Genomic DNA, 67,642 nt, shown 5'->3' with positions numbered 1-67,642 from the left:
AAGGTAGGTTAGAGAATCACTGAAAGATAATTTCTGAGAATGAGGCACAACATCTGGGGACAGTTTTCTATAGAAAATGGCATTTGAATAAAGAAAGAGAAGCTAAGGCCAGGAGCAAGAAGCATTCCAGGCAAGGATTTGGTTGGTCGGTCAGTTGGCTGGTCGGTCAGTTGGCTGTTGTTCTTCATACTTGGAGGACCAAAATGACATCACTAATGATGTTTTTTGACTCAAGCATAAATTGAATTTAAGACAGAGTTGCACAAAGAATGGGGCCTCATTCTCTTCCAGAGACACTGATGTCCAGTGGCAAGACAAAAGTTCAAGATGACAAATGATGCATAAAGGAATAAAAAAAAATTTAATAACTCTTACCTTCCATCTTGGAATCACTACTGTGTATTGGCTCCAAGGTAGAAGAGTGGTAAGGGTTAGGCAATGGGGGTTAAGTGACTTGCCCAGGATCTCACAGCTAAGAAGTCTCTGAAGACAGATTTGAACCCAGGACCTCCCATCTCTGGGCCTGGCTCTAAATCCACTCAGCCACCCAGCTGCCCCCAATAAATTTTTTTTAAAGATAGATTGGACATTTACTGAGACCCTACTAAGTAGTACCTTACTAGGCACAAATTTTAAAAATTCCTATCCACAAATTCCTTTCTATCCATAGAGTTCAATTTTTATCAGCAGGTTCACTTAGGAGTTTGGTCAAGTAGTTTTCACTGAGATTAAATGATTTTTCAAAGTTCAAATCTAGATCTGAAAACAAACAGAAACAAAGAAAATCTCTCCTAATACTAGATCCCTTGAGCTGTTGCATATCCTCCTATGGGATCTCTAGCTTCATAAAGAGGCTCTGCATGTGTGAAATATAAATTAAGAATTCATTTTTAGACCTAAAAGTTTAACAACTTGGGCACATTTGAATGTAGTGTGATGTTCCATTATAGATAATTGTCAAACATGGCAATTTTAAAATCCTCAGAATTACAGGAGGTTTTCCTTGGGGAGGGTGATGAAATTTCCTTATTATTTTTAGGTTATTTAATAATGCAGTAAGTTCAGCTGAGAAGTAATAGAGGCCTGATCTAGGGTTGCTGCCATGAGTGGACAATACCTGAAATGTTGTAAAGGGAGAAATGACAACATTTGGCAAATGATTGGATCACTGGGAAGAGTTGGATGGAGAAGTCAAGAATGACACCAAGGTTTCCAGTCTGGGTGATGTCTGATAATGCTGCCCTTGACTGTAAGAGGGAAGTTGGAAAAGACAGCTCTGCAAGGAAACAGTATGTGTTATGCCTGTATTGGTGAACCTGTGGCATGTGTCCTGGAGGGAGCTGCTCCCCTCCCCTTCCCCATATGCCTGAGGATATTCCTTACTTCATCTGCCCCTCTGCCCAGCAGCCCAATAGGAGCACTTCCTCCCTCCCCTGTCTCGGGTAAGGAGACAGCTCATAAGTGGCATGAGGGTTGTAGTTTGGGCACTCGGTCTCTAAAAGGTTTGCCATCACTGTGTTATGCCTTGATCAGTGACTATGGAATGTTACTAAACAGAACAAAATGGAATGGAACATTAATAAACCTAGAGTTTTATTGTTCTGAAGATAAACCAAGCTGAAAACATACTCCCACTGCTGGTTTACTAATTCAACATTTATTAAACTCCATAGGTATGAGATTGGGTAGATAAGCAGCTCCAGGGAAGAAACCTAACATTTGGTTTAGGAAAACAAAGTCTTGGATTCTGGATTATATAGGGACTCCAAGGAAACAAACAGAGTCATGATCTCTGATGCACAGTCTGTTTTCTAGGACATTTAAAGAAAACTTTCCATTCCCTTATATTTTTCAATCTTTTAATTTTATTCTATATTTCTTGCCTCATAAAATTGATTTGCTTGGTCCATTCTAATTGTTGGTGAGTCCATTATTGGGGAATGTTTTCTAACTTCTATTGTAAGCTATTATCCTTAAAAAAAAACAAACCCTATATTCCATTTTAGACTGAATCCTATGTATTGGTTCCAAGGCAGAAGAATAGAAAGGTCTAGGCAACAACTTCATCCTATATTCTTCTTCTAGAACTCCATGGCCCAGCCAAACTGGCCTTGCTGTTCTTTGAACAGAGTCCTCCTTCTCTTCTCCCTCTGGCCTTATATTGGCCATCTCCTCATGCTCCCTTGTTCCTCTATCTCCTCATCCTGTCTCTTAGCATCCCTTACTTCAAGACTTAGTTGAAGCACTACTTTCTTTTTTAAATTAATTTCCCCTCAATTACATGGAAAAAGTTGTCATCACTTTTTAATGAATTTTGAGTCACAAATTCTCTCCCTCCATCCCCTTCCTCCTCCTTCTGCTGAGAGGGTAAGCAATCTGATAAAGATTTTACATGAAGTACTACTTTCTATATGAAGTTTTTCCTCATCATCCCCAGATGTCAGTACCCAGCCTCCCAAAAGTACTTGCATTTAATTTATATATATATATATATATATATATATTCTGTATATATTCTTATGTGTGCATGTCCCCTTTAATGAAGTATTGGTTCTTTGAATCACAGTAGTTTCCCTTGTGCCTTTCTATCCTTAGTGCTAGCACAATGGCAAGAATATGTGGCCTAATGGGCACTTTATTGTTGTTGTTCACTTGTTTCAGTTGTGTCTGATTCTCCATGACCCCATTTGGTGTTTTCTTGGCAAAGATAATAGAGTGGTTCACCATTTCTTTTTCAGTTCATTTTACAGATGAGGAAACTGAGGCAAAAAGGATTAAGTGACTTGTCCAAAAGGATTAAGTGACTTGTCCAGGGTCACACAGCTAAGAAGGGTCTGAGACCAGATTTGAACCCAGAAAGATGAATCTTCCTGGCTCCAGCCCAGCATTCTATCCACTGGACCACCTAGCTGCCCTAAGTGGGTACTTAATATTTATAATAGAATTACTTGATTATAATTGCCCGAGAAAGTTTATAATGACTAAAGGTTATAAATTCAGTAATGCCTTTAAAATAAATTTGTATTTTATTAGTCACATTTGCATTGGCATACATTTGAAAAATAGTAATACATATATTGCTAGTTATAATCTACAGAAATCATGTGTGCTTATTGATTCATATATGGATTCAAGCATCTCTAAGGGGTATGTAAATTTTAGAAATTAATATTCAGTACTCCAAGTATTACATTTAATAATATTTATTAATATTTAACTTGAAGCAAACGGAAACTTCAAAAGCTAGAGAAACAGGGAGAGCTCACCCGGCCTCACACATGAAAGGGAGAGAGCCAGGGAAGCGTTATTCAAATCTTTTATACAAACGTAACAAACACAAATGTGAATGAAGGGGAAAAGGATTCTTGAGACAAGAAAAGAATTCTGGGAGATGGAGTCCAAATTTTTCTAATTACACAGATCACAGGATGGGAAGCACTGTTCTAAGTTCACCTTCAGCTCTAATAGTCTTGGTTTGGTTTTTTTTTTTTTAATCCTTACTTTCTATTTCAAAATTGATACTAAGAATTGGTTCCAAAGCAAAAGAGCAGTAAGAGTTAGGCAGTTGGGGGTTAGGTGACTTTGCCCAGGGTCACACAGCGAGGAACTGTCGGAGGTCACATTTGAATCCAGAACTTCTGTTTTCAGACCTGGGTCTCTCTCCAAATGAGCCACCTGGCTGCCCCTACAGTCTTGCATTCTAAGAATGCTTCCAGCCCAAGCATTCTGGCTAACGGTATTGGAATGCCTCCCCTGCCTTGGTCTCTATGTTCTAAGGTCCCCTCTGACTTTGATGTTTTATGTTTGTGTCTTCTATTTCTGTCCAATGCACTTAAAGTCTACTCTGGCTCCAGCTGAGATCCCTCTGCCTTTGACATCCGATGCCTATATCTAAGGTGCCCACTAGCTCTGATATTCAGTGTTCCAAGATCCTCTCTGACCCTGACTCTGTGTTGTAAGGTCTCTTCTGCCTCTGATAGTCTAAGGCCCCAGAGTCTATGAAGCTTACCCTTATGTTCCCCAACTCTCCAGGACTTTGCTCACCACATATCCTGAACTCAAGATGAAAGCTCGAATTAACCTTCCTCTCAACCCTGTGCCCCATACCTGGTAGGAACTGGACTGCTCTTCCTCTCCTTGCCTGTGGCCTCTCTTTCTGGAAAGAAGTGGCTCTTATTGTGGCCCCAAGAGTTTTCCTGAGAGATCTATTCCTTCCTGCAGAACAACATGAAAACATGAGCCCAGTCATCCTCATCCCTTTGGCTAGGAGCCAGTAGCCTGGAGATCTAGGATCCCTTCTTCTGTGAATTTGTCGTATCCCTTAAGAGATGCTGCTCTTTATAACTCCCTATGCCTCAGCTTCCTCGCCTGTCCAATCAGAATTATCCGAGTATACATCCTATCTACAGAGAGCTTCAAGATGAATGACATAACACCAACTATGAAGCGTCCCAAGCTTCTGATAGCATGGCTAGATTTATGAATCGCACTTGTTCCCTCAGGGTTCTGTCCCATGTCTTCTTCTATTCTCCCTCTATGCTACTTCAGTTGGTCATTTCCTCAACTCCCATGGCTTTCATTAGCCTCTCTGTGCTGATGATTCTCAGAGTTCTTTGTCCTGCCCCAGCCTTTCTTCTGACCTTCAGGCTCCCATCTCCCACTGCCTCCCAGATATCTCAAACTAGATGTCTTAATCGATATTTTAAACTCAGCAAGTCCAAAACAGAACTCGTTCTCTTTCCCCCTCCATCCTTTTCTAACCCCTCTTCATTCTGTGCTTTCCCTTATTTCCCATCTATCCTGCATATTGCTTGTATGTATTTGTTTACATGTTGTTTCCCCCCACTAGATAGTGGGCTCCTGGAGGGCAGGGACTATCTCCCGTCTCTTCTTCTATCTCCAGTGCCTGGCACATAGTAGGTGCTTACTATTGACTGACTGACCCCACACATCAGTCATGAGAACAATGATGAATACACTAAGATCAAAATCCATTTAAAAGCCCTGTGCTCAATGCTAGAGAGGATACAAGCAGAAAACTCAATTACCACAATCTCTGCCTAGACTCCAATGCTTAGAGCTGAAGATATAAAGTAAAATAAGACACAATCCCTGCCCTCTCAGAAGACTAAAAATGGGCAAAATTCATCTTTTGTCAACACGATTGTTCTTCTGGTGATGTTCTATAGCTGTATGTCACAGGAAATTGTTACATATGAAAAATTCAAAATTATAGAGAGCTCAAAGGATGATAGAAAGATACATGGTGGACTTCCGAGCTGTGTGACCCTGGACAAGTCACTTCATCCCAGTTGCCCAACCCTTATCACTCTTCTGCCTTGGAAATGATATTTGTATCAATTTAAAAACAGAAGAGTAAAAAAAAAAAGATACATGGTAGGTGTAAATATGTTGCAATGTTACCTTCCCAATAACGATTTGCCTACACACAAAATAGTGCATATGAGGAGCAGCATGATTTGGAAGGAAACAAGCACTTACTAAGTGCCTACTATGTGCCAGGCACTAGCATTGTACTCATTCAAATGTCACACAAACCCTGTGAGGTAGGTGCTATTATTATCCCCATTTTACAGGTAAGGAAACTGAGGCAGACAAAAGTTAGGTGACTTATCCTGGATCACTCACTATTAAGAGTTTGAGGCTAGATTTAAACTCAGGTCTTCCTCTAGTAGAAATGACCGTTTCCCACAGCACTCTCTCCACTGCGCCAACTAGCTGCAATCTAGTGGGTGAGGCTGAAAGAGCCTGGAATTCTAGCTCTTATATGTCCTAGCTGGGTCAACTTGAGCAAATCGCTCTTAGCTCTGTCATCTGCAGAATGGGGATAACAAGACAAAATTTGCAGAAGTTATCTCTAAGGTGAGGGTGAGGAAAGCTCTCTATTAAACCTTCAAGTTCTAAGTCCAAGTGGGATCTGTCCAAAATTGTACACATATAGCTGAAAAGGAAGGGAGGCAGGTCAGTCATGTTGCAAGGATGAGAGTGAAGGGATGGCCAGACTGTATTCTGCACGGGGACTCAGGAACTATTAAAGGAACCTGAAACCAGCTCTGCTACAGAGATTTCAAAGAAAGGCAAAGACAAGGATCCCAAAGGATAAGAAAAGAGAGAGGAGTTGCAATCTATACCAGAAGAAAGACTACACCTACTGATGAAGGGTGGGGAGTACTGAAGAAGGATCCCTGCTCATCAGGAGCTTATAGTCTATTAGGAAAGGAGGGTAATAAGAGTTTAAAGTGAGAAGGTTAGAGCCATTCCTCAATGGGACAGTAGTCCAAAGAATGGTTTTCAAAAAGAGATACTAATGATTAATAATCACCTACTGAGAAATGTACAAAAGGATTAACAATCAAAAATAATTGGAAAGGGGGCAGCTGGGTAGCTCAGTGGATTGAGAGCCAAACCTGGAGATAGGAGGTCCTGGGTTCAAATCTGGCCTCAGACCCTTCCCAGCTGTGTGACCCTGGGCAAGTCACTTAACCCCCATTGCCTAGCCCTTACCACTCTTCTGCCTTGGAGCCAATACACAGTGCTGATTCCAAGACAGAAGGTAAGGGCTTAAAAAAAAAACCACAACTGGAAAATTAAAAACAATTTTGAATCGTCTCCTCACACCCATAAAACCAGTGAAGAGTTTAAAATGGTGAAACTCATTGCTGGAAGCACCAAAGAAAGACAGCCATACTAATTCATCATCAAAGTGGCTCAACTCATCTGGAAAACAATTTGGACTTATGCAACAAAAAGGAAGTCATTCATACCTTTTGACCTAGAGATTCTATTTCTGGGGCTATACATTCCAAAGGTGTAATTGACAGAAAGATTATATTCACAAGTACGAAAATGTTTGGAGCAACATTAGTTGTGATAACAAAAAGCTGGAAAACAAATAAGTGCCCAACAATTAGGAAATGACTGAATGAATTATGATTTTTGAAGGTAATGGAATAATACCACACCATAAGAAGTGACAAATTTTCAAACTGCTTATCATCTCTGGGAGGAGGGATAGAAGGGAGGAGGAAGAGAGACAATTTGGATCTTAGAACTTTGGAAAATATATGTGGAAATTGTTATTATATGTAGTTGGGGAAACAAAATATCTTTTGAAAAAATAAAAAACATTAAAAAAAGAAATGACAAATCTGAAGAATTTGGAGAAACATAGGAAGATTTTTATAAGTAATACAAAGTGAAGAAAGAAGGGTCAAAAGAGTTATATACACAATGGCAAAACCAAATGAAGTTAACAGAACTTTAGTCAAATACATTTTAAATTATCAACATTAGACCCTACTGCCAAAGTTAGGATACCTCCCTCCTTTCAATTAACAATTGATAAAATATTTCAGGGAATTCAATTCTATTGAGTCAAAACAAAATATATCCATGAATTATTTATAAAAGAGAAAATACACAATTCTTAACCTTTTTCAAGTCCCAGACCGGCCCCACCTTGGGCACTCTGGTGATCCCTGACAGTCCCTTTCTCAGAATAATGTCTCAAAATAATTTAAGGAGATGCTAACTTTTAGTTAGCAGTTAGAGAAAATAAAGGTGTAATTTTTTTTCTTATCCAACCAAGTTCATAGATTTCCTGAAACTCTCCATGAACCCCTTGGAGGTAGGTACATGGACCCCAAGTTAAGAATACCTAAGTGAGAGTGTATACAGAGTCCCTTCCAGGGACTTAATGCTATGATCCTATAAATTGCTTAAATGATGAAAAGCAGAACACTGGAAACTGAGTATAACTCCTCACCCACTAAAGCACGGGTTGTCTTATAAAACACTGAACCCAAAGGACCACGAACGGCCTCCATTGCCCTGAGCCTGAGATCAGTATGAGGGTAAAAATCCTAGGGAGCTGCTTTTCTCCTGTCATATTCATTTCTTTACTGTCTCAGATATAAGCCTTCTCCCTTAAGAGATTTTCCTCCAAGTGGTGACTCATCCTCCTTCCTCCAGACCCAAGAAACACTGTGAGGATCAGCGAGCTCCTGCCCCTCATTGGGTGCCAGGAACTTGGGAAGAGTTGTCATCCAACCCTTACAAAACCGTGAAAAACAATAGAGCAGCCATTGAGGTGACGGGGTGAGAGGAGCTGGGTAGGGTCTGAGTTCAGTGTCCCATGAAATCATTCCAAACCATCCTGTCCCTGGGAGAGCATTATGTGGTCCAGAAACCCAGGCTGGTCTGGGCACAGACTCTTGATGGCAAGCCAATCCCTTGTGGTTTGGCACAGGATTAGCCCATTGTCCCTGGCCAGGAAGTGGGTGACAGTTTCAGCTACCCTGTGGTCTGGTCCCAGTTGAGATCAGAATCTCTCTGGTTACCAGGGGCTACATGATCAGCTCAGCATTAGAGATGCCCTTTGGCACCACAAACATAAAAGCTTCTCATAGGAATTTAATTCTTTATAGGAACTTAAAGCTAAAAGGAAACCTGGAGGTATGAATCTAGAAGGCAGAATGTGTGTGTGTGGGGGGGGGGACTGGAATTTGAAGTCAGAAAACCTAGGTTTATGTTCCAGTTCTTAGATTTACCAGTTGTTTGGTATTGGGCAAGTCAATTTAGTCTGAGGCCCCAATTTCTAGTTTCCAACTAGACTGAACTGAATAATTTTTTAATTAAATTAAATAATTTCTAAGGTCCTTTCTAGCTCTAACATTATAAATCTCTGATTTAAACCAATCCCATTCCAAAACATTGCAATATTGAAATTCCTCTGTCAACGGGGAACTCATTCTCTCCTAAGGGAGCTTCTTGGAATTTCTCTGACAGCTCCAATTGTTAAATTTTTTCTGATTTAAAAACAAAAATCTACCTAACTTCTACCCTATATTTGGTCCTGTTTTTGCCCTTTGGGACCAATTACCGATTACAAAGCAGTAATCAATTACTTCCTCCCTATGGCCAATCTTTTACAGGATTAAAAGCTCTGGGTATGCTCTAGCTTTTTTTTTTTATCTAGATCTGTGATTTCTTCATCAACATCATCATCATCATCATAGATAGCATTTATAATAGCATCTACTATGTGCCAAGCTACATTAAGCACTTTTTTACAAGTATCATCTCATTTGATCCTCACAACTTCCCTAGAAGATAGGTGCTATTATTATCCCCATTTTATAGTTAAGCAAACTAAGGCAGACAGAGGTTAAATATTACTTACCCAAGGTCACAGAGTTAGGAAGTGTCTGAGGTCGCATCTGAACTCAGGACTTCCTGATTCCAGGCCCAGCACTCTGTACACTATTGTGCCACCTAACTGCTTACTAATTAGTGTAGATATTCCTTCCATTAGTGCAAACCAGTAACTTGTCTGTAATTTAAGTTCTTAGAGATTTACCTGGAGAAGTAAATTAACTTGCATGTGGGAATATCTGCCAGAAGCAGGACTGGAATTTGTATCTTTTTTTTTTTAAACCTTTGCCTTCTGTGTTAGTAGAAAGTCCTCTGAAGAAGGTTGGATTGGATTTCAGTCTTTTTTCTTTATTTAAACCCTTACCTTCTGTCTTAGGACAGAAGCTAAGAATCAGTTCCAAGGCAGAAGGATGGCAAGGGCTAGGCAATCTGGGTTAAGTGACTTGCCCAGGGTCACACAGCTAGGAAGTACCTAAGGCCAGGTCCTCCTGCCTCCAGACCCAGTGCTCTATCCACTGTGCCGCCTAGCTGCCCCATAGAACCCCAAGTCTCTTTTACGCCAAAGTGGTCTTTTATCCTTTGTGCCATGCTTCCTTGTTTATATCCTTCCAAAATGGGACCTCTTAAACTGGACACAATACTCCAAGAGGGTTCTGATCAAGGCAGAAGACAGCAGGAAGGTTACCTCCCTTTGTACTAGAAGCTAGACTCGAACTCATGCACCCAAAAGGGCCCCATAAACCCATCAACATTCCCATAGCACTAGGGAGTGACCGATGCCTCTACCCAGACACACACTCCCTCACCCCCTCAGAGGGTTAATGATAGCACATGTCTGCCAGAATCAAAAGATTTATTAACCCCTGGACCACACACACTGGCCTCTGGCCATCCACAAGGGGAACCCCACGGCAAATGGCAGCAGGGGGAGGCACCAAAGCTGAGCGGTGGAGCGGAAGCTGTGCGGCACTGGGCACCGAGCTCACTACTACCTGCCTGGGACAAGGTACGCCCCTACTACTTACTACCTGAGTAGCCTTGAACAAGTCATTTTAATGGCTCTGGGCTTCCATTTCTCCATCTGTAAAATAAAGGAGTTGGACCGAGTGGCCTCAAGGGCCTTGTCGTTCTAGATCCTGTCATTGCAGGGCCCTCATCAGAGCACAGGCGCTGGCCCTGCTGTGTGCTGAGAAAACAACAGTGGCCCGCTGGAGAGGAGAGACTGCCTCTGCAGGCGCCCCCCAAAGGAGTTCAGGGCCACGAGAAACAGAACTGCGGAGCCTGCCCCACTGGCTGCACAGTAGATGGTCTCAGCACCAAGGTTTGCGGGCTGGGGACCAAGGATCCAGGTCCCAACCTTCCCGGAGCCAGGAGGGGCGGCTAAGCTTTGGCCAAACGCGCCACCCTTCCGCAGACGCCGAGCTCTGACTCTTCGGGGTAAGAGCAGGCCTGTCGCTAAGACTAGGAAGTGGCCATCCTGGACCCCACCGGCTGTGCTTAAAGAGACACAAAGAGTCAGGTCGGGATGGTTTAGGGGGGCTTTTCAACAGGGTGGGAAGCTTAGAGAAGCATAAAAGTCAGAGAAATCAGAAAGCAGGACGGCTGACAGCATTTCAGTAGGAGAATAAAGGAGAGCGAGAGATGGTTTGGAGCATTTCACAGAGAGAAGGAAGGAAGTGGGGTGGCATATTTACAACCACAAGTCCTCTTGGTCAAGTCCACTAAACAGAGTGGGATGGTTTGGGTGGCCCCTCTGAAACGTGGCATGGAGGTGCCCCACCTTACCTTCCACCTTGCCCACATCCCCCTAATTCAAGTGCTGCCTACATACGTCAGGAGTTGGATAGATGCAGTGGAGGCTGGCAAGCATTAGCAGAAAAGCAGGAGAGAGTTAATTTCTGGAAGGGTTTGTCGTCCTCGTCATCTTCTAGTGCCAACTGCTCGGGAAGGGACTGGCCTTCTCTCCAAAGGCTCCAAGCAGGGGCTGGAGTCCTAAAAGGAGGTGACCAGGCCCCACATGGTTCAGTCCAAAAGGAAGCACCCGCTGCTAGCTGCACGCTGCAGGCTCTGCACCACCATCTTCCTCATCAGACTGTGCCAAAGGTGTGTCCACACCATCTCCGAGCAGGTCTGGGCTATTAAGTTCAGTGGAAGAAGAGGAAGAGGAGGTCCTTGACATGGTCCTGTCTGACGGGGGCATCGGCAGGTTCAGCTCTTCTGGGTGGTCACCCACACCTGGCCAAAGAGAAGTGCTGGTCAGTAGACAGGCAGAATGAGCCTGACCTAAGGGAGTGTTGGGGCTCCTGATGGTGTGGTATAAAGGGCAGTCGCCCCTTTCCCATTAGGGAGTTCATATAATCCATGACCGTCACCCCCTATAACAAGGGTTCTTGACCTTTTTTGCATTGTGGACCCCTCTGGCAGTCTTGCAGAATGATGATTCTAAATACATGAAATAAGGTACATGAGAAATCGATTATCCTAAAATACAGTTACCAAAACATCAAGGACTTCAGGTTATGAACTTCTGCCCTTAGTTTTGATTTTATATGAGTATTCTCTCTTTTTTTAACCCTTACCGTCTGTCTTAGAATCAATACTGTGTATTGGTTCTAAAGCAAGAGTGGTAAGGGTTAGGCCATGGGGGTTAAATGACTTGCCCAGGGTCACACAGCTGGGAAGTGTCTGAGGCCAGATTGGAACCTAGAACCTTTCATCTCTAGGCCTGGCTCTCAGTCCACTAGCTACCCAGCTGCCCTCTGAGTATTCTCTTACAACAATGACCAACATGGAAGTGTTTTAAATGATAAAATACATATAATCCAGATCAAATTGCTGACCAGCTTCAAGAGAGGGGAGGGAAGGGAAGAAGGGAGGGAGACAATCTGGATCTTATAATTTCAGAAAATATATGTTGAAATTTGTTATTGCATGTAATGGGAAAATAAAACATCTTTGAATAAAAAAAAAAACCTCCTGCTCTTAGAACAGGGTTTTGCCCATTATTCAAAGGTTCATCTCCCACAAGTTTACTTATTGGTTTAGAGAGAAAAGTCTCAAAGGAGGAGTTAATAGCCTTGCATTTGAGCTCTGCCATGAGCTACCTACCTCCATGACCTTTGTGGAATCCCCCCCCCCATCTCAGGAGAGTGACTGTAAAATAAGGGGGTTGAACTAGAGCCTATTTTTAAGTCTTGCACTGTTTCATGCTCTTCATGAAGTCCTTTCCTTCTAGCCCTGACATTTTGGAATTCCAGGAAATCAGGTTAAAGAGAACTCCAAGAGCAAAAAGGAGAAGAGGAGATTGTTGCCGGGGTGACAATGGGAGGAGAAGACTGGGAATCTTAGCCATGTCACTAATGGTATTTGCTAATTGTATCCTGCTTCCTCCTCCTCCTCCTCCTCCTCTTCCACCACCACCACCAGGCCTGAGTCACAGAGCCAGCTGCCTGCTTTCTACAGTAGGTGGAGACTCACAGGGGGTGGGGGTGGTTCCATAACCATCCTGCCACTGCCAGGAAAAGATGGTTGCCAAAAAAACCCTCCCCCACTCAGGTGCCAGGCCCCTCGAAACTCAGATTAGAATGTCCTTCTTGGGTTCCTCTCCTCTCCCTGAGGTCATCCTGAGGAGGCTGAGGTGGAGCCAGGACCTCTGGGTCCTAGGCCAGACAGCCACTTATTCTGTATGACCTTGAACGAGTCATTTCTCTCCAAATAAAATGAGGAAGTTGATCTCTAAAGCCCTTTTCGGCTCTAACATACTTTATTTCAGTCCTTTAGCTCTGTAGAAAAACCATCACTCAGGTTGTTAGGGGGTTCCTTCCACAACGTAGTGTTATTGTGCATGGAAAAGGTACAGAGGACAGTGGACAGCAAGCAGAGCTGCAGCCAAGAAGACCCAGCACAGTCCCTGCCAGCTGCTTCCTTTTCTCTATGATGCCCAATCTGGCTCTGTAATTAGCTGGGCTGGAGGAAGGGTGGAAGGAGGGCTGGCCATCTGTTTATTTTACAATTAACAAAGGGTAAAGGGGCCTTTCCCTGGAAATTTGGCAAAGGAAAAACCAAAATTTTAGCAATGCTGCTGCCGCCGCCTCCCTGACTCCAGTTGTCTCCAGGCCTACTCCTCCCCCCAGCTTAGTATACAGTCCAGTGGGGGAGATGGAGAAGTCCCTACCTGGGCACCAGGCTAACTGGGCTTGGAGTAGCAATACACACTCAAAGCTGGGAGGAATCTCAGAGTGCAGCGAGTTCAAATGGTCCTCAAACAGGAATCCTTCCCCTAACTCCCAATGAATGGCTATTCAGCCCCCACCTGAAGTTCTCCAGCGTTTGGAAGGTTCCTGCTTGCCTGAACCTTCACAGGGATAGGGAATAATAGCTAATAATAATGATTAATACTTGGAATGATTGTGGGAGGGAGGTGCTTTTATTATTCCTAGTTAACAGAAGGGGAAAGACAGAGGTTAAGTGACTTACCTAGGGTCACAGTTAGGGAGTGGGTGAGTCTCGGTTTGAACTCAAAGTTTTCTTGACTCTAGCTCCAGCTCTCTAACCACCTCATTGCCTCTAGGGAACTTACTAGCCCATCTAATTGGGAAGCTCTTTTAGGATCAGGGGATTCAGAGCTGGAAGGGACCTTAGAGATCAACTTGTTCAAATCTCCTTTAAAGAGGGCGGGTAACTGAGGCACAGCAAAGTTAAGTGATATGCTCCAGGTCACATAGATAAGAAATAGTAGAGCCAGGACTCAAACTCAGGTCCTCATTCATTCCCACATAAACCACATTCCCATTTCCTTCAGTACCACTCCTCCCCCTGGAACCACAAAGAACAATATATTGCATCTTCCCTAAGATACTGGAAGTCAGCTATCATGTGTGCTCCACCCCTCTAAGCCTTAGCTTTTCCAAACTAAACATTCCAAGGTCTGACACTGCAGATTCCTCAGCAGGAGGATTGTGGAAGCCACAGGCCCAGAGGGCAGAAGACATACCAGATACAGTAGGTGGCTGTGGAGTTGGTGGGAGCTCCTCACAGGGCAGGAACACATCGGAAGCATCCGGGTCCCCAAAGTCAATCAATTCAGGCTGCTCCAGGGTATCCACATTCACTTCCATGGAAGAGATGCTGCCGATGGGAGCTGGAAAGGGGGACAAATGAGTTAGCATTGATGACCCACCAATTCCACTGTGCCCAGGAGAAAAGAGTCAACTTTGTGCCCCAGGTTCTTTGTACCAAGCCAAGCTCTGCAGTGTCATGTACCATACTTAGATGTAAAAGACCCGAGTTCTAGTTTTGGTTCTTCCACTGACTCACTGTGTGACTTCATCTCTCTGGGCCTCTAGCTCTAAAATAGGGGCATTAACACAAGCTACCTCACAGGGTTGCTATAAAGATAAATTGCGATAATTCATAGTAATTTAAACTGTTCTGCAAACACTAAAGTGCTATGTAAACATCAGTAATGATTATTAGCCATTTTTCTCTGATTAAAGATTGAAACCTCATACACTAAAGAAAATTAGAAGACATAGGAGCTTTTATGTGTTTATCATGTAATGTAAGAATTAGGAGTTGTATTGATAACAATAACTCACATTTCTATAGTGTTTCTGTGTTCAGAAATTGCTGCCCTTACAACAACCTCATGAGGAAGGTAATGGAAATATTCCTGTCTCTCTTTGAAAAGGGAATATGGAAACTGAAGGGGAGTGGCCTGCCCAAGCCTTCCGAGCTAGCAAGGGTCAGATTTTGTATTATATTGTGCATTTACTGGCATTTGTTTGACTTAGTCCCACACTCCACTGTAAGCTTTGTGAGGGCAGGAGCAGAGTTTAATGTAAACTCTGAATCTCTCCCAGCACCTCGGACAGTGCAACACTCACCATAAGTCCCGGGACAGCTGCCTAAGGACTGATGAAAGGAGCTTTCCTTTGTCTTTGTAATTCCAAGGGGACTTTGGAATCACTCCAGAAGGGAACAAAATGCAGGCAAGGAGACAAGGAGAATCCAGGAAAGATGCCAAGGATAACTAGCCTGTTCATTCAGTATCTCCATGTTAACAAATGTTTGTTGGACTAAAGTACCTCAGAGGGGATCTGGAGCTGATCCACCTTCCAGGACCCTGGAGAATTAGGGATAGCAATTCAATTCCACCCAAATTCAACAAAGGTTTAGTAAGTATCTGCTTGACGCAGGACTTTTGCTCTGTGCTGAGAATATAATGATGAAGTAATTCAAAATCCCTGGCTTCTCCCACAAAATTATTAAGTACACAGGAGTTGTGTGTGTGTGTGCGTGCGTGTGACCTGAAAGATATGAGGAGGAAAGGATAAGTTTTAGATGGAGTAATATAGGATGGCTCGAAAAAGAGGTGGCAGGTGGGTTGGGTCTTGAAAGAAGATTTGAGGGGGAAGATAGGCAGCTCAGTTGATTGAGAGCAATGCCTAAATATGGGATGTCCTGGGTTCAAATGTGACCTCAAATATTTTCTAGCAGTATGACCCTTAGTAAGTCACTCAGTCACTAAGTCACTAAGTAAGAGGGTTACCCTACTGCCTAGCCCTTATTGCTCTTCTGCCTCGGAACTGATTCTAAGATGGAAGGTAAGGGTTTAAAAAAAAAGAAACAAAGACTTGAACAGGCAGAGCTATGGATAGAATTTAGTGTAGGTATAAGGATCAATGAGCATAAATTCAAGGAAGGAGACATCCATTTTGGTGAGAAGAGGCACAAAGGGGACCATTGAGGTTGCTACCTCAATGGATTTGAGGGGGCAGCTAGGTGGCTCAGTGGATTGAGAGTCAGGCCTAAAGATGGGAGGTCCTGGATTCAAATCTGACCTCAGACCCTTCCTAGCTATGTGACCCTGGGCAAGTCACTTAACCCCCATTGCCTAGCCCTTACTGCTCTCTTCTGCCTTTGTAAGGGTTAAAAAAAAAAAAGACTGCCTACCCTTTGATCCAGCCATAGCACTGCTGAGTTTGTACCCCAAAGAGATAATGAGGAAAAAGACTTGTACAAGAATATCAAAGCTGTGCTCTTTGTGGTGGCAAAAAATTGGAAAATGAGGGGATGCCCTTCAATTGGGGAATGGCTGAACAAATTGTGGTGGTATATGTTGGTGATGGAATACTATTGTGCTAAAAGGAATAATAAAGTAGAGGAATTCCATGGAGACTGGAATAACCTCCAGGAAGTGATGCAGAGTGAGAGGAGCAGAACCAGGAGAACATTGTACACAGAGACTGATACACTGTGGTACAATCAAATGTAATGGACTTCTCCATTAGTGGCAATGCAGTGATCCAGAACAATTCTGAGGGATCTATGAGAAAGAACACTATCCACATTCAGAGGAAAAACTGTGGGAGTATAAACACAGAAGAAAAACAACTACTTGATTACATGGGTCGAGGGGATATGATTGGGGATGAAGATTCTAAATGAACATCCTAATGTAAACACCAACAAAATGGAAATAGGTTCTGATTAAGGACACATGTAGAACCCAGTGAAATTATGCGTTGGCTGCGGAAAGGGGGGTGAGGGGAGGGAGGGAAATAATATAATTCTTGTAACCAAGGAATAATGTTCTAAAATGACTAAATAAATTAATTTAAATTTTTAAAAAAGAATGTCACCTTCTTGAGAACAGGGACCATATTTTTGCCTTTCTATGGATATCCATTGCACAACACAGTGCCTGGCACAAAGTGAATGCTTAAGAAATGTTTGCTGACTAGCAAAATGTGAGCTTAGCTATCTTCTAATTGTTGTTTTTGGTTCCCCCAACTTCTATTAGGATAACACCCCCATTATCCCCCAACTCTAAATATGCTTACGTCTCCTGGACTCAAGGTGAAGATGGGATAGAGGGAAGAAGAATTCTGAATCTGGCTGGAAAACTTCCTCAAAGAATTTCTGTCGATCTCGAAGGCGGAGCTGCTGTCGGTCCAGGGCTCCACGGGAATTGGGATCCATTCTGGCTCCTGTAGGGATGGAGAGGAGTTTAAACCCTTCAGAGGAAGGAGGTAGCACATAGTAGTGAAAAGAGCACTGGACTGGGAGCCAAGTAACCCAAGTTTTTGGTCCTAGTTCTGCTATTAATTCATTTCCTGTATGACTTTAAGCAACTCCCCGAGTCTCAGCTTCTTTATCCAACAAACGAGGGCACTGAACAAGATGATCATTAAGATTCCTTCTGGCTCTGACATTCTAATGTCTATGATTTTAAGTAGTGAAGAGGGGATACAGAAAGACTGGACATAACTTTGTGTTTAGGTCACTATAGCATCTATAGTCTCATCCCTGGTTTCAACCCACATCCCCTATCTATCCTCATTCAACTTCTCTCCCTAATCCATTTCCCTCTATCTCTTTCTCTCTTCAGACACATATACTCTATCCTTCCCTACTGAAGCTGACTTGTGCTTTCACAAAAGGGATGTCCGTCCCAGGCACTGCTGGGGGGAAGCTGGTTCCACAAAAGAGGCTGCTCCTTATCAGAGGAACCCTGCCAAATGCTAGAGAACAGTGAAGTCTAAGGGTTGGGCCAGCCTGGATGAACAGGACCAGGGGGGAAAGAGAACCTTGCTCAGGTCAGGACATGAAGAAGGAATGAAGAACCTGGACAAGGATGTTTCCTCTGAAGGAATAATTTAGTCTAAGTTTTTAAAATTGCAGACTTAGAACTCAGGAAACAGGCTGGCTGAGGTTTTTAGAATATGTCAATTTTAATGTGTGCTGAGCTTTGTTTTTATTTTTAAATAAAAACATGAAGTATCATCATGAAGAAAATCTGAGATATCATTATATATATATATGCATACATATATACTGTAAAGGGCTACATAAATGTGAACTGTTATAAGATGTTAAAACTATAAAATAGCCCTTAGAACCCAGCATTAGCACCCAAAATAACTGAATTTAGCATGTTAGAGCCAGAAGAGAGATATCAGCACTGAAAGGGAACTTAGAGAACATCTGGTCCAAACACTGTCCCTTTACAGAAGGGGATACTGAGATACAGATGTACCTACTATTATGAAGCTATTGGAAGAATAGGTTATCTGAGCATGAGGATGAAGAGGAGCCAGGGAAATTAATGCTTTTTCAATTCTGCAGAGTTCTCTCCGTAACTTCTCATATCTAAGAGACTAGATTATTAAACCGCAGAGCTGGAAGGTACCTTCCATCTTTGAAGAGGAACACTAGAATAGTGGGGAATTCATGGAGCTCCCAGTAAGAACAGAGGTCTTTTGGCACTCTATTCTTGGATTTTTCCTATTCCTAGGATGGAGACACACCCTTTTCCCAGTAGTATGTCCTTCTAGGTTACCTACTTATCATTTGAAACAGCCAGGTCCCCAGCCCATCTAAATAAGACCGACAGGACCTGGGGGTCTCAGGGTCTCTAGGTGAAGGCCAGTCAAGGAGAATGGGACCCCAGAATATGAGGTTGGCAAAGGCGTAGAGGAAGTCAAGGTGGGGAGGGAGATTTGGCAGCAGGGAAAGGCTGGGGACAGGGAGAAGGGCTGTAACTAGGATCCATGGGAAAAGCTCTTAGAGCAGCCGCCCAGGTCACTGAGCTAAAAATACTCCTGAGCCCCGCAGGGGCGCTAGTTAGGGGTGGAAGAAGAGGGGGAAGGGGACTAAGCCAGGCCTAGGAATCCCCTCCCTAAGAAGTCATTTTCCACCTTCCCCTCCCGTCATCTGGTCCTGGAGACCCCAGATCAGTAGCAATGAGGATACAGTGATGGGGGGAGGTGGGAGGGAAGGAGAAAGAAGGGAGGGAAATGGATAGGTAGAAAGCCTTGTTTACTGGTCTTGGAGGAGGAGCATATGACAGGAGGAAAAGGAGATCCAGACTACGCTTCACCAGCAACAGGGCAGGGGATGAAATGGGAGGTCTAGATCCAGAGATCGTGAGGTCTCTTTCTTCCTCCATCCCCCACCCATAGCGGTTCTCAAAAGGCTCTTGATTGAGCGAGAGCTAAAGAATTTCCCTAAAAAAGGAAAAAGCATGGAATGATAGGGGGAGGGGGGAACCGAGAGATCAAGGAGGTATTTTTCTGCTTGACCCTCAGCTACCCAGTTGGTCTTCCCAGTCCACTCCTCTCCTCAGCCTGGATGCACCTGTCCTTAACCAGGCTCCCTCCTACCTTGCCTGGCAGCCCGTGTCCCGGTCCCTAAGCTGCCTCGGCTGCCTGCTGAGTACGGAGGAGACGCTCTGGGAGCCCCGCTGGCTCTAAAGGAACACTGCGCGTGTGCGCCTGCCAGCCCGGTAGAAGCTGTTCCGACCCGGGCAGCGGCGGCTGCGTGGGCGTGAGAGCAAGACGCCCCGCCAGGCGGGGTGTGGCCCTGGCGGAGACAGGGACCCTTCTTGCTCCACCCGTCCTGGCCTGCGGTGTTGGCTAGCACTCCCTGCAAGCGGGCCCTGGGAGAGTGAACTAGGAAGAGGAGGGCAGCGGAAGTAGGGTTAGAAGGAGATGAAGTGTCCCTTTGGTCTGAGTGTCTGGGATCTCCATTCTCATAAAGGGACCTGGATCCAACTCACTACAAGCATACCAGCTGAGGAGGTAAATAGGCATTGTTAGTGGACCAGTAATCTTTTCTAGCCTTCAAACACAATTTGCGCAACTGGCACACCTAACAGTCTTCCTTAAGTACTTTGGTTACACAAGCATACTCGTCCAAAGTCTCCCTTATAGCCATTAGCTAAGGATACACATATGGTCCCCCTGCACACTCAGACACATTTCACATCACAACTCACATGTCTCTATATTGTTTAAAATGTTTACAAAGCCTTTTCCTCACGGCAACTCAGTGAGATAAGCATACACAAATGCACATACCCATAGCAACCGTTTCCACAAGCAAACAATATTGCCAAGAAAATATGCCCTATGGATAGCTGTGGTTCAGAGGGCCACTGAGAGCCCCACCTGACTGAACAACTGAAAACTGCATGCATCCAGGACTGAAATACATAAGATTTCCCATCCAGAATATCAGACGCATTGATGCACTATCAGCCCAAATCTCTTTTGTACAAAGACAGGCACACTTGTTTTTCTTTATACATCCAGACACAAGCATTTACACATGGTCTTTTTGCACAATGACGTTTCCCTAGAAGGCACAGGGCACCAGAGGGGGGAGGTGGAACCCAAGAAGTTCGCTGTATGTCCCCGGGGGCTTCAGTGGAAATATAGCTAAGACTTGCTTTGAGTCTTGTCCCCGCCTCCCACTACCTACTACGTTACTGGATTTAGGGCAGGTGCACTGATGCACCGAAGCTGGGTCACATCCCCCTCTCCCTAAGACTCACCAGGCAGCCTTCAGCTCTTTGCTCTTCCACCAACACTGCCCGTGCACTGGACTAGGAGGAAGCCAGAGCCAGGGCGGAGCTCCCCGGGAAGGGAGAGAGGCGGTGTCTGAGCCGCTCCAGAGCCAGCTCCCACAGCTGGCCTCAGAGCGCTCTGCAACCCAGGGACCGAGAGAGGGCACTATGGAAGAGTCAAGGAAGCAAGGCCTAGAGCCGGCAGATGGGAAATTTAAGAGTATGCCAATATCACAGCTGGGACCTTAGCGATTGTCTAATCAGATAATTAAAGACTGCTGAGGCTAGAAAGGGCTTTAAAGGTCGCTTAGTCCAGTCCCCTCACTTTAAATGGAAGGAAATTAAAGCTATGTGAGGGAAAGTCACTTGCCCAAGGTGACAGAGCACATAAACAGCAGAAGCAGAAGAACTTAGTCTTGCTGACTTAACGGAGGCTTTTCTCCTTCCTTCAGAAGACCTCCAGAAACTCTGTGAACTTCGAAAGGCAAATAAATTACATCTTTATCTTTATTTTTCTCTAACTGAAAAAAAAATTCTCTTCAATTATTTGAAAACATTATTCTGATCCCTCTATAGGCATATATAGAGATAGGGCATATAGAGAGATATATACATGCCAAAGGAGTCCATCTCTCTCTCACACACAAATTAAGAAACCCTGCACTAAATAAGAGATCTGAGACTTTGGAGATAATATAATCATAGAACTACCTTGCAGAGCTAAATTAGAGCTGGAAAGGACACCTCTGGCCCAAGACTCTCCTTTTACAAATCTGGACAATTTGACTTAACTTTGTGCTTTGGTCACTATAGCACCTATAGTGGAAATTGAGGAAATTGAAAATAACAGAGCCAGATCTGAAACTTGAGTTTTCAGACTTTCAGAGCAACACTCTATATACTTATATAATATATAGGGAAAAGAACCAATTGTTCTTACATGTATGTATATATATTTGTGTATGTAATATATTACAGGTAAGCTTCAGAGCTTACCTGTAAATCTTACTAGCTTTGTGATCATTATCAAGCCACTTATTCTCTGTGTCTCAAACAACTCCTGAGAATCTAACACCTAAATTTCATACAGAAGTTGAAATCTGCATTGATGGATGGAGCTTCTACCTCTTCAAAAATTTTTTATTTTATTTTTCCCAATTACATGCAGACACAATTTTTAATGATCATTTTCTAACATTTTGTGATCCAGTCTCTCCCCTTTCCCTTTCCCAAGAAGGCAGGTAGTATGATATAGATTATGAAGTGCTATCATAATTTTAGCAGCTATTTTTTAAAAAGCTCTTACCTTCTGTCTTAGAATTACTACCATGTATTGGTTCTAAGGCAGAAGAGCAGTAAGGGCTAGGCAATGGGTGTCACACAGCTAGGAAGTGTCAAGCCAGATTTGAAGCCAGAGCCTCCCATCTCTAGGTCTGGCTCTCAATCCACTGAGCCACCCAGCTGCCCCCTAGTATCTATTCTTTGAGTGGCAAAGAATTGGAAACTGTGAGGGTATCCATCAATTGGAGAATAAGCTGAACAATATGTGGTATGTGTTTATAATGGAATACTATTGTGCCATAAGAAATGATGAGCAGGATGAGTTCAGGAAAACCTGCAAAGACTTATATGAACTGATGCAAAGTAAAGTGAGCAGAACCAGAAGAACATTATATACAGTAAAAGAAATATTGTTATGTGATCAATTATGAAGGACTAAACTATTATTGGCAAAGCAAGGTTCCAAGATAACCCCAAAGGGTCTCATGATAAAAAGTGCTAAAAGGAACTGCATCTGATTGCAGATCATGGCATGTTTTAGCATGCTATCTTTTACTTTTATTCCTTTCATAAGTTTTTTATTGTATATGTGATAATGTGTCTTCAGTTGTGACATGGAGAATATGAAAATATGTATTGCATGAAAGCACATGCACTGGTATTAGACTACTGTGTCATGGACTAGAGGAAGGAGAGAATATGAATTGAAAAATATCAGAAAATAATTGTCAAAAATTGTTTCTACATGTAACTGAAAAATTTTTAAATTTAAATTAAAAAGTAAAAACAAAGTGTTATTATGCAATAAAAACTTCCATGTTCATGACACATTACTTGTAGAAAACCTCAAAGATTTTCCCTTCTGATATGCTTAGGGCAGTGATGGCAAGCCTATGGTATGAGTGTCAAGGATGGCATGCAGAGTGCTCTCTGTGGGTACTAGGTCACCCTCCCTGGCCCCCTCTCTAAGAGTTCATTACTAGAAAAGCAGAGGGACTTGATGGAGCTGCTCCCCTCCCCCTCTCCACCATGACTGGCAACATTTTTTCACATTACCTGTCCCTCTGCCCAGTAGCCCAATGAGAGCATACAATGGGGTAAGGGGCCCAACATGTGGTCTGGGGAGGGCAGGCAGGGGGAGCATAGCCTGGCATTCTGTCCCTAAAAGATTCACCATCACTGGCCTAGGGTAATAACTATTTCCTTGTGATCTGGAAGATTGTAAGACTGTGGATCCACTCCCTTCCCCTAAAAGATTGGCCTGAACTGAAGAATCATTTTGATATAGATCTTTTTTTTTAACCCTTATCTTCTGCCTTAAAATTGATACTAATTATTGGTTTTAAGACAAAAGAGCAGGAAGGGCTAGGCAATGGAGGTTAAGTGACTTGCCCAGGGTCATAAGGCTAGGAAGTGTCTGAGGCCAGATTTGAACCCAGGTCTTTCTGACTCCAGGCCTGAGTCACCTAGCTGCCCCCATTTTGAAATAGATCTTGTCCATTAAGGTTGTTAATGAGAAAAATAACTGAATTATCAGTTCCTGGAGGGGAAAGAAGCAAGAAAAGAATACAGCTGGTCACTTAAGACTAACAGGATAGAGAAATAATGGGGGGGGGGAGATAATTATAGTAAGGTATAGTAAGGATAGCAAGCAAGCAAACAAACAATATTAAGCACTTACTATGTATAAAAATCTATGCTAGGCTCAGTGGATTGAGAGTCAGGCCTAGAGATGGGAGGTCCTAGGTTTAAATCTGGCCTCAGACACTTCCTAGCTGTGTGACCCTGGGCAAGTCACTTGACCCCCTTTGTCTAGCCCTTACCACTCTTCTGCCTTGGAACCAATACACAATATTGATTCCAAGATGGAAGGTAAGGGTTTAAAAAAAAATCTATGCTAGATACCCATGGGGATAGAAGGAATAAACAAGCCCCGTACTCAGGGAGCTTACATTCTCATAGGGCAAGTAGGGAAAAACACTTAGACATATACATTACACCTTAAAAGACCTTTAAAATGAGTCGAAACTAAAAGGACTCTTGAAACTAGTAGATCCTCATTTTATAGATGGAGAAAACAGGCTCAGAAAGAGGAAGTCTATAATTTTCCATTTTGTTATTACTCAGTCATGTCTGACTCTTTGTGACCCCATTTGGGGATTTTCTTGGCAAAGAACCTGGAATAGTTACTCATTTCCTTCTCTAGCTCATTTGACAGATGAGGAAAGTGAGGCAAATAAAGTTAAGTGACTTGCCCAAGATCACACAGCTACTAAATGTCTGAGGCCAGATTTGAACGCAGGTTATCCTGACTCCAGGCCTGGCTCTTTATCCATTCTTCTGCCTCCCTGCCCCTAACAAAATTATTTCTGAGGGTCCTTCTGACCTAACTCTTGGCTCCAAGGGGTAGTTATTTGGGACTCTCCATCCTCACTAGTAGAAATCCAGAAATGCCTGAAAGGAGGGAAGTGAAACTGGGAGAAAGGAGGTAAAAGGCACTTCTGGCTTCTACAGAGCAGATGAATGACTCTGGTGTCTCTTCAGGTTCATGAAAAAAAAATACTAAGAAAAAAGCTAACTTGTAGAGAAATGGACAAATCTCTTTCATGTCCATAACCCCAAATTGCTACCATAAAGACGTTAGGGAATTTTTCCTAGAATGATATCTGAGACTCTTAACTGAGCTGCTTTATCTCACTCCCAAAAGGAGAGCTCATTCAATCTGTACTGTCTGGTATATATGCTCATGTTGATTTTTTTCTCATTTCTGTTTTGCTTTCAGCTTGGATACATAGGTTTCTTTGCTATTTGCTCTGTGTGTTCACTGCACAACTGGTGTCTGATGGGAAAGGGTGTTAAGCTTCAGATATATAGCTTGGGACACTCTTTCCCCATTAAGGAACAAAGATTAGGAGTTTAGCTTTAACCAAAAAATTACTTTTCCTAGACTAATATTTAATGAAGCAGATCTAACTTTGGCCTGTTATATACCTCCTTTCTGTGAGAAGAGCAGAGTAGCTAGCCTCTGTCCCCAATCCACTACTTCCTTTCCTGGAAGAAATCAGAGTCTCCTTTGGAGAAGGGTGAGAGGAGAAGACCTTAGAAATGTCTATTCTTGCCTCTAGGAACCACATTAGGCAGACCTATGTATACATACATAATCTACACAGGACAAAAACGTAGCCTGCCATACTTAGCTTATGCTAACATTTTATGTTCTATAGTCTAAATCTACTTCTTTGACATTCCATAATTATTTTATTCTGTGAAACAAGTTGGGTACAGGTAGGGAAACTACAGTGTCATGGAAAAACATGCACTCGTGTCACTTACTAGCTTTATGACCTTACCTTCCCAAGCCTCAGTTTCTCCATCTATAAAATGGGGACAAGAATTTTTGCACTACAAACCTCACAGTAATCCTAAAGGATCAATGGATTTCGAGCTGGAAGGAACCCTTCAGATCAGAGTCAAATTCTTTCTTTTTTATAGATGAAGAAACTGAGACTCAAAAAGGTCAAGAGACTTACCTAAGACCATAGAAGTAGTAATGAATAGAACCAAGACCTAAAACTGAAGCCTCTAACTTGAAACCTAGTGCTTTTTTCTTAAGCTTTCTTTGTAAGGATCAAACAAGATAATAGATATTGAGGTACTTTAAGTTCCCAGCATAAACTTTCATCCCCTGTTCTTAGTAGCTATCTGACCCTGGGGGAATCATTACCTATCTATAAACCTCAAGTTCCTCCTCTGGAAAATGAGGATACTAATCCTTGCATTACTTCCCTCATAGGATTATTGTAAAGAAGTACTTTGTAAACCTTAAGTAGCTTAAGGATTTTTCCATAAAATGTGAGCTACTATTAATGGACCCCTAAGGAATAAAGTAAGGGGTTGGTTTGTTTTTTGTTTTTTTTTTTTTGGCCACAGCAACTCATGAAACCATCTGCTAAGGCTTGGAATGGGTTTAATCTGAGTCACTGTCAAAGGAAGCACCCACTCTAGGGAAAGCCCAGATGTTTTGAAGTATCAAAATAATATTTTCCCATTAGGAGAAATAGACTGGATTTCACTTCCCAGGCTTAACTTGTCAGCCTCCAATGGCAGGACTTCCCACCTGCCAAGTATGACACTACCACAGGTGATCACAAAGTTCTATGAGGTCACAGCACTCTTATCTATGTCACAACCCACCAGCCCTAACAAGTCATTGACCTCCTCTACAGAGAGGGGAGCAGGCCAATCTTGGCTTCAAACCTAACCCATCAGACACTACTTGCTCTCCACCAAGAAGTAGCCCCTCGGTGAAACGGAGAATGAAAACCAGGCCTGTTCCCAAGGTTGGGTACCATGCAGGGCACAAGGGGCCACCAGACCTAAAAGAATCAGAGCTCAGCAGGGACCATGAAGGGTGCTGAGAAAAGTAGTGGGGAAAGTGCTACATTTGGAGTTAGGAGGCCTTGGTTTGAATATTGGTTGAGCAACTTCCAAGCTTTGTAATTTTCTGAAAGTCATTTTAACTCTCTAAGGTCATCTGTTCCCTAACCTGAAAAATGAAAGAATGGTTCTAACTGAATGTTCCCTAATCTGAAAAACGAGGAACTGGCTCTTCATTTTCCTCTTACCCCTAAATCCTATGACCCTAGAAAACATAGTACAGAGCTGCTATGTAATCTACCACTGAACCAAAACTGGGCTCTGAACTGTCACCCCATCTCATCAAAAGTCAACAAGAACGACACCATACATAGAAATTCCTCTCCTTATATTATCTCTCCAAAACTTCTTTTCCTAGGTCCAAAATACGGAGCAGTGGAAAAAGAGGTTCCGACATGGCAGGGAAGCTGAGCTAAACCAGCTGAGGACGGTAAGAGACACACATCCCATCTTTCTTTGCCCAAGCTTCAAGCCAGGAGGCTCTTCTAGAACATCTCATATTGTAGGTCCTAGAACTTGGAAAGAACCTTAGAGGGATCTAGTTCAACTCACTTGATTTGTAGAGGGAGAAACTGAGTCCCAAAGAAGGCAAATGCCTTAAAGTGTCAAAAGACACAACTTGGACCCAGGTCTCTTGATTCCAAATCTAGAATGCTTCCACTACATGATACTGCTGTCTTCTCACACTGTTTTAAACCCCAGGCTGAGCTGGCTAAATGATCAGGGATGGATGGAAAGGAGAAAGGCAGGAAATAGGAAAGGTCCAGGAAGGCTCATGGCTGTCTCTCCTAACCTTTTGTGGCCTCCTGTGTAGGTAATGAAGAACCTGTCACTCCTGAAGCTGTTGAAGAAGTCAAATCCCCGTACAATAGGTCTCCACAGTTTGGCGAAATCCTGCTGGAAACTGCTATTTCAAGTGCCCCAGATACTTCGTGTTTCCTCTAGGTGATCAAGGCTCTCACTGTGCCCTGGGAACTTAGTCTGTGGAGCGCTACACTGCCAATATTCCCAGTTCTGGGCAGCTCTAGTACCTTGGACAGCCCCAGGGTAGGAGGGTGGTGTGGAAAGAAGTGGAAGATAGCCTACTTTATTCAGAATTCAGAATTGATATCTTTCCTCCTTGAATCCTGACTCTTGCAACTTACTTTGAGCAAATCACTCAATCTCTCTGGGCTGAATTCTCAGTTCCTTCATCTGTAAAATGGGAAGGATGGGGTAGGGTTGGCCTAGTTGAATTTAAAAGTTTTTCCAGCTTTAAATCTATGATTCTGTGATCTTGGACAAGTCACATCCTCTCTTGTGGATATTCAGTAGAGAGTGTCTAAAGTATTGTTTTTTGTTCATCTTATCTTCTGCCTTAGAATCAATCTTAAGACAGAAGAACAGAAAGCACTAGACAAATTGAGGTTAAGTGACATGTCCAGGATCATACAGCTAGGAAGTCTCTGAGGCCAAATTTGAACCCAGGTCCTCCCAACTCTAGATCTGGCACTCTTATCTACCCTGCTACTTAACCACCTCTAATTTTCTCACTCCAGAATCTATAACCCTTCACATTTCCCCTACACACATCTTATCAGATGTACCCCTTCACTTTTTATTCACTCATTGAACAAATATTTATTTCCCCAGCTCCTACTGCTCCCAGAGGACAGAATCCCAACTGGCCAGCTAAAATGCTGCTGCTCCCCACTTGAGTCTAGTTGCAGTCCATTTCAGTCACCTTTTTAGCAGAAATTGTCCCAATATTGAAAAGTTTGAGTGATTTCCTTCAAGAAATTTCTCTCTCCACTCACCTCCCCATTTCTCTTCTTCCCTTGAGTAGCAGGAAACAAATTCAGAGGTAGAAGAGTTTTACAACATAGAATGTTGGAGCTAAAAAGAATCTTAGAACATGATATATTGTGACCAGAAGAGACATTAGTAACCACTTGGTCCTGCATTTTACAAAGGAGAAAACTTTAGTGCCTTGCCCAATGTTTAACATTAAATTAGTAGAGTCAACTGGGTAGCACAGTACATAAAGTGGCAGGCCTGGAGTGGGGAGGACCTGGGTTCTCTGGGCCTCAGAGTCTTCCTAGCTGTGTGATCCTGGACATGTCACTTAACCTCAATTTGTCTAGTGCTTTCTGCTCTTCTGTCTGAGTAGCAACTGGGTAGCACAGTGAATAAAGTGGCAGGCAGCCTGGATTTGGGAGGACCTGGGTTCAAATTTGACCTCAAAACACTGCCCAATTGTGTGTGACTAGGCAAATCACTTAATTCTGTTTGCCTAGCCCTTCCTGCTCTTTGTCTTAGAACTGAAATTAAGATAGACGGTAAGGAGATTCAAACAAACAAAAAGCATTAAATTAGTAGTAGAGGCAGGAGTGGAATTCAGGCCTTCTAAATCTCTGTACAATGCTCTTCTCCTCTCCACCAATACCCTTTTCACCCCTCTCCCATCTCATTCTGCTCAGCATATGTCTGTTTCTGATGACAGGAGTATCCTGTATACAGATAACATTATTCTCTATTTTGGGTCTGACCTGAGGTTGCAATCCCCCCTCTATCCCAGAGGCAGGCTAGATTAAGGTTGGGGGGAAAGAGGGTAGAAGGAGTAATAAATAGAGTTCAGCTCTAGGGCTAACTGGATCTGGCCCATTCTGTGGCTTAGACTGTACTGACCAGATCTCCACCCTTTCCACTGCTCTCCTAGGACCAGTAGAGGTACTTCCTCCCAACTAATGGAAATGGACAAAGACCCCATAGAGATTGGAGAGCTGGTAACAATGAATGAAGAGGTAGAGAAGGTGAAGGCAAAGATGGGAAAGAACAAGAGAGTGGCCAAGAAGGCAACAAGAACTAAGAGTCACTGCTCCTTCTCCACCTCCTCCTGCTGCTCCTCCAAGGTCAAAGGCACCAAGCCCTCTCACTTCATCATCTTGAAGACCTTTCCCAAACCCCTCAAAGGAACCTCCCAGAACTTAACAAAACCTTGGAAATGGTTTGAAGGTCTGCCCAAACGCATCCACATACCAGCCCCCAGATCACTCTGCCGGCCTTCTTCACTTCGCTGGGTAAAGCGCTGCTGTACCCGGTTCTGTTCTGCATCCTTGGAGCTGCCAAGGGCTTACCTTTACAAAGCATGATTCAGGCTGTTGCCTTAGTCAAAAGTCTTAGCCTTTGGCTCTCTGTGTGTTTATTGGCTGGGGGGGGGGGGGGGGGGGCCTGGGAGGCAAAGGTTAAAAATCAAAGAGCTTGAAAGGTTTTGGTAGAGATCATCTCACTGTTGGAACCAAAGGCCCATGGAGGAGGGAAAATGACTTGACCAGTCTCACAACTAACTGGCAGCAGATTAGGGGGAACTGGAACCCAGGCTTCCTAACTACACAAATATAGTGCTCATATTACTGGCGGAGAAACAGAACGATCTTGAACCTTGGGCTCAGGTTTCAATTCCTAACTTTTGGAACTTACTGATGGGCCCTGGTAATGGACAAATAAGTCAGTTAAACACTTTGAACCTTGGTTCTTATCTGTCAAATGGGGAGAATAATACATAAAGTACTACCTAGGTCACAGAGCTTATGAGGAAAAGGTTTTGTGAGCTATTGAAATCTAAGTAGTTATTATTACAAAGTACTTTCCTCAAACAGCTCTGGAGAGGAAGTGCAAGTATCATTAATCCTCACTTGAGAAAAGAGAGGACAGAGAGATTAAGTGATTTGGGATTGAGATTAAGTGACTCCAAGGCCAGCGATATTACATTACTATACGCTACTAGGGTTTTCCTTCTTGTTGTAAGCAAGCCTCTAAGTGACTCCCCACTAAGGGCTCTAATTCTGAATTGGAGCCTCTTCTCCTCTGCCTTCGAAAAGCCCAGCCCTCATCCCACCCCAGCCCACCGCTTAGCTTTGTCCCCTCCACAATAGCCCACCCTAGGGGGGTAAACTGCATCCCAGTACCCTCCCAGACAGGTGGTCTAACATCCCCTATAGAGCCTACCCGTAAGCAGCGCCCCCTAGCGACAGTGCATCCATTTAACAGGCTCTGAGCTGGCTGGTGGCGGGGACTCAGTGAGTGCGAGAGGTCAGCCCTCCCCTGCAGGAAGTGCGAGAGAAGTCACGACTGGGCAAATAAATGGCCCACATAACACAGCACGGGGTTAGAGCCATCTGGCCAAGATCCTTCTGTCCTTAGGAAAGAGGAAAAGACTGGAAGGAGGAAGAGGTGGGCAGCCCTGGAACGGGAAGCCAAGAATGCTGGGACTTCCTGGAGAGTGGAATTTATCCTGGACTAACCCAGGTCGCGCCAGCAAGTAGGGCTCATCATGATCTGGACGTCATAATTGCTTCGCTCAGGCTTCAGAACCCTCCCCCTTCCAACCTCCACCTCAAAGAAAGAGGGAACCCAGCCGCTCCCAGAGTGCTAACCTGGAGGGAGTGCTCGTTACTTTTGTATGGTAGGAGATATATCCTTACATTTACATCTCTGCCGATGTTCCATTGCTGGGAAAATCACGGCCGGCTGTGGGCTTAAAACAAGCCTCTGGCAGCTCATACAATTTGGAGAGGCTAGATTTTGAGTTGGATAGGGTCCTTAGAGATCACCACTCATTTTACAGACAGGAAAACTGAGGTCCAAAATGGAGACGTGGACCATCCAGTATCACTCAGCTGGCCAGCATCAGCCAGAATTCGAACTCATACTCTCCGTTTCGGATACCAGAGTTCTTATCCTTGACTCAAAGGGATATTTTTAGCACTACATTAAAAAGTTAGAGATAGAGCTTGTTAGATTAAATATGCAAAGAATCAGGAGACCTGGATTCTAAGTTTAGCCAGAGGAGACCTGGATTCCAAGTTTAGATAGAGATTCCTTCCTGACTAACTGTGGGCCTCAGTTTCCATAGGAATATTGGTCTATGAATATAGGTCCGTCGGATCACAGATTTTGAAAGGGAAAGAATCTAAGAAGCCACTGGTCCCACCCTCTCATTTTCCAGACGAATTCAGGGAGTGGGTGACTTGCCCATGATCACACGGGGAGTAAACAGTCATTGCTTTTTCCCTCGTAGGACTGTGGTCCAAGGGTTCCTCCTTCGATGCTTGTCTCAAGCCTCAGGGTGGAGACCCAGAGGCAGCAGTGCTCAGCCTGGACAGGTGTGTGAGCCCGGGGCGGTGAGGCTGCACACGCTGGGCAGTAGAGGGAGGGAGGAGGGAGCTAGGCGGTGGGAACTAATGGGTTGGCGCAGATAAAGCTAAGCGGGAGCAGTCTGAAGTACCGGTTCCACTGCTCCCGTTTTCCACATGGGACCCTGCAGACTGCCCTGAGAGGGGCAATGGCGCTGGGTCTCCTGCTTTCGGCGCTGCTGCTGCTGCCCTGCTTTGGTAAGGCACCCAAGATATGCTGAAGCACGCACCGCAACCCTCTGCTACACGCTCTCCGTCGAGTCCTCCACGTCTATCCTCCTGCCTCCAGCCCCCAAGGTGCGCTCTCTTCCCTCCCATGGCAAACTGACCTCCCAGGAAGCTGCGGCCGTGGCGCCTTCCCTGCCTGTTAAGCCCCTGAGCTGCGCGCTCTGCTTGCCCAGCGCAAACTGCCCAACCGCTTCTAGAGCGTGTGCGCTCTCAACCGGCCTCTTCGCCCAGACTGGCTCCGTACCCACCGCGTTTTCTCTAATTTAAGAACAGCCTTTGGCCTCCTCTAGCTTTCTTGCTTGCTCGCTCTGCCTGCCTCCTACTCCCCTAGGCTTCCTGCTCTCCATCCTCGAAACCTCCCCTCAGTCCTCGAGTCTCTTGGCTCCCTTCTTCCCAGCTGAGCCCCAATTTGCGTATTCTCTCACTGCCTGGGCCAAAATAAGCGTAAACTTTCAAGCTGGGGTAGGGTAGAGGGAAAAGGGGGACGAAGGTCCATGATGGGGGGCGGGGGAAGAAGCTGAAAGACAGGCTCGATCCGTGGTGGCTTAAAAGCGAACTTTTTCTAGGGTATAGGGGGAACAACGGGAGAACTAGGGTTTGCATATGGGAGTGAGATAAGTATTATGTTGGGGTTGGGCTGGCGGCTTTGACTCCCTATGGAGCCAGGCTAGCTCATCGCATCCCATCCCATCCTTTTCTTTCCCTACCTTCTACTCCAGGGACTTCAGTTAGGGCTCGAGATGCCCAAGTAAAATGCATTCAAGTCTACCGCGGATTCTCTGCCTGCATACTGCAGCTGGGAAACAGCATGACTGAGGCACAGGGCCTTCGAGCAGTCTGCAGGTGAGTAGGATTCATATTTCTCCCTCTGGGGGCCCCTTGTCTCACATGTCCCCCTCCCTGGCCTTGGTGTCCCTCTTAAGGGGAGACCAAGACCAAAAGGAGATGATACCTCCATTCACTCCCTCTTTTCACCTGCTTCACTAGGATGCCCTAAGGGTACTCATGGCCTCATTTCTTCCCACTAATGAGCAGCTGCTCAACCACCCACCCTCCGGGAATTAATTACCAACGGTATTTGAAAAGGGAGTTTATTTTGTTTCTTCATGAAACCACCTGAATCATCTGCTGAAATGCCAAGATACTTGACCTGCTCCCCACAGTGCCCATGCAAGCCTGACTTCCTGATGGGAGTAAAGAATATTTCTGATGAAATCTGCCATTACATTAAAGGAATTACTTTGCTAACCTTCAGAAAACCAGTGGTTTTAAAGTTTCTTTGAAGCTCCTGGTCTTTTAAGCAAGAAGCACTAGGCAGTGGCCCTGTCTGATCCAAACTGTTACCTTCTAGAATCTTATCTCTTAATTTTTGTTGAATGAGGGTTCCAATCCTGACCCTTCATAAATTCACTGGGTGACTTTTAAAGCACTTTAGGTCTATTGGAACCTCAGTTTACTCTGAAAGAATGAAGTGGTTGAACTAGGTGATCCCATTCCTAACATCCCTTTCTGCTCTATAATTCTATAACTTAATGGAAAAGATTGAGGAACAGAGGTAGATCAAGGTCACACAGTAAAAAAAAAAAAGTATTAGAGAAAGGGCTTGGGATCTCCTGCCTCCTGAGCCCAATTGGTGTTCTCTTCCTGGGAAGCCACAGATAAACAGGGAAGCCAAAATTCACCAAGTCCTACTTTGGATATTTTACCACTTCTTTAATTCTGATTTCCCCTGCAGTCCCCCTGCTGCCATCCCATCTTCTATCACAGGGAATTCTGCCTTGAAACACCAAGTCACCATGTTCTTATCCTCATGACATCTAAATGATTCACCTTGATTTGGGCCTCCCTTTCTTCCCTTTATAGTCCTACAGTTAACTGATGCAGCTAGATACATCATCTTCCCCCAACCTCCTTACCTCCCTTGTCCCCTTGTCATTCATTCTCTTTTATCCCTGGATCTCCTGAGTTCAATAGGATTTTTTCCCCATCCCCCACTCTTCTGCAGCTGATTAATACTAGAAGCCACCCAGTATCTCACTGTGTCCACTATGAATTCATATTTTTAAAATTTTTCAGCTAGGCCCTCACTGTTGCCCTGCTGCCCAGTTAATCATCTTCTTCTTCTTTGATTGACCATCCTATTCCTTCTCAGTGAGTTCTCCAGATCATCCCCTCTCTTCAAGACCTCTTATGGCAGATGCTCTTATCACCTGTTCTACTGATTGTGAACTCTTTAGTTGCCCCTACTCCACAAACACCACAGAACCCTTCTAAGATTGTTTGATAGTCTCTAAAGGTAGTCTTTCTCCTTGCTAAAACAACTTTTCTACTTATTCTTATTTCTTCTCTTGCTCTAACAAAATCTCTCTGAACTGGCTTTCCCCAGTTAATCAGGTTTTCATCTGCCTCTTCCTTTAAAAACATTCACTTGATTCTGCTATCCTCTCAAACTATAGCCTTGCATCTCTTCTTTGGATGCCAAATTCCTAAAAAGAAATATTTTGCTTCTTTCATTTCCATACAACCTATTTCAGCCATTTGCATTCTGACTTTTAGTCCCACCACTGGAATGAGGCTGCTCTCTCCAAGACTACTAACAATTTAATTTCCTGACTCCTAAATCAGGTGGCTTCTCAGTCAGCAATCTCTTTGACCTTTCTGCAGATATTGCCCATATTAACCCCTCCTAAATGAAAAATTTCTATCCATTGCTCTCACTTGGCTCTTCAGACCAAATTGTTCAGTTTCCTTTGATTAGATCATCCATCTTCTGCCCCTCTAGGCTTCTTAGGGTTCTGTCCCATGCCCTCGTCTCTCTCTACACTGGCTCTCTTTCTTGGTGTTGTCATCTGTTCCCACTAGTTCAGTTATCATCTCTACACAGATAACTCCCAAATCCATTTATTTGGCTGTTCCTGCCCCTCTAGTTTTGTAACACCAACTGGCCATCAGCTGTCTCTTTTTAGATGTCCTGCAAGCACCTGGTACTCTAGTACAACATCACCAAAAAAAGAACTAATTCTCACTATTAAATTATGCTTTTTTCAAATTTCCTTATTTCTCTTGAGAATATTGTCATCTTCCCAATCAACTAGATTTATAACCTGTGAATCAGTCCTGAATCTTCATCTACCTATTTCCCCAAAGCCAATCAATTTACCAAATCTTGTAGATGCCACAATAGCTAACATTTTTATATGGCACTGTGTGCTTTGAACTTTACAAATATCTAATTTGATCATAACAAGGATCCTAAGGTAGATGCTATTATCTTTCTTTTATAGAGGTGAAGTAACCTGCTTAAGATCACACACCTTATGCCTGATGCTGGATTTGAACTTGGGTGTTCCTGACTCATCTTCTAGTGCTCTACTACCCACCAACCTCTTTTCTCCACTTATGGACTAATACCACAGTTCAGGTCTTTTATAATCTCTCCTGGGCTACTTAATTGGCTTCTAATTAGTTTTGATTTTTAGTCTTTCCACCTTTTTAGTCATTTCTGAACAACTGCTAAAATAATCTTCCTAAAACACAGGTCTAGCCATTTCACTCCCCTCCTCAAGGAATATTCAGTGATATCCGATTTGTTCTAGCCTGGCATTTAAAGTCTTCCTAACTCAGCTCCCACCGAGACCCCCATTTTTTCTTGCTACTCTGCTTTCTACACGCCGTGTTCTAATCAAACTGGACTACTAACTGTTCCCTGTATTCAGCATTCTATCTCTAATGCTAAACTGACACATCTCCCATGCCTGGCATATATTCCTCCATCATCTCTGCCACCCAGAAATCTTCTCTTCCAAAAAGACTAAGCTCTGGTTCCATCTAAGGGAATCCCCCCCTCACCAATCAACTGGAAATTGACAAGGAAGCAACCATGATGATGAAGGAACTGAGAATAGTTAGCCTGGGGAAGAAACTCATTCAGAACATGATTTTAACTATTTGAAAGGCTGTCATGTTAAAGAGAGATGAGACTTGTTCTTTTTGGCCCCAAGGGCAGAACTAAGTTGCAAAAGGTAGAAGTTGCTGGGGCAAATTTAGGCTTTTCCATAAGGGGGAAACTTAATTAGAGGTCTCTAAAAGTGCAGTGAGGGAGGGAAATAAGCTCCTGGTCTGGCTCTAAGCTCACTGGATGAGAGATGGGAGGATCCTGGATTCAGATGTGGCTTGACACTTCCTAGCTATGACTCCCCAAGTCACTTAACCCCCATTGCCTAGTCCTTACCACTACTCTGCTTTGGAACCAATAAAGAGTATTGATTCTAAGAGGGAAGGGAAGGGTTTTCAAATTTAAAAAAAAAATGGATTAGGAGTTGGAGGGGGGCATTCCCCCATACTGGAGACCTTTAAGTAAAAGCTTTCTGGAAAATGTTATCAAAGAGATTCTTTTTAGGGTATTGGTAAAACCAGTCAACTGATGCTGAAATTCTGGGGTGATTCCTTGTTCTGTAATTGTTGTCAATCTCTTTAATTAACCTTGTACCACATTTATTTGTGTACATCAGATTCCACTAACAACACTATCCCTGGTAGAATGTAAGCTCACTGAGGAAGGGAATTTTGGTTTTGTCTTTGTATTCAGCACTTAACTCAGTGTTCTTACACTGAAAATGCTTGTCATAAGGCTTTTTTTTTTTTAATTAAAGTATAAAAGGCCCTGAAAGACTATCTCTTTTTGTTGTTTGGACTGTAGGTACTGGGAAGAGTTTCATGCTTGTGCCCTGACTACCCTCCAGGACTGTGAAGAGGAAGCTACCTTAATTTGGGAGACATTAAAAAAGGAATCGAAGGATCTCCACTTCCCTGGGAGCTTATTTGACCTATGCAGCCCCAAGGGTTCTGGTGGACCAGGCCCTTTGTACCTACTACCTTGGCACCTTCTGGGCACTGCTCTGCTCCTGGTCTGGCTCTAAGCAAGCCTAGGCTAATGCATGGAACCTGCCACCCTGAGCCAAACCTCCTGTCCAAAGGAGAAGAGGCCCTTTACTGCCTTGTCCTATGTCACTTGATCTAATGACTAATCCTAACAGGCAAAAGTGTGCTAATACCCACAGGTTTCTGGCCTAGGTAGCACCCCACCTTCCCACAATAAATCCTGAGATAAGAATCTCAATATATCCTTTGCAATTAAAAACCTTCCTGTCTCTTCAACCATGTGGGAGTCTTGCATTTTATGAAATTTGCTATGTATTAGTAAGCCTTCCTTAGAAAGTCAGTTTGGAAGGAAAAGGAAACCAGACCCATCAGTTGATATTTTAGAAATTCTGTGAATTCTCAGTATTCATTAAGATATTCCTGCTATATGAGGTCCTAATAATATTAGCTTACTTTTAAATAGCTCTTTTGTAGAGGAAATAGTTGCCTTAGCAGATTGAAAGCCAGTCCTGGATGACAGGTCCTGGTTCAAATTTGGCCTCAGACACTTAATAGTTATGTAACCCTGAGCAAGTCATTTAACCCCAATTGCCTATTTCTTAACCACTCTTCTGCCTTACATACTTAGTATCAACTCTAAGAAAGAGGGTATGGGTTTTTAAAAAAAAAGACAAAAGTTTAAAATAATATCATTTTCCTTACTGGTGTCATTTGAACTAAGTGTAAGTATTGTCCCCCATTTTACAGATGAAGAAACGGGACCTAGGAGGGCAATTTGCCCAAATCACACACTGCAGTAAGCAGCAGAACCCAGGGGCCTGTAACTAGTATTCTTCCCAACATACTACTCCTCAAATCCACAATATTAAAAGCCAGCATTGGCATGACAAGTTGTGTAAATAGGGCTTTAAGCTTTGAAGAACTTTTTTCATGTGAGGCCTGTGAGAAAGGAATTTCAGGGACCTCTATGACTAAGTTACTTACTGTTCTACTATACTAGGAATCATTCCTCAAATCAAATGAAGCAAAGGGGGAAAAGGGTGCCCTTCTGAGCTCTCACTAGCCTAAGGGTCACTGGGTCATTTTATAAGATGCAGAGACTTAACCAGGGCAAGAAAATTTGGGTTTTTGTCTTCTGGGAAAAATGTGGAGAGAATTCATGCATTAAGTAGGGAGTTGGGCCCCTTCCAAGACACAGAAAATCTTTGGCTCAATGCCTCTTCCCCTTAAAGATTTTAGCCTTAATAAAGTCACTTTTACATCTCCTTATATGGCAAAATATTACCTTTTAGATTTCCTCTCCTAGTCCAACCTTTACCCTTTCCCAGTGTCTTTCCACCTGATAATTTGCCTTCTTAAATTTGAACCCAGTCAGTTTTTAAACTTCCTTTACTATGCTAAAATCCAGAGCAGCATGAGAAATCCAGTGACTTCTTAAATCAACTTTCCCTTACCAGCCCTGGTCTTTGGGGCAGATTCCTGGTTCACACCTCCTCTCCACAAAGAATTGCTATAACTCAGCACCAAAAGTAGGTGCCAGGCAAATGTGGAACAGAACAAAGGCCTTACCACCTTGTTAACTGGGCTAGGAAATGATCAGATGTTGGGGACACATCTCTCAATTTGGATCCTAAGGCAGTTTCCTTAAAGCCTGGAGGATTGGGAGTGGGATAGGAGAATATGATGGACTTTGATGGTATTAGTAGGAAAGGGGGACAGCTAGGTGGCTCTGTGGATAGAAAGTCAGGTCTGGAGACAGGAGGTCCTAGATTCAAATTTAGCCTCAGACACTTCCAGACTGTGACCTGGGCAAGTCACTTGACTCCCATTGTCTAGCCCTTACCACACTTCTAAGAGCCAATACTCAGTACCAATTCTAAGATAGAAGGTAAGAATTTAAAAAAAAATAGCAGAGGAAAGGAATATCCAAATCTTGAGATATTAGAGCAGGACAATAACTTCAAGACATTGAGATCAACCTCATTTTACAGATGAAGGAACCAAGGTTCGGAAAGGGGAAGTTACTGCCTCAAAATCACAGTTAGCTGCTGACTAAGCTAGGACTAGAAGCACAGTTTCCTGATGCCTAGTTCAGCACTCTCTACACCAAAGCACATTGGTTCTCTACACATTTATTAATAACTCTTATAGCACTTTAAGGTTTTACAAAATCCAGTCATCACAACAACTCAGGGAGTCAGGTTGGGCCAGTATTTATCTCTGTTTTACAAATAAGGAAACTGTGACTTACAACAGGGCAAGAGAAAGACCAATGTTCACATGGCTAGTGAGTGTCCAAACGAGGACAGAACCTTTTCCTGACTAGTTCTCAGACTGTTTCTACTCTACCATCCTGCTCTGCTAGTATGATAGAAAGGTTGCACCTGGAACCCAAGAAGGAAAACAAGAAACCTGTACCTTTGTGACATTTCCTAAGAGCTTATCAGAGTGACACAGAGTCAGCACAGGGGGAATTGGAAAATAATGTATATATGTACAAAGGAAGTCGAGGAACTATCATATACTCCAACAGGAAATCACTCCCCAAAAGAGCACCTCATCACTGAAACCCTACATCTCTCTCCTCCCAGTCACTCACCCCTGGCTGGTAAGGAATAAACCCTGGATGGCTGGAACATTAGGCTTGTCCCACAACTGAGAAACTTTGTAAGAAGGAGGGAATAACTGTCAATTTATGATCCCTAGGGCCACCATAGGATAGACAAAGGGGAGCCAATGAAAATATGTGTTTCAGGGTAGAAGGCTTTGGGTATCACTAGCATTCAGTGCCTCTATCAACCTTGTTACCCCATTTATAACCTCCCCAATTCACAGAAATAGGTATTTCCCCAAACTAAACTTCTTTGGTCCAACAAAATTAGAGAAGTTATAGCTATCCCAAGTAGGCAGGGTGGATAACCAGGAAGGTGATTTGCTCCAATCAGAATTTCTTGATTTTTTTCTTTAAAAAATAGTGGAAAAAGTGAGATGTCTCCAATTTTTGCTTCCTCCTTTCATTCTGCCCTTGGCCATGGGAAAGGTCCTCTTCCTGATGCATTTCTTCCCTGCAGACACCACTGCCTCAGCTTATGCTAATCATCCACTCCCAGCTGACTGGTGGAGCCTGCTTCTTTCCCACCAAAGTCAACTTCACACTGGCCAAGTCCCTCAGTTCAAGCAAAAAGACCTGGAGGGTATGAAGGGCCCCAGAAGCCAATCTCCTAGACATTAGATTTGGGTGTAGAGTTCAGGGGGATCTCCTTAAGCTCCGTCCTCATACAGAGGTACTCCCCAATCACAGCCATCAAGGCAATACACACAGCATGCACCAGCCACCAGGTCATCGATGAGGGGAAATGGGAACTGTAGATCCAGCATCCCAAGAGGTGGAAGAAATGGACTGTGACAGTGAAGTCCAAACACTGTTTTCCTCGACGGATGAAGTATAACAAACCAAGGGCACTGTAATGGAGGACAAAATGAGGAGAGATCATTGGGTTGGCCTTACTTTGAGTGTTAGCATATGGTAATTTGAAGGGAACTTATCTGAAAGGTCACTCACTTATTGGCCTGAATGAAGTACAACAGGTGTAAGGACAGGAAATGGGCAAACAATACAAAAAAACTTAAAAATTTTGAGATCGTAAAATCAAGGATGCCACGCAGAGAAAAAGGTTAAGTCACATATTCATAAAAAAATTGAAGAAGCTATGAGGAAACCCAGAACAGAGAATGTCAGAGAAGGAAGTAACTTTGGATACTAAATAACCTAACTTTGCCATTTTAGGTATGAAGTCCCAGAGGACCAGAGAGAAGTGACTTGCCCAGGGTCATAGGAGAAAGTTGTAACAGTGTAAATATCTAAAAATCTAGGTATCTTGGGTCTTAGCTCAATGGTTTTATAACTGGCAAAAAGATATAGATGTGAACATTACAGTTATATCAGTTACTTTTCTACGGACACTAGAAATGGGGTAGACACCTAAATAAACCCACTTTCTTTCACCATTTCCTTGAAAGTTTTTGTTCCTTCATTTTTCAGTTGTATCTGACTCTTTGCGAACCCATTTAGGGTTTTCTTGGCAAAGATATTGAAGTAGTTTGCCATTTTCTTCTCCAGCTCATGATGATTATACATGATGAAACTGAGGCAAATAGGGTTAAGTCACTCGTCCAGAGTCACACAGCTAGATTTAAACTCAGTTCTTCCTGACTACAGTCCCAGAACTCTATCCACTATACCATCTAGCTGCTCCAGAAAGGAGTACTCATATCAAGTCAGAATTTGAGGGGTTATAGCCTCATATTTGGCCATAAGTAAACTTTGTCTTGAGAACTCAGTAGACTATGAGGTTGGAGATACTCACCAGGTAAGAGCATTAAGAACAAAAGCCATCATGGAAAGACGGCCAGGAGGAGTAGAGAAGCCCAGGATCTGAAGAAGAACAAAAAAGGAAGAAATCACAAATGACTGGAATGACATTGAATGTGAAGATGATTTTTCAATAAGGGCCTGGATCAGAGGCTCCAGCAAGATGATGATAATTATGCAAATAACAGCTGAGATTTACATAGTATTTTAAAATTATTCATACATATACCCACACAACTTCATTTGAGGAACAAATGAAATGTTACTACATGTATACTCATCTTTGAAGTGAGGAAACTGAGGCTCAAAAAGATTAGTAAGTCACAGCTACCAAAGAAAAAATCAGAATGCATCACCAAATTAAAAGCTGGGTGGGTAGATGTTTCTGGGATTCAAGTACCTTTTCATTCAGATAAAGGTAAGAAATTAAATCCTGAGGCTATATGAGTCAATCTATAACCTAATGGTAGATCCTGGCCCAGGCTTTACCACCAAGAAAGGTCTCCCTCCCTTTGACCTATATCACTAGAGTCACCTTTCTGGATCTTCCCTTCTTTGAAGACAGCATACTGTGTACTTTTCTTATATGTTTATTACACTCTTCCTTTTATATATATTATACTTATCAGTTTGTCTTAGCTTATCCTACCCCTCCTCTTCCCCACCCCATGGAAAGCTCTTTTAAGGCAGAGACTGGTCCTTAGTTTATCTGAATGAATCACAATTCCCATTTCTATAACAATGACTGAGCAATAGTTTACAAAGTGGTTTCCTTTCAACACTCTCTCCAGTGAGTTAAGAAAGTACAATTATCTCCCTTATATAGGAAAGAAACTATCTCTGAAAGGTGTTTCAAAATTTTTCATCTTTTCAAAATTACACATCTAGTAAGTGGCAGAGAGCTAAGGCTTCAACTTAGGTATCTTGACTTCCAGTCCAGTATTCTTGCTATAACTACCACTATATAACTACTATATAACTAAGGTCTCAGCCTGAGACCTTAATTCTCCTGCCTCAATCTTTGCTTTGCCTAGAATAGCTTCTACCTTCCATTCCTCCCTCCTTCCACCTGTCAAATTCCTAACCATCCTTTAAAATCCAAGTCAAAGACCATTTCTAGGAAGTCTACCCTGATTCCCCTAATTAAGTAACACTCTTCTCCTTTAAAAATCAAATACTACTTTGTTTCACTCTTGCTAATTATTTATCATGTAACAAATTACATGATGATTAGCATCTATGTGTCAAATTGCTCTACAATATTATAAATTCCAGGAGGGCAAGGAACTTGTCTTATCTCCACTTTGTAGCTTTATGTAAGCACAAATATCTGCCGTTAAGTACTTAATGGTTAACAAATCAATGGGTGACTGTCCCATGGTTGAACGAGCTGAGCAGTGACCAGGTGGAACACTGTGTGAGATGCCTGAATGAGGAAACTGAATGAAAGACTGAATGACTGCCCAGTCATTAGGGTGACTAAGTGGGTGACTGGCTGACCAGGTGGCTAGACTGGCTGGGTGGGTGAGTGGGTGACTGAATAACTAGGCAAAAGCATAGCCATTGAATGAATGAAATTGATTGTTAATGAAGAAGTGACTGAATGAACATGTTGGAGAGATGCTGAATGGAGACCCTCCCTCACCTCAGAGTTGAACATCTGGTCCCCAAGGGCCCTTACCTCCGGGCTGAATATCTGGTCCAGAGAGGGGCTGCTCTGCACCAGGCTGTCCACCAAGGCCAACCACAGACCGAGGGAGCCATAGTAGACATTCTGCATGAGGACGATCTGGGAGATAATCAGGATGGGGTCCCACACATAGCTACGGAACTGGCCAGCCATGGCCAGGGCTCCGGGCCTCTGGCCTCCAGTTTCAGCACCGCCGTTGCCTCCTTCCCCGAGCAGTCTCCACGTGTGTCCAAGCCATGGGAAGGGGAAGAGGGGAGGTCTGGGGCGGGGCCTGCGGGGTCGGGGTCCAAGGTGCAGTCAGCAGGCAGGGAAAACTTCGATAACCAAGGCAACCCAGATCCCCGACCCATCCTCCACCCTCCTCTCAACACCTGGTCAGCCCGGGGAAGGGGAGAACGCATTTTTCGTGGGGAAGGGCGGAAAGCAGGGAAGTTGGAGTGAATGAGGCCACAACAAGCAAACTGCAGGGCTAAGGCGCTACTGAGTCTCTATGGCAACCCCCCCCCCCCTCGTTCCATCTTCCAACAGCCTGAACACTGGGGAGCAGGTGGAGGGTGTGGACAATCCCATTTCCATGGTAACCACACCTCCCTCCATGGGGGCGGAGAGGGAAAAAGAAGTAGAACGGACGAGCCCATTCCCGGCGGGGGGAGGGGGACCCTGAGAGGTCAGACTGTCCCATTATATAAAGTCAGATAGGGCCTTGAACCTCCGCACCAGCCTGAGGTTCACTCACCCGGCTACGGACTGTGAGGCCGGTAACTCGGTCCGGTCTCACCACGTAGCCTTTCGAGCGGCGTGGACAGCTGGAACCATGGTGGTGATGGTGGCTTCTAGAGCGCCGCGACTCCTCCGGGTCAGTCCCGGTAAGGGAAGGAATCTAGCGCTTCCGGGGACACGGTAGGGGGCGGGGAGGAGGAGAAAAAAAAAAAAAGCTGAGAAATTCGGCCTTGCGCAGGCGTACTAGGAATGGTGAGAAAGGTGGGGCGGGGCGGAGGAGAGCCGGGAGAGCGTCTGAGTTATTGCACATGCGCATTAAGTAAATGGAAGAAAAAAACGGAAATGGAGCTTTTGCTCAGTGGATCGTGTGTGCCCTCTGGTGGTCATTTGTTTAAATGTGTTGGGAAATGAAGAAGAGCTGTAGGTGGGAAGGAGGGTGGAGTCCTGCGTAAAATGGAGAAGCCAAACTGGGAAATTCCCTGGCTAGAGTGTCTTTGGTGTGAATCTACTTTCTTTTTAGCCTGTCTTTGGACACAGGGCTGACAATATTGCTTTGTGTATCTAGTACAATTAAAAATTTAAAACTTTAAGTACCTCAAAGGGTTTTTTAGAACTGCCTACCCTTTGATCCAGCCATACCACTGCTAGGTTTGTACCCCAAAGAGACAATAAGGAAAAAGACTTATATAAAAATATGTATAGCCATACTCTCTGTGGTGGCAAAAAATTGGAAAACAAAGGGGTGTCTATCAATTAGGGAATAGCTAAACAAATTGTGGTATATGATGGTGATGGAATACTATTATGCTGAAAGATATGATGAACTGGAAAATTTCTACATGAACTGGGAGAACCTCAGTGAACTTATGTGGAGTGAAATAAGCAGACCCAGGAGAACATTGTACACAGACTGAAACACTGTGGCACAATAAAATATAATAGACTTTGCTACTAATAGCAATGCAAAATGATCCAGGACAATCCAGAGGGACTTATGAGAAAGAAAGATATCCACATCCAGAGAAAAAACTGTGGGAGCAGAAACACTGAAAAATAAAATGTTATCCATCACGTGGTTTTATGGGGGATATGATTAGGGTTTTGATGTTAAAAGATTTGCAAATATGAATAACATGGAAATAGGTTCTGAACAATGTTACATGTATAACCAAGTGGAACTACTTGTCAGCTCAGGGAGGGGGGAGACAAGAGGGGTGGGAAAAATCATGAATCGTGTAACCAGGGAAAAATATTTTAAATAAATATTCCCAGATGTTTCACACACATACAAAAACTTTAAGCACCTACTGTATAGGAGGGGGTCTTTGATGAGTTCAGGGCAATAACATTGACCTTGTCCTCAGTTCACAATAAATTAGTAATACTAATTCCCTTTTATTTAGGATTTATAAAGGGCAGTCTTCAAAATACCATTTTTTAAAAACCCTTACCTTCCATTCAGTTCTAAGGCAGAAGAGTGGTAAGGGCGAGGCAATCAATTCACTGAACTATCCAGCTGCCACCCAAAATACAATATTTTTGAGAAATACAATAAGTACCAACTTTGTACATTGAAAAGCCATTGGCTGTAGAGACTACCAACAATGAACAAAGTAAGCTCCTAGAGTTAGAAGCTCTGAGATTTGCTGTGGTTCCTCTGGTGAGAGTGCTTTCCCAAATCTCAACCCCTTTCTAGGATTACTTTGTAAATCACCTGGTCTTAGAAACTACTGTCCCACAACCTTACAACCTTAAAAGAAGTTGTATCTATTCTGCCCTGGGTCATTAAACCATTTGAGAAACCATCTAGACATAGTCCATGGTTTTTTTAGATGCTGTGCCTTTCACTTGCTAGATCACCAGACTAAGGTTTCAAATGTAAGATAAAAAAAAAAACAGGACATATTTGTATTGTGTAGCTTCTTATAGATGTTCATCATCCCCCTTTATCTTGAGATAAAGCAAAGGAACTGCCATTGTATGAATTCAGTGTTGTTCCTAGGGACCCTCCTGACGGGAATTCTGATCCAGCTTCTGTGGGATCCACCCTGTTCTGTTGGAGGGTAGGAAATCCAGTTTATCATGATATGTTATAGCATACTAGAGGTGGGATTCATAATCCACAAATAGTTCCTGTGGTCAGACATTGTGCTAAATACACTTATTTTTTTTTTTACTCATAATTTCTGTCTTAGTGACAACTCTAAGACAGAAGGGGCAAGGGTTAGGCAAACAGGGTTAAGTGATTTGCCTGGGGTCACCCTGCTAGGTAGCATCTGAGGCTAAATTTGAACCCAGGTCCTCCTGACTACAGGCCTAGCATTTTATCTACTGTGCTATTTAGCTGCCCCTATTGTGCTAAACTCTTTACAAAGGTTATCTTATTTGAGAATATATATATGTATATATATAATATACATGTCTATATATTTTACATATATATGAGTATGAGAGAAAGAGAGAAGATCTTACAATGATCATGTAAGATAGATATTATTATTATCCTCATTTTACACTTGAGGAAACCCAGGCAGGCAATGGTTAAGTGATTTGCCCAGAGTGACATAGCTAATAAGTATCAGAGGTTAAATTTGCACTCAGGTCTTCCTGACTTCAGATCCAGGGCTTGCGTCACTTCACCCATAATAAATTCCTAATTTATTAATTAGACTAATAAATCAAATAAGTAAATTAGACTAATAAATTCCCACCTCCACCACTATCACCCCTTATTTCTGATATTCAGAATTGGCGAAAAATACTTTCTCCCTACTACCACTCCTCAACTCATACTCATCTACCTAAATACTATTCTTTCACAGTTCTTATCTTCCTTCAAACCTCCCCTTCCATTGTGCCCTCTGGAAACCACACCTCATTCTTAACAAGTTCCCTCTCATCCTAGACACTCTCATCTACTCACATCTTACATCTCACATTCTTTCCATCTGCTTTCACTCAAAGAAATCTGTGTCAGGCTCCCTTCTAAGTGAATTGTCATCTTTTCTAATATAGTTGGTTGCTCATTTCTCTCATGCTCCCAATACAATAAGCTGGGAGGAAAATAGGCACCTCTTGTTCATCACTGCCTCTTCTTTGGATCTTTCTTTTGCTTCTTTCACTTAGTAGCCTGCCCTCTTTTGAGGTTCATTCCATTGGCTTCTGTCACTCAATCCCAATCCTCATTGTTGTCATTACTGACATCCAAGTCATTCTCCCTATTTTCTGAAGTTGGTGCAGTGGATAGAGAGATAGACTAAGTCAGGAAGACTTAGTTCAAATTTCAAGTCAAATGCTTAACTGTGTGCCTCTGGGAAAATCAGTTAACCTTCCTAATCTAATTTTCCCATCTTTAAAATGAGGATAATAATAATACCTGAGGAAAAAATGAGATAGTCTTTATAAAGTACATTGAAAACTTTAAAGCCATATATACTACATATGCCATATGTAGTATATATATATATAAAATATGTATTATATACATATTCACTATTATTATTACCCATGATTAGTTCACAATGCTCCTGTCAGTCCCTACCCATACCTCACACTTTGGTCATCTGATCTCTTAGTTCATCACCTAAATTTTCTTGACCTAAATTTTCATCCTACCTCAGCCAGGCATAGGGGGGATGACATCTTAGAATTCACTATCACTAATAATTGCCTCCTCAAAAATAAGGACAATAAGGGGACAGCTGGGTGGTTCAGTGTGTTGAGAGTCAAGCTTAGAGCCTGGAAATCTTGGGTTCAAATTTAACTCAGACACTTCCTACCTGTATAACTCTAGACAAGTCAATCCCCATTGCCTCACCCTTACCACTCTTCTGCCTTGGAACCAATACACAGTATTGATTCTAAGAGGGAAAGTAAGGGTTTGAAAAAATAATGACAATAGTAAAAGAAATGTGGACTACTTTTGGGATCTCATTGGTATAGGAAATTCCCTCTACCAATATAAATCAGAAACTAATCTGCCCAGGGTCACATACCCACAATATATCAAAGGTGAGACTTAAATCCAGGTCTACCTGAATGGCTACCAGGTTAGATTTCCATCCATTATAGAACACTGCCAATATAATGGTAATAATGGCAGTTTGCCATCTAATGCCCAGTGGACTTACGCGTCGGCTATGGGGGGTGGGGGGGGGGAGGAAAAGAAAATGATCTATGTCTTTAACGAATAATGCTTGGAAATGACAAAATAAAATATATTAAAAAAAAAATAATGGCAGTTTGCAATTCTATTGTTCTTTAATATTTAAAAGTATTTTAGATGATCTCATTTGATCCTAAATTATAAAATTCCCAGCTGATCTCTACTTTCAGTTCTTCCATTTTTCCCTTTGCTTTCTATTTCCTAAACCTGTGCTTCTTATAATATCTAGTACATCAATCCTCCTGTGACCTCATTTTCATCCCATCATAATCTCCATCACATGATGACCAGTTCAACTAAAAACTAGCCTCTTCTTTGGAATCTCTTATCCCTTTGTCCTGCTACCACAAACACCTAGATAAATTCTAACCCCTAGTTAACCTTACCATTCTCTCTCTCTGCTCCTACTCAGGTGCTGCTGAATGCCATTGAAAGAAGTCACACAACCCTGCTGACTGGGTCTATTGCATTTTTATGTTATCTAATCTCAGCCAGGTCTTCACTGCTGATTAAAAGCCCTTTTGCACACCCCTACTGAGTCCTCATTGCCCCTCAAAAATCTCTGTGTTCTCCTCAAACTGGCTTTGTCATACCATTCATAGGGAGAGCTCCAAACCTTTCCCCTCCCTTCTTAAGACATTTATACCAAAAAAATTGGAAAATGAGGGGATGCCCTTTGATTGGGGAATGGCTGAACAAATTGTGGTATCTGATAGTGCTCAAAGGAATAATGAACTGAAGGAATTCCATGTGAACTGGAACAACCTCCAGGAAGTGATGCAGAGCAAAAGGAACAGAACCAGGAGGACATTATACACAGAGACTGATACACTGTGGTACAATTGAATGTAATGGACTTCTCCATTAGTGGCAATGCAGTGATCCTGAACAACCCAGAGGGATCTATGAGAAAGAAAACTATCCACATTCAGAGGAAGAACTGTGGGAGTAGAAACACAAAAGAAAACCAACTGCTTGATCACATGGATCGATGGGGATATGATTGGGGATATAGACTCTAAAGGATCACCCTGGTGCAATTATCAATAATTATCAATAAGAGTGGAAATAGGTCTTGAACAATGACACATGTAAAACCCAGTGGAATTGCACATTGGCTGCAGGGTAAGGGGAGGGAAAGAACATGAATCATGGAACCATGGAAAAATATTCTAAATTAATTAATTAAATAAAAATTTTCAATAAAAAAAGACATTTATGCCAACCCTTGCCCCCACTGCAGCAGAAGACTTCTTTTATTTCACTAAAATAATCCAGATTATACACTCCAAGGTCCCTTTTTTCCTCTATTTCACACTTCCTTACCCTTATTTTCTATATCTTTGCTCTAGTCTTTGAGAAAGAGATGGTTCTATTTGCCAAGCTCAATCAGTTAGCCAAAAGACATTTGTTAAAAATTTTTAAAAAGTGATCCTGAACAACTTGGAGGGATCTATGAGAAAGAACACTATCCACATTCCGAGGAAAAACTGTAGGAGTAGAAACACTGAAGAAAAACAACTGCTTGATCACATGGGTCGAGGGGATGTAAACTCTAAATGAACATCCTAGTGCAAATATTAACAATATGGAAATAGGTTTTGACCAAGGACACATGTAATACCCAGTGGAATTTCTCATTGGCTATGGGAAGGGTAAAGGTAGGGGAGGGAGGGAAAGAATATGATTCTTGTAACCAAGGAATAATGTTCTAAATTTACTAAATAAATAACTTACAATTAAAAAAAGAAAATAATAAAATAATTTTTTTTAAAACAACAACACACAAACATTTATTAAGAGGCTAGTATGAGACAGACACTGTGTTAAGCACTGAGGATACAAAAAGGCAAAAGACAAAAAAGCTCTCAAGGAGCTCCCCAGTCTAATATGGGAAAGACAACATGGAGTATGAATGAGCTATATACAGCATGTATAAATGAGCTATATACAGGATAAATTTGAAATAATCAGAGAGAAGGCACTAGAATTAAGAGATATTAGGAAAGGCTTCTTATATAAAAGGTGGGGTTTTAGCTGGGTCTTGAAAGAAATCACAGAAGCAAGCCAGAAGACAGAGATGAAAAGAGAGAGCATTCTTTGCATGGGTGACAGACAGAAAATGCTTAGAGCTAAAAGATGGCATATCTAGTTGGGCAAAAACAAAGAGGCCAGTGTCACTGAATCAAAGAGTACATGGACCAGGGAGGGGTGTCTGGTAGAAGAAGACTGGTAGGGGCAGCTGAATAGCTCAGTGGACTGAGAGCCAGGCCCAGAGATGGGGGGGGTCCTGGGTTCAAATCTAGTCTCAGACACTTCCCAGCTGTGTGACCCTGGGCAAGTCACTTCACCCCCATTGCCTAGCCCATACCACTCTTCTGCCTTGGAACCAATACACATTATTGATTCTAAGACAGAAGGTAAGGGCTTAAAAAGAAGAAGAAAAAGAAGACTGGTAAAGGGGAAGGAGATAGGTCATAGACTTTTGGACTCCAAATAAAGGATTTTTTTTGATACTGGAGGTAGGTAATAGGGAGCCACTGGAGTTAAGTGAGTGAGTGCATGTGTATAGGGTTTGGCATGCTATGATTTGTATATCAGGGAAGACAGACTATAGAGGAGAGCCTTGTAGCAGGCTGTCATCAGGAAGCTATTGCTTATTCAGGTGTGAAGAGCACCAGAGTGATGACATTATCAGAGAATAGATAGGGCTTTATTGGGGAAATGCTGCAAAGGTGAAGTCTACAAGCTATGGCAACAAATTTGATAGGGGAGATGAGAGAGAATAAGGATAGACTGCTACATCTAGGTGAGAAGCCAGGAGAACTGAAAAGGTGGTGATTCCTTAGACAGTATGGAAGAAACTTGGAAGGGGGAAAGATAATGAGAGATAATGAGTTCCATTTTGTATGTCCTGAATTTAAAATGTCCACCATACTTATTGCTTGAGATGTCTTGAAAGGCAGTTGGAGACGCAAATCTGGAGGTCATCAAAGAGGTTAAGGCTGGATAAGTAAATTCCAGAATCATTAGCATAGAGATGATCCTGAAAATCTTGGGAGCAGTAAAGTGACCAAGTCAGCCCAACCACCCTCCCTTTCAGCTAGAGCTTTCCCTTTCAATCTAGCCTCCTCCTTTCCATCTTCAAACTGTCCTTATCTACTAAATCCTCCCCCACAGTCTACAAATGAGCTCATATCTCCACAATCCTTAAAATATTTAACCCTGCCCTTCCCTCAAGCTACTTACAGTCACATATCTGATTTTCTACCACTCAACTAAAATTGCATTCTTCAATGGACCAACAACCTCTTAAAAGTTAAATGGAGTAACTTTCTCAGGCCTCATTCTTGCTTGATTTCTTGATAATTTTAAGACTACCAATCCATCCTCATTTTTCTTGATTTTTTACATTGTTTACTCTGAATTTAACAAAAATAAAAAGAATGAATATTTCATATATAAAGTAGAAAACAGGAAGAGAATTGTATATGAAATCATGAATCACTAATCCATACTGTTTGCCTTTTTTTAAAGTATAGTAATAGGGGACAGCTAGGTGGCTCAGTGGATTGAGAGCCAGGCCTAGAGACAGAAGTCCTGGGTTCAAATCTGCTTTCAGACACTTCCCAGTTATGTGACCCTGGGCAAGACACTTGACCTCCATTGCCTAGCCCTTACTATTCTTCTGCCTTGGAATCACCCTGTATTGGTTGCAAGATAGAAGGTAAGGGTTTATTTTAAAAAAAAGTATAATAATAAATCCAATTCCTAACTTTCAACTGTCCAGCTTATCTGTGTTTCCTTTTAAGTTTCCTTCTGTAGTGCTCAGTTCACTTTTTAAAATGTCTCATTGTCATACATCTTTTTTGACAGCATGCTCAATATCCCCTTTCCCTCAATTCTCCATAAGTTTTTTTAATTAAAAAATAACTTTAAACAGAAATTATCTCATCATTTCACATGCACTATCATTGATATGCTGATGATTTTCAAATCTACCTCTCCAGCTTTAACCTCTCTATTGACCTCTAAGAGGGAACTTTCAAATACCTTTTGGACATTTCAAACTGGATGTCTATCTGTTTTGCATGATAGCACACCTATAACCCAGAATGAATCCCCTGCCAGCCCTGGGGAGGGGAAGGGAAGGAATGGAAGGAGATAAGTTTGATCATATAACTTAGGAAAACTTGCGTGGAAATGTGTAATTACATATAATTGGTAAAAAAAAAATCAAAATATCAAACTGGATTTCTAATACCTCTCTTTAAAAAAAAACAACATTACCTTCTGTATTAGAATCAATACTAAGTATTGGTTCCAAGACAAGGGTGATAAGGGCTAAGCAACTGACTTGCTCAGGGTCACATAGCTAGGAAGTACCTGAGGTCACATTGGAACCCAGAACACTTCTCCCCTCCCCTATGGCTGGCTCTAAAACAGAACTCCCCACCCACTCTAAAACACCCCCCTTCCCAAATTTCACTATTCCCCACAATAATCTTGTCCAAAACTATATCCTTCTGTACCTGAGTCCATTGTCTCTTTTTCAGGAAGTGAATAACATACTTCATCATAGATCCTCTGAAGACATGGATTTAATCACACTTCAGAAGATTTTCAAAGTTGTTTTTCTTTATAACTTTATTGTTAATGTGTAAATTGGTCTCTTGACTATACTCACCGCACTCCACATCAGATCCAACTTTTCAGGATTCCCTTAAATGGTCTCTTTCTTCAAAAAATAATAATATGATATGCTATATATTATAATATAAAATAATATTCCACTCCATTCCTATATCACCAACTCTTCATTTATTCCTGAATTCATGATTACCCTCTTAGTTTACAGTTCTTTTCTTTTTTTAAATTATTCTCTCCCCACCCCCAGTTTGTTTTGCTTAAGACTTTCCCTCTTTAGTATTAGCCTCCTTCTTATCTACCTCCTCTCCTTTCTATTCCTGTTGAGTTGAGTTTTTGATAGATTTCTATGTCAAAATGTGTGTATTCAACCTTCCCTAGTCTAATTCAGAAAACAGCAAAGTTCATCGTATACTTCTCTCTTCTCTTCCTTCATTTTTTTGTGTTCTCTTCTTTTCACTCACCCCAATTATGAGAAATGTTAAATTCTACCTATCTCTTTCTCCTTTCTACAGTAGAATATATTCCTTCTTTTATCCTCTCTTTTCCCCCCTTCTTAATATTCTCAGAAAATTTCCATATCCATAGCCAATATCATCTGCAATAGGGATAAACTAGAAGCCTTTCCAATAAGATCAGGAGTAAAACAAGGATGCCCATTATCACCTCTATTATTTAACATTGTATTAGAAATACTAGCAGTAGCAATTAGGGAAGAAAAAGAAATTGAAGGTATTAAAATTGGCAATGAGGAGACCAGGATATCACTCTTTGCAGACGATATGATGGTTTACTTAAGGAATCCTAGAGAATCAACCAAAAAGTTACTCGAAATAATCAACAACTTTAGCAAAGTTGCAGGATACAAAATAAACCCACATAAGTCATCAGCATTTCTATATATCTCTCTAATCCACTTCAGCAGCAAGAATTAGAAAGTGAAATACCATTTTCACCCTAGACAATATAAAATACTTAGGAATCTATCTGCCGAGACAAACACAGGAACTATATGAACACAACTACAAAACACTTTCCACACAGCTAAAACTAGATCTAAACAATTGGAAAAACATTGATTGCTCATGGGTGGGACGAGCTAACATAATAAAAATGACAATCCTACCCAAATTAATTTACTTATTTACTTAATTAATTTACTTATATATAATTATATACCCATTGAACTACCAAAAAACTTCTTTACTGAATTAGAAAAAAAACATAACTAAGTTCATTTGGAAGAACAAAAGATCAAGGATATCCAGGGAAATCATGAAAAAAAATGCAAAGGAAGGAGGACTTGCAGTCCCAGATCTCAAACTATACTATAAAGCAGTGGTTATAAAAACAATTTGGTACTGGCTAAGAGACAGAAAGGAGGATCAGTGGAATAGACTTGGCGTAAATGATCTCAGCAAGACAGTTTATGACAAACCCAAAGACCCCAGCTTTTGGGACAAAAATCCATTATTTGATAAAAACTGCTGGGAAAATTGGAAGACAGTGTGGAAGAGATTAGGTTTGGATCAACACCTCACACCCTACACCAAGATAAGTTCAGAATGGGTGAATGACTTGAACATAAAGAAGGAAACTATAAGTAAATTAGGTGAAGACAGAATAGTATACATGTCAGACCCTTGGGAAGGGAAAGATTTTAAAACCAAGCAAGACTTAGAAAGAGTCACAAAATGTAAAATAAATAATTTCGACTACATCAAATTAAAAAGTTTTTGTACAAACAAAACCAATGTAACTAAAATCAAGAAGGGTAGCAACAAATTGGGAAACAATCTTCATAAAAACCTCTGACAAAGGTTTAATTACTCAAATTTACAAAGAGCTAAATCAATTGTACAAAAAATCAAGCCATTATCCAATTGATAAATGGGCAAGGGACATGAACATGCAGTTCTCAGCCAAAGAAATCAAAACTATTAATAAGCACATGAAGAAGTGTTCTACATCTCTTATAATCAGAGAGATGCAAATCAAAACAACTCTGAGGTATCACCTCACACCTAGCAGATTGGCTAACATAACAGCTATGGAAAGTAGTGAATGCTGGACGGGATGTGGCAAAGTAGGGACATTAATGAATTGCTGGTGGAGTTGTGAATTGATCCAACCATTCCGGAGGGCAATTTGGAACTATGCCCAAAGGGTGATAAAAGACTGTCTGCCCTTTGATCCAGCCATAGCACTGCTGGGCTTGTACCCCAAAGAGATAATAAGGAAAAAGACTTGTACAAGAATATTCATAGCTGCACTCTTTGTGGTGGCCAAAAATTGGAAAATGAGGGGATGCCCTTCAATTGGGGAATGGCTGAACAAATTGTGGTATGTGTTGGTGATGGAATACTATTGTGCAAAAAGGAATAATAAAGTGGAAGAATTCCATGGAGACTGAAACAACCTCCAGGAAGTGATGCAGAGCAAAAGGAGCAGAACCAGGAAAACATTGTACACAGAGATTGATACATTGTGGTACAATCGAAGGTAATGGACTTCTCCATTAGTGGCAATGCAATGTCCCTGAACAATCTGCAGGGATCTAAAAAACACTATCCACAAGCAGAGGATAAACTGTGGGAGTAAAAACACCGATGAAAAGCAACTGCTTGACTACAGGGATGGAGGGGATATGACTGAGGAGAGACTCTGAATGAACACTCTAATGCAAATACCAACAACAGGGAAATGGGTTTGAATCAAGAACACATGTGATACCCAGTGGAATCACGCGTGAGCTATGGGAGAGGTGGTGGGAGGGTGGGGAAGGAAGAAAAGAAACTTATCTTTGTTTCCAATGAATAATGTTTGGAAATGACCAAATAAAAATTAAAAAAAAGAGAGAGAGAGAAACTAAGTCAGTCTTTAATCACTCACCACAAGATCTTTCCAAGCAAAACTCTAGTGTTCAGAGACCCAGCAGCCTCCTCTGACTCCTGACCTCCAACTCAGCTTCCAAAGCTGAATTAAATCGAACTCTCTTGAACTGGTTCAGACAGCTCCTTTTAAAGAGAAATTTCTCTTGTGTCACCTCCCCTAAATTTTCACATCTACCAATCACAGTAGATGCTTTTCCTAGGACAACCCATTCTTATTTTTTAGTTCTCACCTTCTCTGGGCAGATTATATCTTCTGAGTACTTCACACCTTTTTGTTAAGCTTGCCCCTTGCAAGTTGCCTGACCTTTTAGTGATTAATTTGACCTTCATAGGTACTTAGCACCCTTTTGTATTGGATCTAAAAATAGACCTAGCTTAAGGTTTTGGCCTCACTATAAGTATGAGTTAAGTACTTTTTCATTGTTCAGTAAGGAGTTTTACAACTTTATCTTCCCCTAAAGTATGCCTAAGTATGGGTGGAGTAATTTTAAAGTTCCAAATACATTTCTGATCAAGTACCTCCATTGTTTAAATGGGGAATAACCTTAACCATAACCTTAAGATAATGTTTCAAGATAATGAGAAATTTTAAGATTCACCATCCCCCCTGGTGATCATTGGGAAACTAGTCTCCCCATTGATCATTTAACATCATCATCTTGTAGTCCTAAATGAACTTCTAACTACAGATTCATACAATATTCAATTTTCTAAGAGGAAATTAGAGTAGTGAGGGAGAAATAGAAAAGAAAGAAAGAAAAAACAATGTTTTGCTAGGTGCATTGACAGAAAGCCAAATTAGGCGCAGTCCCTTTTGGCATAAATGTGTACATTTACAACAAATGTTCAATCAAACTTCAATTCAATCAACCACACCCAAAGTTCATTCTTGATCTTCTTGATGTAGTGTAGGTTTTCTGGCATCTTTCTGCAACAGTTCATTCTCTGGATTTAAGAGTTAGCAAGCTTCTTCCTTGAAGATCTTTCTTGAACAAAAAATCAAAAATCTTGGATTTTTATAAAAATACAATCTCAAAAAAAAATAAAAAATCTTGGATTTTAAGTTAAAATACACCACCCAACTGCCCCCTGGACATCTCTTCTTTGATATCCTGTGAGTATCTCAAGCTCAGTATGTCTAAAAAAGAACCTACTAAGTTCTTTACTAAAACAGCTCTTAAAAAATGTTCTTGTTTCTTTTGAGAGCATCCCCATCTTCTAAGACTCTCAGGTCCATAGCCTCAAAGTCATCTTGAATCTTTTTTTTTAACTCTTGCCAAAATATCAAGAGCTACACAATTGGGGTCAAGAGACTTGTCCAGGGTCACACAGCCAGGAAGTATCTAAGGCCAGATTTGAACTCATGAAGATGAGCCTTCCTGACTTCAGGCCTGGCATTCTATCCACAGTATCACTTTCCTGCCTACCTATACCATTTTAATAGCTTCCTAATTGTCCTTTCTGCTTGACTATTTCACCCCCCCACCAATACATTCTCTTCTCTACACATTTGCTAAATTAATCTTGCCAAGGCTGATCACATTGCTCCCTTCTTCATCAGCTCCCTATCACCTTCATCAGTTACTGAGATAAACTATACACTCCTCATGGCATGAAATTTCCTCCACAATCTGCATCTAGTCTTCTTTCTTTTTACCCAGGATCTCCTATCTCCTAGCCTATCACTCTGTCCACTTCCACAGACCTGCCCCCAGCCTACTTTCATATTACTTTGAATATGATGTGCTTCATGTTATTTTCCATATGTGCTCCAAGTCTTAGCTAGACTAGTATACAAGATATCCTCCAAACTCATCATTCCATTTGCCTTCACAAAGGTTGTTCCCTATGACTGAAGTTTATTCCTCCTCAGCAACACTTCTTAGAATCCTTAGCTTCCTTCTAGGATCAACTCAGGTGCTATAAGAAACCTTTCCTGATCTCATTCCTCTTCCTTTCTCTAGTTGTTAAAACTCTCTTCCTCCTCATAGCATCTTGCCTTTACCTCCTGGTTTTTACATGAAGTGACTTGCCCAGGGTCACCCAGCTAGTAAGAGTCTGAGACCAGATTTGAGTTCAGGAAGATGAGTCTTCCCGACTGCAGTTCTGGCATTCCATCCACTGTAATATCTAGCTGCCATCACAATTATGAACATCAAAATACTATGTGTGTCTTCTGCCTTGGAACCAATACACAGTACTGATTCCAAGATGGTAGGTGAGGGTTTAAAAAAAAGTACTATGTGTAATGTGTAAGGGCTTACAATATGAAGAAATCTGAGGCTCAGAGATGGAAAGAACTTTTTCAGAGCCCCAGAAACGCAAGGACTACTGTACATAACAAAGGGTTAGTCAGAATTTACTTGAAGTGTTATGGGCATGAAGGATACCCTTGGGGTTCGGGAAGGATGCCTTTTTGCAAGATGCAAGACTCCAAAACTTAGCTTAAAAACAAAAAAGAGATTTATTAATTTAGAAAGTAATGTTGAGAGTGGCCAGGAGGATAGCAAGGTGGAACAGCAAGATGGGGGGGGGGGCAGTTCCTTGGGAGGATAGCTTGAAAGGAAAGGCTGTTCCTCCATGGGGACAGCATGGATGGAGAGGCTGACCCTCAGACAACATCAGTTCTGGGGTTTATATACTCTTTAGATGCTATGTCCTGGTGTGGACATGACTTGGAGAGTGTTAGTCCCTCGGGCATTTGGTGGGGTGAGGTGGTCATCTGACTGGGGCCTGCTTGGAGGCATAAAGATTTGTCTCTTTGTCCACCTTAAATCTAGAGGACAAAAGCGGGAAAAAAACATCTCAGGACCCTGGGTGGGGTCATTGGGCATTGCTAGGTTAAGAATCACAAGGATGCTAGGGCAAGGGAGTTTCCCTGATAATAGTTCGCCTGGGTTTCTGGGGGTACAGTGCCCATGTCATAAGGGCTCCAGTGAAATACAACTTATTGCCTAGGAGATAGTGCATTTTGCTTGCTTGCTTGCTTCAGGCTAAGTCTAATCATTAGGAAGTTTTTCCTAAATCTGCCTCTCTGCACATCTCCCCAGTTGCCAAAGGGAAGTAATGTCTTACCCAAGGTGATACAATGTTCACCAAGGTTATACTTCAAGTTGGTGACAAAGCCAGGCTCCCAGGACATGGCATTTTCCCATTTGACTCTATTGCCTTCCTTGAAGAGACAGCACAAACCTAACCAAAAGAACACACCTAAGTAAGACATATCTGACGCATGATGAGCATGAGAAGATAGAAACCTCTCACCAAACTAAAAAGAAGAACTAGGATGGCTAGGTGGCAAAATGGATAGCATGCCAGACATAGAGTCAGAATGACCTGAGTTCAAATGTGACTTCATACACTAGACATGTGACCCTGGTCAGACCACTTACCCCTATTTACCTTAGTTTCCTCAATTGTAAATGAGCTGGAAAAAGGAAATGGCAGACCATTCCAGTATCTTTGCCAAGAAAATGAGATCACAGAATTGAACACAACTGAGCAAACAAAAAGAGAAAAAAATGCATTCAAGAGCTGGGTAGCTGAGGGCCCAGTGGATAAAGAGCCCCAGACCTGGCGTCTGGTGGACCTGAGTTCAAACACTGGCTTCAAACACTTCCGAGCTATGTGGCCTTGGGCAAGTAAATCCCAATTACCTAACCCTTACCCCTTGGAACAATACTTAGTATTGCTCCTAAGACAAGAGGTGAGTAGAAAGGGAGAGAAAGTCAGAGACAGAGAAATGGGAAAAGAAAAAAAAAAGTGGCTTTCCAAGGAGCCAGAGTTAGAGATAACACATGGATAGCCCCAAACCTTCACTGAAATACAAAGTTAAGAAATCTAGAGGAAGGCCCTCTGTAGCCTGAGTAGGTCCCAGTACATTGCCAAGAGTGGTAATAGATGAGGAGGCATGAATGGGATGTAATCTTACCATTCCCTAAAGAGGGAGAAGCCATCTGGGCAAGATAACCGTTTTATCCAAATATCTAAGTGTGTTGGGGGTGAGACCAGTTAGTCTAAAGAGAGATAAGATTCCCTTTCCCTCAGAAGCATGAAATGAGATAAGCTGTGCAAAATACTTTTTAAACTTAGAAGTTTCCTTCTAGCACAGATCTGAAAGGAGCTTACAGCATGTAATAGAGGAGATAGCTTTGGAACTGATTTAAAGGGGAAGGAAATCAACAAGATTGAATTGATCACTTCCTTCGCCTCCCGGCCAGAGCAGACAAAAATCCAGGTCTGTCTCCCTGATCTTCAATTTCTTCCTTTGTGGAATGGGATTGAAGGAGAGGTAGTAAGGGCTACGAGCCTGGGTCTAGGATCTAGACTACTAGGTACTAGTTCCAGGTTTTCTGGAACATTAATTCACGTTGGGCCTCCTTTGGGCAGTTATTTCCCCTTTAGTAAAAAGAAAAGGTTTAGACTAGTCACTAGTTGACCTTCAAAGCAGCTTTCCTTTGGAGTTTCTGTACTCAATTTATTCCCAGCTTTAACATTTTACCTTCCAGAGAACTTTCCAGTCCAGCTATCCAGTGAGTCTATGAATAATCCTTCTCACCCAGTAATCAGCCATTTCCTCCACCTCCAAGGTTTCTGATAAAAAAAAAAAGCTGATCCGCCTGGAGGAATGAATGCAGCAAAGAAGCCAACTTCCTGTAGGAATAAAAAAGGGAATATGGAAATATTCCCCATTTGAAAGTGACCCAGTAATTGCTGAACTGTGAAGTTAAATCTAGCCAAGAAGTGGGTACCAGAGATTGAACTCTCAGTGGGAAAGCAAGTTCTCTAAGGAATGGCCGGTGCCTTTTTCCTCTTCTGTAAAATGGGAATAACAAAGCCCTCCTTATCTCAAGGAGTTATTATAAGGCACTCACTTTGCAAACTGGACTCCGAATGGATATAGGAGTGGTTATTTTTATTATTCAGTTAAAGGATTTCACCGGATCTTCCCAGGATAAGGCTGGAATTCAGGTTTCAGTTTCCTGGAGTGTCCTCCACCCCCATCCCCATTCCAGCTCTGTGATGTAGGGCTGGGGCCCATCCCCCTCTTTTCCTCACTGGGCGTGTCCTGGCCCTGCCTCCTTTTCCCGAAATGGAACTCCGAGGTGGCTAGGGGCGGGTTGAGCTGAGCTGGGCTGGGTTGGCCACTTGCCTGTGCCGAATAGCCGGTTTCTGATGTAATCCCTAGAGTTGTGTGAGCTCTCCCAACCCCTGGGAAAGCACCCTTCTTTCCTGCAGCTCCCTGTCTCCCCCACATCAGGACAAGATGCTCTTTTCCTTTCCATTTGCAGTTCTCCCCCTCTGGAAGCTAGCCCCCCTTCTCCCATTTCTCCTTCTGGGGACTGATTTCGCCTACCTCTCCAATTTGGCACTTTGGGGAGACTTATTTCCCTTACTCTCCCTGTAGGATATGTCTGAAAGATGGAAGGAAAGTTAGAGAACCATTTAATTCCTATTCCCCCAACCCCATCTCATGTACATTCTAATCCCCCAGCTATTAGGGCTTTCATCCTCCCCTGGATTCCTAGAGCTCTTTGACCTCTCTCTAGGCTCATTCAATCACTAATTTATATTAGAGTCAGAGACTGAGAACTGTAAAATACTTTAGAGTGAAGCTTCTCAAACCTTTTAGTCTCCAATCCTTGTCACACTTTAAAAACTTAAAAATAAATTTCCCCAATTACAAGATTTGCTGGATTGTGAGTTACCCCACTGGTCAAGGCCTGGGAAATGGGAAAGACCAAGGTTTTTGTTTTTAGATGGGGTTGGGGTGGGGGGAGGTATCTAAAAGGAAGAGAAAGTACTAACATCTCTCTAGGTACTTAGCACTTCTTATGAGAAAGACACAGATTTTATCCCCCTCAATTCTCCCCTTATTCTTTTTATTCATTGTGTGCCCACATCCCAGGTAGGGGAATAAATGACTGTCTCTTTTTATTCTGTACTTGAGTGAGTGGGGCACTTGTGTCTCACACAGATTGGTGTGGGGTACTTGTGCTCATTTTTTTTAAAACCCTTACCTTCTGTCTTGGAATCAATACTATGTATTGGTTCCAAGGCAGTAGAGTGGTAAGGGCTAGGCAATGGGGATGAAGTGACTTGCCCAGGGTCACTCAGCTAAAAAGTGTCTGAGGTCAAGTTTGAACCCAGGACCTCCCATCTCTAGGTCTGACTCTCTATCCAGCCTCCCAGCTGCCCCAGCCTGTGCTCATTTTTTGAGTGAGGCACTTGTTATCAATTTTTATCCCACACACTTAAAAATCTCCCCACCCTCTCACCCAAGAGCTTTTGTTTAAATAATTCATTGATATTTACAATATTATAAAGGAAAACAACTTAATACTACTGTGAAAATAGTTTTAACATCATGGACACCCTGCAAGAGTCTGGAAAGATCCTTTGATCACACTTTGAGAAACAATGCCTTAGAAATCACGTAGTTCAATCCCCTCTTATTACAAGTAAAGAAAATGGGGAAGGGGGCAGCTGGGTGGCTCAGTGGATTGAGAGCCAGACCTAGAGATGGGAGGTCCTGGGTTTAAACTTGACCTCAGACAGGACACTTCCTAGCTGTGCTATCCTGGGCAAGTCACTTAACCCCCATTGCTTAGCCCTTATCTTTCTGCCTTGGAACCCATACACAGTATTGATTCTAAGATGGAAGGTAAGGGTTTATTAAGAAAGAAAGAGGGGGCAGCTGGGTAGTTTAGTGGATTGAGAATCAGACCTACAGATGGGAGGTCCTAGGTTCAAATCTGGCCTCAGATACTTCCCAGCTGTGTGACCCTGGGCAAGTCACTTGACCCCCATTGCCTAGCCCTTACCACTCTTCTGCCTTGAAGCCAATACACAGTATTGACTCCAAGATGGAAGGTAAGGGTTAAGAAAGAAAGAAAGAAAGAAAGAAAGAAAGAAAGAAAGAAAGAAAGAAAGAAAGAAAGAAAGAAAGAAAGAAAGAAAGAAAGAAAGAAAGAAAGAAAGAAAGAAAGAAAGAAAGAAAGAAAAGAAAAGAAACTGGGAAAACTGAGAAAAGTTATGTGACTTCATCTATCCATTCACCAAGCTATTTCTTGTGTTTTTATCTAGAATTAGGCATTGTACTAGGCCTAAGGATACAAGTATCGGAGCAAAATAAACCTTCCTTACCCTCAAAGAACCCACTTTCTATTAGTGGGCCACAGCATAAGCAGATGGATTAAAAAAATACATATATACAAAGCCATTTCCTGGAGAAGTTTGGTAGTGGAACAGGAGTTGGGTGGGGCAATCCCCCGAATTATGCTGCCAAATCAGTATCTAAATCCCAAATTTCTCTTTCCCCAACACCAGTCCATGTTTTTGCACTACATCCTATTAAAAAAAAAATAGGTGCCTTAAGAGCAGGAACTGTTTCCTGTTTGGGGGTGTGGTTTGTCTTTGTATCTCTAGTGCATAGTACAATGCTTTTTTCTCAATAGGTGATTAGTAAAATGCTCTTTAATGTAATATTTTTATTTTACACTTGAGGACACTTAGGCCTTAATTTAAGTTACTTGTTTGGGGCCACACAGCTAATCCATAACCAAATTCATTTCTCTCTCCACTGTACCACACTGCCACATAGACAGCCTTGTTAATTTGGGCAAAGAGTTAGCCATGGAGGTGGGGAGGGGCTGGTCTTTTGACCCTTTTGGCCCAGACCTAGAGAGAGAAGTTTCAAGCATTCTGAGGAGTATTTAGAATATTCAGCTCCAAGGAGTAGATCAAAAGGGAACAAAAGAAGAAGAAGGAAGAGAGCCTGGGTTTTGGGGTCATATTGGAAAATGTCAGGGGCAAAAGCATGCTATGGTGGAAAGGGTACTTCTACCCTGGGAATCAGGAGGCAAAGGCCAGGGTTACTCTCCCAATTTAACCACTAACTCCTTGTGGGATGTTGGGCAACTGTTTATCAGATTAGACCTCAGTTTCCCTATCTATCAAATGTAGAGGTTTGACTAAATGTTCTTTTCTAACTGAACATTCTCTAAGTTGCTTGTTTAGGAGCATATTGTAAGAATCTAGCTGGAATAGGCATTGGCTCTACTGGGGTCCCCAAAGGACACCCCGATCTAAGGAGGGAACCTATAAACCCCACAGAAAGAGGATAACTCAACCATTATGGTCAAAGGCATTTTAAATCTGCCTTTGATCAGGAAATAAAAGGTGTCAGAAGTCCCAAACCAAAGCAAAGAACCCTGAGGAAGGGAGACAGTCTCCTAAAATGCCATTTTCAGTTCTAATATCAAGGCAGTGCTAAAATACCCCCATTTGTTCCCTACCCACATTGAGCACATTATGAGTCTTTTTTAGCATCCCAGAAAAGGGATAGCTTCTACTGTGCAGATGGAAAGAGATGGACATTCATAGAAGGACCCCCACTATCCCTACCCTTATTCCAGTTGGCCCCCAGCCCTCTTCACATGTTCCTGTTGTAGGGAACATTGTGGAAAAACACCTTCCCTGGGGGAAGCATGTTATTGGGGCAAGTTATGCAACTGTGTACTCATGAATTTGGAGAATCCATTAGGGAGTTAAGTATCTGGCTGTACTGGGCACCAGCCAGAGATTTCATCATAGTGTGAAAGAGGAACTCAAAACCACATTCTCCCAGAGATGGGGCAGACTATTTTCTCCTAGTTCCTGCTGCTCAGGTAGCTTTTTGTTACTGTTCAGTCATGTCTGAGTCTTCATGACCCCATGGACCATAACTACTCTTGGGCTTTTCTTGGCAAGGATATTGGAGTGATTTGCCATTTCCTTCTCCAGTGGATCCTTTTGTCAGGCAATCAGAGGCTAAGAGTTGCCCAGGGTGTCTGTCACACAGCTAGAAAGTGTCTGAGGTTGGTTTTGAACCTGGGACCTTTCTGACCCACTGGACTAACATCCAGTGCCCTTAGCCACTAAGCCTTAGCTGTCTTAGAAGCCATACCTTCAGAAACATCTTTCCCTTCTTAGGCAGCTCTTTGGGAAGTGTGAGACCAGTGGGGCTGGTTGGAATTTGTCCTGATGATCTTTTTAGGGAGAGAATAGCTAGAACCTTTACCCTGTTCCCATTTCCAGGCCCATTTAAACAAATACTCCCCTTGGTGGTCTGTGCTTCTGGGGATAGCAATTGTAATGTAGTGGAAAGAACACTCAATTTGAAATCAGAGGCCCAGAAATTGACTGCCAGGTCTACTATTTACTACCTGTGTGAATTCAGACAAGTCATTTTACTTTTCTAGGTCTCAGTATCCTATTCTGTAAAATGTCAGGATTTGACTAGATGATCTTAAGGTCTTTTCTCAGTTCAAAATCTTGTGATCCTATCCTTGGTGGAAGATTTTTCTATTTATTCTGTCCTGAACACAGTAAGGAAATAGCTAAGATAATTAGTCACTTTCTGGAGGGGAGAACTGATTTAAGTTGGTTCAATTCAATAAATACTTATCAAATTCCTACTCTACTGTATAGAGGAGATAAGATGAAAAATGGCAGTGGTTGTACCCTCAAGGAGGATATAGTCTGGAGGAGAAGATAATCAGACATATAAAAACAACTCCCTAAGGATGTCTTATCTCCCATTCCCACTTTCTGTAACAATTTCCTCCATTTGCCTTGGGGAAGAGATGTTCAAAAGTGCCTTGGTGAGGGGACAAAGGAGATTATGTAGAAAATTTAAAATCTTAGTGCTTGATGACACTTCAGAATTATATTGTTTATGATGGAGAACATCTGCTTGGGAGCAATTTAAGCCTTGATGTAGGGGTAGATTTCCAAATGATCTATACAGTGTGGATGAGTCACAGTGTCTCTAGGGAAACAGGAAGACAGAGTCAAGTACCTAATGCTGGGAAAGGCTGTGGCTGGACACTTGCTGGCCCACTTCAACTCTGACTCAGAATAAATTACCTGGAGGGAAATTTGCATTTAAGCAGGTCTAGGAAGGAAGAAGCATTTTCCTCAAAGTCCTGGAATCCCATAAGTATGGTGCATAGAACCATAGTAAAAGTTAATCTTATTAGCCATCATGATTGAATTAATTGTATAATAATAAGCTTCTAGCAGAATCTTTTCTCTACTAGAAATTAATATGTTATAATAATCATCAGAAATTTCAGATGTCCTTCGATTGGGGAATGGCTGAACAAATTGTGGTATATGTTGGTGATGGAATAGTATTGTGCTCAAAGGAATAATAAACTGGAGGAATTCCATGTGAACTGGAACGACCTCCAGGAATTGATGCAGAATGAGAGGAGCAGAACCAAGAGAACATTGTACACAGAAAGTGAAATACTGTGGGACTATCAAACTTTGCTACTAGCAGCAATGCAATGATTCAGGACAACCCTGAGGGACTTATGAGAAAGATGCTGTCTACATGCAGAGAAAGAACTGTGGGAGTAGAAATGCAGAAGAAAAACACATGATTTATTACTTGTTTATATGGATATAGGACTTAGGGTTTTAGTTTTTAAAAGATTACTGTATTACAAAAATGAAGTATGGAAATAGGTATTGAATGATAATACAAGTACAATCCAATGGAATTGCTTGTCAGCTCTGGGAGGGGGGAGGGAAAAGACAAGAATCATGTAACCTTGGAAAAATACTTTAAAATACATTTTTTTAAAAAATGTTCTTTAAGTGCATATATTGACTACCAGGGCCTCTTTTAAGTATTTCAGTATTGGGGGAGACTTAGAGTTATTTAATTACCTTGTAGGGAGAAAAAGAGAAAAAAAAATAAAGATAGAAGGTGCTTATTAAGGTTGGAGCTGACATAAGACATACTTGGGAAGAAAGCATAGTTGCCTAAAAAAAGCAGAATAGTGGCATGGTTAAGACAACATTTACAAAGTAGATGGACACTAAGCTGTAAAAAATAAAAAATAAAAAAGCAAAAAGCATAAAACAGGTTACCAAAGTTCATAAACCTGTGGCAATGGAACAAAATAATATAACATAATGTAACATAAGAATATTAATAAGAAAAAAGAATAAAATAGCATAAGCATGCCTTCAAACAAAAACACCACAGAGTAATTAATAAAAGGAGTTCTAGTTAAACATATGAAGCAAAACAATCTTTCGACAATACACTTTTCTGCCTTTTCAAGAATACAAGCTACATGATTTGTAATATTTTATGCACCTATTACTTTTGAGGTTTCCTTTAAAAGAAGACATTACATTTTACCAAAATGCTTGCTGACACATCAATGGAAAAGTATCAAATAAATACACAAAGCTATTATAATATAATAATAATAATCAGGGCCAGCTAGATGGCACAGTGACTAGAGAGCCTGGAGACTGAAGGATCTGGGTTCGTGTGTGTCTTACAAAAAAAAAAAAAGCAGGCAGTAAATTTTATTTTTAACTACTGTACCATTAGAAGATAATTTATTATTCACTGAATTGGCTACAAAGTCACTTGTTTCATTTCAGTGAGATTCAAAGTATGCTTGAAAATAAATGTTTCCAATCCTAAGTATTCCCTCTCCCTCCCACCACCCCCTTCAGAATAACTCCAACCACAAAGTTTTAGGCTTTGATACAACTATGTATTACCTTATTACCCAGGGACGGCATGTTGGTAGAAGCAGTGACATTCCAAGGAGCAACAGTAGCCACTACCACTATAATGAAAAGAACAAATATGTACCATAAAAGAGTAAAATGTGTAACCCATGTTACAAGTGTATCAAAGGGTAGGAGACCTAAAGTTCTCTCACATAGATTCACACCAAAATTCCTTATTGCTCTAATGCAAATTTCACCCTCACAAATGCATTTATTTTTTAAATTTTATTTAGTCAATTTAGAACATTATTCCTTGGTTACAAGAATCATATTCTTTCCTTCCCTCCCCTCCCCTCCTTCCCATAGCTGATGTGCAATTCCATTGGGCATTGCATGTGTCCTTGACCAGAACCTATTTCCATGCTGTTGATGTTTGCTTTAGGATGTTCCTTTAGGGTCTATATCCCTAATCATATTCCTATTTTGACCCCTGTATTCAAACAGTTGTTTTTCTTCAGTGTTTTTACTCCTGCAGTTTTTCCTCTGAATGTGGATAGTGTTCTTTCCCATAGAACCCTCTGGGTTGTTCTGATTCATTGCATTGCTGCTAGTAGAGAAGTGCATTACATTGGATTGTACCACAGTGTATCAGTCTCTGTGTACAATGTTTTCCTGGTTCTGCATCCTCTCACTCTGCATCACTTCCTGGAGGTTGTTCCAGTCTCCATGGAATTCTTCCACTTTATTATTCCTTTGAGCACAATAGTATTCCATCACCAGCATATACCACAATTTGTTCAGCCATTCCCCAATTGAAGGGCATCCCCTCATTTTCCAATTTTTGGTCACCACAAGGAGTGCAGCTATGAATATTCTTGTACAAGTCTTTTTCCTTGTTATCTCTTTGGGGTACAAACCCAGCAGTGCTATGGCTGGATCAAAGGGCAGACAGTCTTTTATCGCCCTTTGGGCATAGTTCCAAACTGCCCTCCAGAATGGTTGGATCAATTCACAACTCCACCAGCAATACATTAATGTCCCAATTTTGCCACATCCCCTCCAGCATTCATTACTTTCCTTTGCTGTCATGTTAGCTAATCTGC

General features: G+C 42.1%; 3 protein-coding genes and 1 long non-coding RNA gene across 11 annotated transcripts; 2 read left to right on the top strand and 2 right to left on the bottom strand.

The window, feature by feature from the left end:
* Nucleotides 1-7,177: 7,177 nt before the first annotated feature.
* On the bottom strand, nt 7,178-42,633 carry DBNDD2 (dysbindin domain containing 2). 4 transcript variants are annotated; one of them, XM_056813031.1, is made up of 5 exons: nt 42,579-42,633; nt 40,893-40,960; nt 17,019-17,165; nt 14,168-14,314; nt 7,178-11,409 (listed from the first exon to the last, which is right to left on the bottom strand). In XM_056813031.1, exons 2-5 carry the CDS (start codon nt 40,903-40,905, stop codon nt 11,222-11,224), a joined length of 495 nt encoding a protein of 164 aa, XP_056669009.1. In that variant the 5' UTR covers nt 40,906-40,960; nt 42,579-42,633; the 3' UTR covers nt 7,178-11,221. The 4 variants fall into 4 exon arrangements, with proteins under 4 accessions (XP_056669009.1, XP_007475898.2, XP_007475897.2 ...); XM_007475836.3 differs by lacking the exons at nt 40,893-40,960; nt 42,579-42,633 and adding an exon at nt 30,230-30,364; XM_007475835.3 differs by lacking the exons at nt 40,893-40,960; nt 42,579-42,633 and adding an exon at nt 20,513-21,025.
* TP53TG5 (TP53 target 5) lies at nt 25,989-36,801 on the top strand. Of its 5 annotated transcripts, none has more exons than XM_056813027.1 (8): nt 25,989-26,145; nt 26,601-26,672; nt 27,057-27,187; nt 28,941-30,686; nt 31,302-31,386; nt 31,548-31,614; nt 32,364-32,487; nt 36,344-36,801. In XM_056813027.1, exons 1-4 carry the CDS (start codon nt 26,122-26,124, stop codon nt 29,371-29,373), a joined length of 660 nt encoding a protein of 219 aa, XP_056669005.1. In that variant the 5' UTR covers nt 25,989-26,121; the 3' UTR covers nt 29,374-30,686; nt 31,302-31,386; nt 31,548-31,614; nt 32,364-32,487; nt 36,344-36,801. The 5 variants fall into 5 exon arrangements, with proteins under 5 accessions (XP_056669005.1, XP_056669007.1, XP_056669008.1 ...); XM_056813029.1 differs by having other exon boundaries at nt 31,548-31,713; XM_056813030.1 differs by lacking the exon at nt 31,302-31,386 and having other exon boundaries at nt 31,548-31,713.
* On the bottom strand, nt 38,642-43,546 carry SYS1 (SYS1 golgi trafficking protein). The gene is made up of 4 exons (XM_001379563.5): nt 43,324-43,546; nt 42,579-42,858; nt 40,893-40,960; nt 38,642-39,987 (listed from the first exon to the last, which is right to left on the bottom strand). The coding sequence occupies exons 2-4, from the start codon at nt 42,738-42,740 to the stop codon at nt 39,747-39,749; spliced, it is 471 nt and encodes a 156-aa protein (XP_001379600.2). The 5' UTR covers nt 42,741-42,858; nt 43,324-43,546; the 3' UTR covers nt 38,642-39,746.
* LOC103103502 (uncharacterized) lies at nt 43,318-48,003 on the top strand. Its single transcript, XR_458614.2, has 2 exons — nt 43,318-43,453; nt 47,885-48,003. It is a non-coding gene; the product is annotated as an uncharacterized LOC103103502 (long non-coding RNA).
* The last annotated feature ends 19,639 nt before the right edge of the window (nt 48,004-67,642 follow it).

The sequence above is a fragment of the Monodelphis domestica genome, chromosome 1, assembly GCF_027887165.1.
Source record: "Monodelphis domestica isolate mMonDom1 chromosome 1, mMonDom1.pri, whole genome shotgun sequence".
Lineage (NCBI taxonomy): Eukaryota > Metazoa > Chordata > Mammalia > Didelphimorphia > Didelphidae > Monodelphis > Monodelphis domestica.
The sequence above is the reverse complement of the archived record's forward strand: the minus strand, read 5'-3'. Positions and strand labels throughout refer to the sequence as shown.

Bases quoted from the DNA above. Each gene is read 5' to 3' on its own strand.
- DBNDD2 (XM_056813031.1), bottom strand. The intron at 14,315-17,018 runs GTAAGCATATTT...CCCCCTTTCCAG, and splicing joins TCACCTTGAGTCCAGGAGAC to CTCCCATCGGCAGCATCTCT. The intron at 11,410-14,167 runs GTATGTCTTCTG...CTCTTTGGCCAG, and splicing joins ACAGCCACCTACTGTATCTG to GTGTGGGTGACCACCCAGAA.
- TP53TG5 (XM_007475838.3), top strand. From the start codon at position 26,122: ATGAAAACCAGGCCTGTTCCCAAG. The intron at 26,146-26,600 runs GTTGGGTACCAT...TTCTTTTCCTAG, and splicing joins AAACCAGGCCTGTTCCCAAG to GTCCAAAATACGGAGCAGTG. The intron at 26,673-27,056 runs GTAAGAGACACA...CCTCCTGTGTAG, and splicing joins AGCTAAACCAGCTGAGGACG to GTAATGAAGAACCTGTCACT.
- SYS1 (XM_001379563.5), bottom strand. From the start codon at position 42,740: ATGGCTGGCCAGTTCCGTAGCTATGTGTGGGACCCCATCCTGATTATC. The intron at 40,961-42,578 runs GTAAGGGCCCTT...GTTCTTCTTCAG, and splicing joins ACCAGATATTCAGCCCGGAG to ATCCTGGGCTTCTCTACTCC. The intron at 39,988-40,892 runs GTGAGTATCTCC...CCTCCATTACAG, and splicing joins GTTCTTAATGCTCTTACCTG to TGCCCTTGGTTTGTTATACT.